A 50,537-nucleotide genomic window follows, 5' to 3' on the forward strand; every position below is an offset into this window, starting at 1 on the left:
GTGTGTGTGTGTGTGTGTCACAGTTGTGTTCACTATGTGTGTGTGGCATGCTTACGTAAGTAATGCGTGTGTGTGTGTGTGTGCGTCACAGGAGGTTGGTGGCACCTTAATTGGGGAGGACGGGCTCGTGGTAATGACTGGAGCGGAATCAGTGGAATGGTATCAACAACATGGTTTCCATGGTTTCCAGGTGTTTGATGCCATTCCATTCGCACCATTCCAGCCATTATTATGAGCAGTCCTCCCCAATTAAGGTGCCACCAACCTCCTGTGACACACACACACACAGTCCTCCCCTCAGCAGCCTCCACTGCTGTACCTCCAGTAGTTTCCTGACGTCGACAGTCCTCACGGATCTGTCGTGTCGTGAGGGCGAGGTACTCCTCTCCTCCACCCCAAACTTCTCTGGTGGTCTGGCCGCACGCGATGGGTTCCTCCTCTCGCCCCCCTCGCACACACCCCGTCTACGAGGGGGCGGCTTCTCACTCACACGCCTCTTCTTCTGGAACACAACAACACCCACAATGCACCAGTCAGGACCACAACACCCAGAAGTCATGAGTCACCTGAGAAAGTCAGCATGTTTGAGGGGATCAGCTTGGGCCAGACGAGGTGCAGCGTCACTAATCTTTGGGATGCAAGGTGATTTAGAGATTCTGCGCAGTCCGATTGCAATCCAGTAGTCATTCTACGAAATGAATGCCTTTTGTGTCCCTTTGATATTTGAAGTAGAAATTGTGCACCAATATTATATTAAATGAAGTGCCCTTTAATATAGACCACCTGGAAAATTCAAACGAATCTTCATCTGAATAAAGACTTGCTAAAGTGCTAAAATTCCACATTTTGAAATGTCCCTCTGTTCATCCTCTGTGACTTCTAGGAAGATTCTAACCCCAACATTTCTCCAAGTTTTCACCATATTGTAAAGCCCTAGTTATATTGTTGCTTATTATTTATTTCATGTGATTATTGATTCATTTTAGGATGAAAAAACCTTGTCCCTCATTTTAAGGTCAACCCTGTTACGGTCAACCATGGTACGGTCAACCCTGTTACGGTCAACCATGTTACGTGAACTGAACTCTTGTTTTAATATGGTGAAACTATTCCTATAGAAATGTTTTAACAATTACATTTTTTTAGTGACGCTTGAATTCAATTATTTTTTATTTCACTTGTATTTATTTTGCCCCTCCCAGCCACACAACAAGCTTCCATTCCCCCTGCCACAAGAGGATTTATGGATGATTTAAGATGAAGTCATCAACCAGATTACGGTCAACCCTGTTACGGTCAACCCTGTTACGGTCAACCCTGTTACTTTATTTGGCACTTAAAGTTTTATATTCTCTCTCGAGGTCTGCACAACGCATCACCGGGGCCAACTACCCGCCCTCCAGGACACCTACAGAACACGATGTCAAAGGAAGGCCAAAAAGAAAATCAAGGACATCTACCACCTCAGCCACTGCCTGTTCACCCCACTATCATCCAGAAGGCGAGGTCAGTACAGGTGCATCAAAGCTGGGACCGAGAGACTGAAAAACAGCTTCTATCTCAAGGCCATCAGACTGTTAAACAGCCATCACTAGCACAGAGAGGCTGCTGCCTACATACAGACTTGAAAATCACTGGCCACTTTAATAAATGGAACACTAGTCACTTTAATAACGCCACTTTAATAATGTTTACATATCTTCCATTACCCATCTCATATGTATATACTGTATTCTATACTATCTATTGCATCTTAGCCTATGCCGCTCTGACAATGACATTGCTCATCCATATATTTATATATTCTTATTCCATTCCTTTACTTAGATTTGTGTGTATTAGGTATTTGTTGTGGAACTGTTAGATATTACTTGCTAGACATTGCTGCACTGTCGGAGCTAGAAGCACAAGCATTTCGCTACACTCGCTATAAACATCTGCTAACCATGTGTATGTGACCAATACATTTGATTTGAGAAGGAAAACATGTTTTATCTATTAAAACGTTTTTTTACAAAGTTACACTACTCAAAAAGGCACCTAATTCGTGGAACAAGCCAGTAAGTTCATCTCAAACATGCACAATATGAACCAATTCTAGTCAAACTGTAGCTCAGTCAAGTGTGCAGTGTACTCACCGTGGGAGAGGAGGTGAGTTCAGCCATGTTGGTCAGGTCAGCAAACAGCTTGGCCAACTAGAGGACAACAGTAACCCAGAGGATGAGAAGACACTTCTAATATACACAATAATAACAAGAGACAGAAATCAGAGGAGGGGGTTGGGTTCAGTAGTATTTCTGCCTAAGGAACACGACCCTGGTCAAAGGTTAGAGGTCATGTACCATGGCTTTGTTCTCCTGGATGTTCTTGGCTCGTTTATTTAGAACTGGAGACTCGACCTCCATCTTCTTCTCTTCTTCTACCTCCTCTTTTTTGGGGGGCGGTTTCTGACCCCATGTCACCCTACCACTGGACTCCTGAGACACAACCCTTTTCAGATGCAGCCTCTCATTGGTTCTCCTCTCCGGAGGGGCGGCGCTAATTGCTTGGGGGTTATTTTGTGCCTCCCCTTTCTGGGCAGAGAGTCTTTTTGTGGGAAACCTGAAGAAGAGGCAGAATTATTAGTATAATTCAAAAACCCAATAGGACTGTGGTCAAAAGCAGTGGATCATATAGTGAATATGGTGCCATTTTTGAGACAGACACACACACACACAGCAGGGTTTCCGAAAATGTGGCACGGGACACTTGACCGGCAGCATTTTAATTTACCGGACATTTGAGAAATGTACCAGATTCATATGCATTGGGTGAGTAACCTGATTAGGGCGTCCACCCACTGTTCTCAGAATGACAGAAATCACTTTTAGATTATGGTCATTCATATTAACTGAACATGCAAGTCGAGGATGCAACGATGTGTGGTCCTCCTTACCGAATTCTGACGCTCACTTTAAAGATGTAATAATAATAATAATAATAATAATATGCCAATTAGCAGATGCTTTTATCCAAAGCAACTTACAGTCATGTGTGCATACATTTTTACGTATGGGTGGTCCCGGGGATCGAACCCACTACCCTGGCGTTACAAGCGCCATGCTCTACCAATTGAGTTACAGAGGACCACGATGTTAGAATAACTGTCCACATTTTACTTTTCCTCAGCCAACAAGACGAGTAACTAACAGCAAAATCACTAGCCTATGTCAATCTACTATCCCCCATAGTAGAAAAGTTTACCTATTCTGTTGGTCAGCTTGTCGTTCTGCGCGACAAAGAAATAGCCTGTTCCAAACAGACTCTGGGACAGTTGTGGGAGGATAGATCCCAAAGTTATCCAACCAGTAAGCCTAGGCTACATAAAACAATAACTTTAAAAAGCCTCATAATATGTAGTAAAACGTTCAGGTTTCAAACATTTAAGTATATGTTTTCAAAATGCACACTGCCTCCAGCTCATTGCAAAGTGCTGTGACTCACTGATTTAGGCCTTCCGTTGACTATGCATTTGCTGTTTGAGATGCTGTAGCAGAAGTTCTCGCGATGTCAGATTTTTCGCTCAAAGGCTCTGTATTTGTATGCTGTACGTGTGATAAATAAGATACATAGGTAGCCTAGTGGTTAAGAGCGTTGGGCCAGTAACCGAAAGGTCGCTGGTTCGAATCCCCAAGCCGACTAGTTGAAAAATCTGTTGATGTGTCCTTGAGCGAGGCACTTAACTCCAATTGCACCTGTAAGTCGCTCTGAATAAGAGCGTCTGCTAAATGACTAAAATGTAAAATATAAAAATATACTGTACATATGCGCTAATTGAATTCCACTAAATTATGCAAATTAACCTATAGACTGATAAGCATGACCGGTCAAATGTATTTCCATCAATGAATCGGCTAAAAAGCAAAAAGCCGGCTAAAGGAAACCCTGACACACAGGTACACACGTACACTCACCTGAAGGCGACACAGAGACTCCTCCTCTTGTGTGTGTCTGGCTCCTCCCCCTCGGAGTAGAACCCTGTGTCCTCATCACTCTCCTCCGCTATGCACTGGAACGAGAGAAAAGATGAGTCATGTTATAACCAAGAATCCTCATACGCACATACCACTGGAGAGAACAGGAGACGAGAGAGAACAGGAGACGAGAGAGAACAGGAGACGACAGAGAGAGAGAACAGGAGACGACAGAGAGAGAGAACAGGAGACAAGAGAACAGGAGACGAGAGAGAGAGAGAACAGGAGACGACAGAGAGAGAGAACAGGAGACGAGAACAGGAGACGAGAGAGAACAGGAGACGAGAGAGAGAGACAACAGGAGACGAGAGAGAGAGAGAGACAACAGGAGACGAGAGAGAGAGACAACAGGTGACGAGAGAGAGAGAGACAACAGGAGACGAGAGAGAGAGAGACCACAGGAGACGAGAGAGAGAGAGACCACAGGAGACGAGAGAGAGAGAGACCACAGGAGACGAGAGAGAGACCACAGGAGACGAGAGAGAGACCACAGGAGACGAGAGAGAGACCACAGGAGACGAGAGAGAGACCACAGGAGACGAGAGAGAGACCACAGGAGACGAGAGAGAGACCACAGGAGACGAGAGAGAGACAACAGGAGACGAGAGAGAGAGAGAGACAACAGGAGACGAGAGAGAGACAACAGGAGACGAGAGAGAGACAACAGGAGACGAGAGAGAGACCACAGGAGACGAGAGAGACAACAGGAGACGAGAGAGACAACAGGAGACGAGAGAGACAACAGGAGACGAGAGAGACAACAGGAGAGGAGAGAGACAACAGGAGAGGAGAGAGAGAACAGGAGACGAGAGAGACAACAGGAGACGAGAGAGACAACAGGAGACGAGAGAGACAACAGGAGACGAGAGAGACAACAGGAGACGAGAGAGACAACAGGAGACGAGAGAGACAACAGGAGAGGAGAGAGAGAACAGGAGACGAGAGAGAGAACAGGAGACGAGAGAGAGAACAGGAGACGAGAGAGAGAGACAACAGGAGAGGAGAGAGAGAACAGGAGACGAGAGAGAGAACAGGAGACGAGAGAGAGAACAGGAGACGAGAGAGAGAGACAACAGGAGACGAGAGAGACAACAGGAGACAACAAGAGACAACAGGAGAGGAGAGAGAGAACAGGAGACGAGAGAGAGAACAGGAGACGAGAGAGAGAACAGGAGACAAGAGAGAGAGAACAGGAGACAAGAGAGAGAGAACAGGAGACAAGAGAGAGAGAACAGGAGACAAGAGAGAGAACAGGAGACAAGAGAGAGAACAGGAGACAAGAGAGAGAACAGGAGACAAGAGAGAGAGAGACAACAGGAGAGGAGAGAGAGAGAGAGACAACAGGAGAGGAGAGAGAGAACAGGAGAACAAGTTAGGTCTCAGCACCATAGCCTTCGTCCTGCTTCTGGACCCCCTCTTCTCTTCCTCACCGAAGCCCTCAAACTCCTCCCCTTCATTGTCTGAATGGCTAAACAGACTAACCAACTCAGAGGTCACAAACTTTGACCTGAAAGACATTGCCTGAAGAGAGAGAGAGATGGATGGATTATTTCAATAGCTAACTGTAACAGAATAAAGAAACAAGGATAGCAGTGTGTGTGTCTGGTAATGGTTGGCAGCTACCTACCGGCTTCCCAGAGTCCTCGGAGGCTAGGCTGTCTGACTCACTGTCACTCAGCACTGGCACGGCGAAACCCAGGAAGTCCTCGTCATCACTGGGACTCTCAAAGATGGCCGCCAGGGCCCTGGGGGTCTGGGGGAGGAGGGGCAACAACAGATTAAAGGGGCAATCTATATTTGATACATCCATTTTTGGAATTGTTTTATTAATGATATGTACCCATTGATTCTTAAAGAATATAACTTATAAATGCTTCATGAGCTTAGTTTAACTGTCCTACCCATTCAGAACCCCAAATATAAGCTTGTTTTACTTCAATGTTTGTAAACAATGTAAATGTAAACAAACACTATACACAGAATGTACAAAACATTAAGAACACCTGCTCTTTCCATGACACAGACGGTGAATCCAGAGAGAAAGCTATGATCCCTTATTGACATCACTTGATAAATCCACTTCAAATCAGTGTAAATGAAGGGGAGGACTTTTTTTTTGCCTTGAGACATGGCTTGTGTATTTGTGCCATTCAGATGGTGACAAAATATTTAAGTGCCTTTGAACGGGATATGGTAGTAGGTGCCAGGCGCACCGGTTTGTGTCAAGAATTGCAACGCTGCCGAGTTTTTCACACGCAACAGTTTTCCGTGTGTATCAAGAATGGTCCACCACCCAAATGATATCCATCCAACTTGACAACTATGGGAAGCATTGGAGTCAACATGGGCCAGCATGCTTTCTACACCATGTAGGGTCCATGCTCTGATGAATTGAGACTGTTCTGAGGGGGGGGGGGGGGTTGTTGGGGGGGGTCCTTACTGTTCTTTACACTCAGTGTATAGCCTCAAAACATGGTTAAAACTATAATTGTGATGGCATGGATCAGTGTTGTAATACTCGAGTCCAGGACTCGGACTTGACTCAAGTGACTCGTGACTCCACTCGGACTATCCTCCCGATTCCAGCTTACCAGCAATAACTCAAACAGGAAGTACCAGTGACGCGCTCAATACGGAAGTGATCCGATGAAGCGGATGCTAAGCTACTGGACTGTTTCTATAGCGCAGACTGGAATATGTTCCGGGATTCATCCAATGGAATTGAGGAGTTTACCACATCAGTCAACGGCTTCATTATTAAGTGCATCGACGACGTCGTCCCCACAGTGACCGTACGTACATATCCCAACCAGAAGCCATGGATTACAGGCAACATCCGCACTGAGCTAAAGGCTAGAGCTGCCACTTTCAAGGAGTGGGACACCAATCTGGATGCTTATAAGAAATCTCGCTACATCCCCCGACGAAACATCAAACAGGCAAAGTGTCAATAAAGGACTAAGATCAAATCCTACTACACTGGCTCTGACGCTCGTCGGATGTGGCAGGACTTTCAAACTATAATGGATTACAAAGGGAAACCCAGCCACGAGCTGCCCTATGACGCGAGCCTACCAGATGAGCTAAATGCCTTCAATGTTCGCGTCGAGGCAAGCAACACTGAATCATGCATGAGAGCACCAGCTGTTCCGGACAACTGTGTGAGCACGCTCTCCATAAACAGGTTAACAATCACAAGGCTGCAGGGCCAGACGGATTACCAGGATGCGTTCTCAGAGCATGCGTTGACAAGTGTCTTCACTGACATTTTCAACCTCTCCCTGACCTAGTATGTAATACCTACATGTTTCAAGCAGACCACCATAGTCCCTATGCCTAAGAACGCCAAGGTAACCTGTCTAAATGACTATCACCCCGTAGCACCCACATCTGTAGCCATGAAATGCTTTGAAAGGCTGGTCATGGCTCATATCAACACCATCATCCCAGACACCCTGGACCCACTCCAATTTGCATACCACCCCAACAGATCCAAAGATGACACAATCTCCATTGCACTCCACACTGCCCTTTCCCACCTGGACAAGAGGATCACCTATGTGAGAATGCTGTTCATTGACTACAGCTCAGTATTCAACATCATAGTGCCCTCCAAGTGCATCACTAAGCTAAGGACCCTCGGACTGAATACCTCCCTCTGCAACTGGATCCTGGACTTCCTGACGGGCCGCCCCCAGGTGGTAAGGGTAGGCAACAACACATCTCCCACGCTCACCCTCAACACGGGGGCCCCTCAGGGGTGAGTGCTTAGTCCCCTCCTGTACACCCTGTTCACACACGACTGCGTGGCCGCGCACTACTCCAACACCATCATTATGTTTGATGATGAAATGGCGGTGGTAGGCCTGATCACAGACGATGATGAGACAGCCTATAGGGAGGTCAGAGACCTGGCAGTGTGGTGCCAGAACAACAACTTCTCCTTCAACGTCAGCAAGACAAAGGAGCCGATCGTGGACTACAAGAAACGGGGGGCAGAGCACTTCCCCATTCACATCGACAGGGCTCTAGTGGAGCGGGTCGAGAGCTTCAACTTCCTCGGTGTCCACATCACTAAGGATCTATCATGGTCCACACACACGAACAGTCATGAAGAGGGCATGACAACGCCTCTTCCCCCTCAGGAGACTGAAAAGATTTGGCATGGGCCCTCAGATCCTCAAAAAGTTATACAGCTGCACCATTGAGAGCATCTTGACTGGTTGCATCCCCGCCTGGTATGGCAACTGCTTGGCATCCGACCGCAAGGCACTACAGAGGGTAGTGCGTACAGCCCAGTATATCACTGGGGCCAAGCTCCCTGCCATCCAGGACCTCTATACCAGGCGGTGTCAGAGGAAGGCCCTAAAAATTGTATAAGACTCCAGCCACCCAAGTCATAGACTGTTCTCTCTGCTCCTGCACGGCAAGCGATACAAATGCACCAAGTCTGGAACCAAAAGGACCCTGAACAGCTTCTACCCCCAAGCCATAAGACTGCTAAATAGTCAGTTAAATACTGTAGGTAACCAAATAGCTACCCGGACTATCTGCACTGACCCTTTTTGCACTAAGTTTTGTCTCATCACATACACTGCTGCTACTGTTTATTATCTGTCACTTTATTCCTAGTTATGTACATATCTACTTTAATTACCTCGTACCCCTGCACATCGACTCGGTGTATATAGCCAAGTTATCGTTACTCATTGTGTATTTATTATTACTTGTTTTACTTTTCTATTATTTCTCTATTTTATTTGTCTCTGCATTGTTGGGAAGGGCCTGTAAGTAAGCATTTCACTGTTAGTCTATTGTTTACGAAGCATGTGACGAATACAATTTCATTTGATATTTGACCAGTGGTGACTTGGACTCTCCTCCAGTTGTGACTGTTGTCAGAAAATCTCTCTTATGCATAGTTCAACATACTAGCTACAACAGCAAAATGTTAGATAGCTGTATTATCTATTTAGCCTTACAAATGTGCAACAGCGTAATGAAATGTAGCTTTAAAAATGGTTGGACCGCATCTTTTAGCACTACCAAGGGACTCGTGACTCGAGTATAAAGGACTCGGACACTGGAACACTAAGGACTTGACTCCATCACTGGCATGGATATTAAGTCCTTGCATCATAGTTCTGTCTATGAATTTGAGAGTGGTTCACTTTCTCCAGCCCCACCCCTCAGCTTTTTACCGAAACACGGGCAGAGAGTAAGCTTTATTGTTTGAACTGCTTATTGACGCTTTAAAGCCAAAGATACTTCAAATTAACTCCCTATAAAATATCCTATAGTTTCCCCTCGGTGATAAAGCGACACTCATATATATATATATATATATATAATACCCTTTTCACACTGGCGTACAGAGCACTGCCATACAGTACTGGTTCTGACTTCCTTTTAACATTGTCCTTTCCAGAAAGTAGCCTGATGATGGACAGGTGACCAGGCCATTACAAAGCAGCTCGGCGTAGTAGTGTGAATAAAACAGTGGCCAACTAACAAAGGGTAAACAATGGACCAAATGTATTCCTATGCCATTTTCACATTCAAATACTGTAGCACTGATATCTAGCTATGATACAGGCTATCATTACTTACTTTTATGAAATTCGCACCTGGACATTTAATGACTTGATTTAGACTATTCCTTCGTTTTTGTCCCAAGTGGAGCAAATGGCCTTCTTCGGACCCTGGACTGGACTATACCACCAAGACATGTGTATAGCTAAACGGGACGATATAAAAGTTGCAACTGTTAAACCTAGCTTACCTTTGTTGATAACGGCATTTTAACTCGTTTGAGAGACGGGTTTTCTTTCTCTCAGAAGTTATGCAGTTCACTCAAAAAAATCAATGAATGAATGAATGGTTTTAAAAAACAACACGAGTTCACGTACTTGTCTCAAAAAGCAGGGGAGTAGTTCAGTTTCGAGTTTAGTTAAAATATGTTTCCAGGCTTGATAACTTCATTTTGTGAGCCGGGAAATACTTGTATTGTATATAGAAGTCGTTAGAAAACGATAGTGAGAGTGAATTGAGTTGTATTATGATTACAAAGAGTTTATGCTCTAAATCTCTTTCTACCTCCCCCGGATACACAATGGAACAGTCCGAGTCCCGCCCTCTTCCCAGTTTCGCGGCAAAAATACCATGTGGGCCTGACAGAACCACACCAAAGATGTTTTTTATAACTAACCCATTGTCATTGCTCATTGTTCCATCTGTGACCACACTGTCCAAGCTTTTTATTTTATTAATTTTTTACGTTCTGTGCTTGTAACGAACAATGTAACTGCTGTACTGCAACAATTAAGTAATATCAAAGACAGTACATGATTGTAGCAAAGTTGTATCCAGAAACATTTGGCGCCTAATTGCTTTTGGATTAGCGTACATTAAGACTACATTGAACAAATCTCTGTCATGCTACAACACATATTTATTATCTCATGATGATGTTTGGTATAATTGCCTTTCAGTTTCTTTTTAAAAGTGAAAGGGAACATAATCTGATTTAGAAAATGTTATTCCATAGTGCAGAAGCTGCACTCTCTCTCCCCTCTTGTCACACTCCCTTTCTCCACGCCCACCACGACCAATTAGCCAGCTGAGCTAAAGACTTGTCGTCCATTGACAGATACATTACAGGGTTTGTAATGCATAAACAGGGAGGCGATGGCGGTAATGTCACCTCTTGCTAAATAAGACCCTGGGACTGAATGTCACCTCCTCATCCACCCACTCCTCCCTCCTTATCCTCTTCCCCCACTCCTCCCTCCCACTATTTTTCTATCCTCTTCCTCTCTCATATATTCACAGAGACAGTGACCAGGGACACAAGGTTTAATATGCCATAAAACCTATAATTTATTCAATCTCCAGTAAAACTTCTATGTAGTAAAATGCTCTTTTGAAAAGAGGTGTGGCTTCAGCAGTTAGGGAGGGGGCATATTGCTCTGTGTTTCTCTTTTCTTTAAAAGTACACTAAGCAATATGACATCACATACAGCGGGAAACAATAACAACAACAAAAACAACAAAATAATTCTAATCTCCTCAAGGGAGGGCACAAGTTGGAGACAATAGTTGCAGAGCCAATCGTGGCAGCGTTGAATTCTATTGATGATGTTGCTATAAGCAGTCGCCCCGCTCTTTATGATGTCATATTGTGGAGTCTACTTTTAAACATAGATAATAACATCTCAAACATCATAATAAAAATAATAATAACATTATAGCAGGGTTTTCCCAACCTTCTCCACGGGCCTCCAACATATGTTTCACATTTTTGTTTTAACCCTAAACTGGCACACCTGATTCAATTAGTTAAAGGCTTGATGATTGGCTGACTAACTGAATCAGGCTGGCAGTTTAGGGTTAAAACAAAAATGTGAAACGTCTGTGTGGCCCGAGGAAACTGTTGGGAAACCCTGCATTATAGTAATAACATTACAAGTCAACAATATTACAGTAGTATAAATCCTTATAGCAAAACTATTCCCTGGCTTATATAGTACACTATTTCTAACCAGGGCCACATGGGTTCTGGTCAAAAGTAATGTATTATATAGAGAATAAGATCTGTCATCTTGCATTGTGATCTGGTGGGGTCGTCACGTCATGCAAACACAAAAACATTCTTTAAAACAGAACTTTACATCGTCATGACAATGGCAAGAAAAACAACAACAAAACTCTCCTTTTCATTGGTATTTTTGACATCACACGGGACAGTAACAATAATTGGACCACCTCCATTCCCTCGTCTCCTGTTTTAAACATTCCAGCATTTCATCTCCAACATCAAACCTTTTTTATACACAGTTCACTATCTTTACACATCTGAGCATTACCCTGTTTATCTTTACGGTTGTATTATTGTCTTTATACAGCTGCCGTCTCATATGGCACACAGGACCGTCACATTCTGTCTCCTTTAGAGAAACATAAATAATCTAAATATTACAATACATAGTCATATAGCAGTGCTGCCCTGCTCCTACACACCTGGACACTGTAGATAGATGTGCATGTACTAGATCAGTCAGTGTAGATAGATGTGCATGTACTAGATCAGTCAGTGTGAATACACCAAGCCTCCACAGTGATGTACTAGATCAGTGTAGAATGCATTGACTGGGTTTGAACCCAGGCCTTGTTGCTTAGTGAAATCTGTGTGTAAAAGGCATTGAAACAACAGAACAATCTCTTCAGTCAGTAAAAGAGTAATAACAATGTAATAACTATCTCTATAATACCATGTTATAACGTCTAATAACAATGTGTAATATTATGACCTTTTGTGGTATGGCAGGACCAGGCTTTGTTGTTACTATGGATACATGTGAAAAGCTGTTTGCGTGTGTTTATATATCTGTATATGGCATCTCTTTCCCATCTGGGCATTTGGCAGAGGCTCACCATGTGGCCTGAACACATACAGTATACATCTACTTTATGTCTATACCGTCTAAATATACTGTACATTTATACCATCCATAACTATCTGCAGTCACATGACTGTTTCTCCTACTGAGGATCATCAATACAGTGAAACTGACTGTTAACTTCAGAGCAGAAACAGAACGGCACGCAGTCTGAGTAGCTGGAGAGTAGCTTAAAAACTGTATCCACGACAGAACAATAACGAATGGGCCGCCTGTCTTCTTCAAAGTCTTTGTCGTCGGTCAAAGTTCGACCCTCGTAGAAAAACTATCTGAATTAGGTTTTGGCAGATATTCATTTTCAGTCTGAACGCCGCCTCAGTGTGCAGCTCTGTGGTTGGCTGGCTGAATCAGTCTTCTGAACTGTGGTTGGCTGGCTGTATCAGGATGCTGAACTGTGATTGGCTGAGAGACAGTGGCTCGCATGGCACCTTCGACACAGGAAGTGTATTTTCTGTGGTTCTGTGGAGGTTAACGGTTCCTCTAGGAGTGTGTGTGTGTGTGTGTGTGTGTTCAGGCGCGTGGCTCCAGTTTGTGTGACAGTTGGAAGAGTGTCTGTTGATTGTCGATGATGTGGAGGTAGTGAACACTCGCCCTGACCTCCGGACTGTCGCTGCCCACCACCTCGTTACCTAGGAGACAGACAGATACACAGATCAAGTATATATTAACACACACACACACACACACACACACACACACTCACACTCACACACACACACACACACAACATACCCAGTTGGTCGCTTTGGCAGTGGCGAATCAGACGCACTATGTCGGCGATCATGTGCTGAGGGGGCGGGGAATACAAGAGTCAGTCACCAGGGTAACAGTTATAACACACAGACAGATAAACGTTCACACACATTACATTTTTACATTTTAATCACTTAGCAGATGCTCTTATCCAGAGCGACTTACAGGAGCAATTAGGGTTAAGTGCCTTGCTCAAGGGCACATCGACAGATTTTTCACAGAGTTGGCTCGGGAATTCAAAGTCTTAACAGTATGATTACAATTAGGCTTTTATTTAACTGGTAGCATTGCCCTCAACCCAATGGTGGAACATAATACAGAGGGAGGGAACTGACAAGGGGAAGTAAACTGCCTCACCAGTTTCTGGAAGTTGACCAGGTTGTCGTGAAAGGTTTTGTTTCCCTCGTGGATAAAGGTGATGTCTTTCAACAGCAGGGGCATGAAGGGGATCTTAGGAGGTTTCATCTTCTTGAAGGCATCTCTGTAGGCCTTATGGTTCAGAGACGGGTCCTGGAGAGAGTGAGGAGAGGTTAGGGTTAGGAGTCAGGGTAAGGTTAGGGGTTTGAGGTCAGAGGTTAGGCTTAGGGTAATGTGGACTTGAACTGAGAGGCTGTTATGCCAACAGCCTTGACATTTGTTAATTAATTTGTTAAGTCTTCTTAAGTATTTTCCACCAGCTTATCAACCAATCATGAAGAATATTACTTTAAACCAATGAGAATGAGTCTTACTGTGATCAACTCCAGTTCAGAGAAGATCTTCTTGAATTTCCCCGGAACTTTCTGAAAGTAAAAGGAGAGAACAGATACACACCGTCAGAACTGTCATAGTACACACGTACACACACACGTACACACACACGTACACACACACGTACACACACACACACACACACACACACACACACACACACACACACACACACACACACACACACACACACACACGTACACACACACACGTACACACGTACACACACACGTACACACACACGTACACACACACACACACACACACACACACACACACACACACACACACACACACACACACGTACACACACACACACACACGTACACACACACACGTACACACACACACGTACACACGTACACACACACGTACACACACACACACACGTACACACACACGTACACACACACACACACACACACACACACACACACACACACACACACACACGTACACACACACACGTACACACGTACACACACACGTACACACACACGTACACACACACACACACACACACACACACACACACACACACACACACACACACACACACACACACACACACACACACACGTACACACACACACACACACGTACACACACACACGTACACACACACACGTACACACGTACACACACACACACACGTACACACACGTACACACACACACACACGTACACACACACACACACACACACACACACACACACGTACACACACACGTACACACACACGTACACACACACACACACACACACGTACACACACACACACGTACACACACGTACACACACACACACACACGTACACACACACACACACACACACACACACGTACACACACACACACACACACACACGTACACACACACACACGTACACACACACACGTACACACACACACACACACACACGTACACACACGTACACACACACACACACACGTACACACGTACACACACACACACACACGCACGCACGCACGCACGCACGCACACACACGTACACACACGTACACACACACACACGTACACACACACACACACACACACACGTACACACACACACACACACACACGTACACACACACACACACACACACACACACACACACACACGTACACACACACACACACACACACACACACGTACACACACACACACACACACACGTACACACACACACACACACACACACACGTACACACACACACACACACACACGTACACACACACACACACACACGTACACACACACACTCTTTCTCTGTCTGTCTCCCTTACCTCCCAGGTTATATTGAGTCTGCTGACAGCTGCAGTGTTGAGTCCCATGATGATGGCAAACGCTGAGTTCAGGTTCCTCTGGGCCTTACAACTGAACAACACAAAACAGGAATTATACAGTGCCTTCACAAAGTATTCATATTTTTCCATATTTTGTTGTTGTTGTTACAGCCTGAATTCTAAATGGATTAAATATGTATTTTTTCACCCATCTACACACAATACCCCATAGACAAAATGAAAACATGTTTTTAGAAATGTTTGCTAATTTAATGAAAATGAAATACAGATATATATCATTTACATAAGTATTCACACCCCTGAATCAATAAGTTAGAATCAACTTTGGATGAGTCTTTCTGGGTAAATCTCTAAGAGCTTTGCACACCTGGATTGTACAATATTTGCACATTATTCGTTTAAAAATTCTTCAAGCTCTGTCAAGTTTGGTGTTGATCATTGCTAGACAGCCATTTTGTATTTGTATTTATTATAGATCCTCATTAGCTGCTGCCAAGGCAGCATCTACTCTTCCTTGGGGTCCAGCAAAAATTAAGGCAGTAACATACATTATAGTACAATTATGACTTATGAACATTAAAATACATTTTACAACAGATTTCACACTACTCTACTACAACACACAATCCAGGTGTATGTGTGTGTGTATAGTGTGTATGTTATGTGTGTTTGTATGTGTGTGTTTGTACCTGTGTGTATGACTCTTCACAGTCCTCACTGTTCCATAAGGTGTATTTTTTATACGCTTTTAAATCTGATTTTACTACTTGCGTGAGTTACTTGATGTGGAGCCATGGCTCTATGTAGTACTGTGAGGCTCCTATAGTCTGTTCTGGACTTGGGGTCTGTGAAGAGACCTCTGGTGGCATGTCTTGTGGGGTATGCATGGGTGTCCGAGCTGTGTGCTAGTAGTTTAAAAACAGACACCTCGGTGCATTCAGCTTGTCAACACTTCTTACAAAAACAAGTAGTGATGAAGTCAATCTCTCTTCTACTTTGAGCCATGAGAGATTGACATATTAATGTTAGCTCTACGTGTACATTTAAGGGCCAGCCGTGCTGCCCTGTTCTGGGCCAGTTGTAATGTCCCTATTTGTGGCACCTGACCACACGACTGGGCAGTAGTCCAGGTGCGACAAAACTAGGGCCTGTAGGACCTGCCTTTTTGATATTGTTGTTAAGAAGGCAGAGCTGCGCTTTATTATGGATAGACCTCTCCCCATCTTAGCTGCTGTTGCATCAATATGTTTTGACCATAACAGTTTACAGTCCAGGTTTACTCCAAGCAGTTTAGTCTCCTCAACTTGCTCAATTTCCACATCATTCATTACAATATTTATTTTAGGTTTAGGGTTTAGTGAATGATTTGTCCCAAATACAATGCTTTTAGTTTTTTTTAAAAATATTTCTTGCCACACATTCTGAAACTGACTGCAGGTCTTTGTTAAGTATTGCAGTGATTTCACTCGCTGTAGTAGCTGACGTGTATAGTGTTGAGTCATCTGCATACTTAGACACACAGGCTTTACTCAGAGCCAGTGGCAGGTCATTAGTAAAGCTGCCCTGGGGAATTCCTGATTCTACCTGGATTATGTTGGAGAGGCTTCCATTAAAGAACACCCTCTGTGTTCTGTTAATAAAAAGGTTGTGGGAGCTGTTTTGCCTATCAATTTCTCTCAGCCAATCATCAGTCTTTTGTGGAAGTGCCGTGCGTGTTGAATGCCCTTCCTATAAGCATGCTGAAAATCTGTTGTTAATTTATTTAATGTAAAATAGCATTGTATCTGGCCAAACACCATTTCCCCCCCCCCTAAGTTTTCAAGTCTTGCCATAGATTTTCAAACCAATTTCAGTCAAAATTGTAAGTAGGCCACTCAAGAACATTCAATGTTGCCTTGGTAAGCAACTCCAGTGTTTATTTGGCCTATGTTTTAGGATATTGTCCTGCTGAAAGGTTAATTTGTCTCCCAGTGTCTGTTGGAAAGCAGACTGAACCAGGTTTTCCTCTAGGATTTTGCCTGTGCTTAGCTCCATTCAGTTTATTTTATTTTTCCTGGAAAACTCCCTAGTCCTTAACGATTACAAGCATACCCATAACATCCTGCAGCCACCACCATGCTTGAAAATATGACGATTGGTACTCAGTGATGTGTTGTGTTGGATTTGCCCCAAACTTAACGCTTTTTATTCAGGACATAAAGTAAATTTCTTTGCCACATTTTATTTTTAGTGCCTTATTGCAAACAGGTGCATGGAATACTTTTATTCTGTACAGGCTTCCTTCTTTTCACTCTGTCATTTAGGTTAGTATGGTGAAAGTAACTGAACTGAATGACTACCGACCCGTAGCACTCACTTCCGTCATCATGAAGCGCTTCGAGAGGCTAGTCAAACACCACATCACCTCCTCCTTCCCCGACACACTCCACCCTCTCCAATTCGCCTACCGCCCTGACAGATCCACGGATGACGCAATCGCCATTGCACTGCACGCTGCCCTCACCCACCTGGACAAAAGGAATGCATATGTGAGGATGCTGTTCATCGACTACAGATTGGCCTTCAATACCATAGTGCCCTCTAAGCTCATCAAAAGGTTGCGACCCTGGGATTGAACTACTCCCTATGCGACTGGGTCCTGGACTTCCTGGCGGCACGCCCCCAGGTGGTGGAGGTAGGCAACATTAACTCCTCCACACTGATACTCAACACGGAGCCCCACAAGGGTGCGTCCTCAGTCCCCCATTGTATACCGACGACTGGGTGGCTTCACACAGTTCCAACTCCATCATCAAGTTCGCTGACGACGCGACAGTAGAAGGCCTGATTACCAACAACGATGAGACGGCCTACAGAGAGGATGTAGGCAGTCTGACGGCATGGTGCCAGGTAAACAACCTCTCCCTCAACGTCAGCAAAACAAAGGAGCTGATTGTGGACTTCAGGAGGAACCAGGCTGGTCACGCCCCCATCATCATCATCAACGGGCCGCCATGGAGACGTTCAAAAACGTCAAGATGCCCCGAGGGCACAGTGTTCTACAGGAGCACCATCGAGAGCATACTGTCGGGGTGCTTCACGGCCTGGTACGGCAACTCCACCGCCGCTGACCGCAAGGCTCTACACAGGGTGGTACGCTCAGCCGAATGCACCATTGGGTGCTCACTGCCTGCCCTCCAGGACACCTACAACACCAGGTGTCGCAGGAAGGCCAAGAAGATCATCAAGGACCTCAGCCACCCGAGCCATGACCTGTTCTCCTCTCTTCCATCACTCAGAAGTATAGGAGTATCATGGCAAAAACTGTCAGACTGGCCAATACCATTTACCCCCAGACCATCAGGCTGCTGAAAAGCCACCAGGCAGCTATTTTTAATTTTAAATTCAGGTTGTAACGCAACAAAATGTGGAAAAAGTCAAGGGGTGTGAAAACTTTCTGAAGGTACTTTAAGTGTTTGTGTGTGTGTCTGTGTGTGTCAGTGTGTGTCTGTGTGCGTGTGTGGATGTGTTTAACTATTCTTGTGGGGACCAGAAGTCCCCACGAGAATAGTAAACAAACAGAAATTTGACCAACTGGGGACATTTTGTTAGTCCCCACAAGGTCAAATGCTATTTCTAGGGGGTTTAGGGTTAAGGTTAGAATTAGTGTTAGGGTTAGAATTACGTTACGGGTTAGGGTTAGGATCTAGGGTTAGTTTTAGGGTTAGGGTTAGGAGCTGGGGTTAGGTTTAGGGTTAGGGTTAAGGTTAGGTTTTTGGGTTAAGGTTAGGGTTAGGGTTAGGGTAAGAGTACGGGTTAGGGGTTAGGTTTAGGGTTAGGGGTTAGGGAAAATAGGATTTTGAATGGGACTGAGTTGTGTGTCCCCACAAGGTCAGCTGTACAAGACTGTGTGTGTCTGTCTGTGTGTGTGTGTGTGTGTGTGTGTGTTAGAGAGTGTATCTAAAGTGTGTGTGTTTGATTCTGTGTGTGAGTGTCTGAAGTGTGTGTGTGTGTTCTCTTACTGCGCTGCGATCTTGATGAACTTCTTGAGCAGCTGGACTCGTTTGTTGAGCGACACACACATCAGGACCTCAGACATGACCCACTGCTGGACCTCGTTACAGCGCTGCAGTAATACAGACAGCCCCTCCCGGTGGCTGTCTCCGGTACTACAGCTCATTGTGGAATACACCAACTCCTGCTGGGGGGGGGGGGGGGGGGGGGGAAATAGAGTATTGTGTGTGTGTGTAGTAAAGTGCCTCCAGTGTGTGTGTGTGTGAGTTTGTGTGTGTTACCTCGTGTATGTAGTTGAAGAGGTTCCAGTCAAGTTGTGTAAGAGCAGCAGCCATATCCCAGGTGTTGATACCCAGCAGCCTCACTGTTCTCCTACTCAGCTCACTGTCTGTTAGAGGGGCCTGCGCGCGCGCACACACACACACACACACACACACACACACACACACACACACACACACACACACACACACACACACATACACATACACATACACATACACACACACACACACACACACATACACACACACACACACACACACACATACACACACACACACGCACACACACACATACACACACAACTGTATGTTAAGAGTAAGTTCATGTTTGTTGTTTTTCTTATACTTCGGTTGCGTTTGATTAAGTAGTCCCAGAAGTGCAACCCCTACCCACACAGCAACCCCCAGGTAAGCTAAATCAAGTGTTTCTTTAGGAAATAAATACTATTTGTCAGTAAATTACCATAAACGTCATAACCGTAATCTGGATGTAAATTACCATAAACGTCATAACCGTAATCTGGATGTAAATTACCATAATATGTGTGAGGTCCCTCTGACAGACCATCAGTTTGCTCTGTGGCGTCAGAGTCTCAGAATACACACACTGACCAGCCTGTAACACCCTCCTCTCTACAGGGGGACAGAGACAGAGTAAGGGGGAGAGAGAGAAAGAGAGTAAGGGGGAGAGAGAGAGAGAGAGAGTAAGGGGGAGAGAGAGAGAGAGAGAGAAAGGGGGAGAGAGAGAGAGAGAGTAAGGGGGAGAGAGAGAGAGAGAGTAAGGGGGACAGACAGAGAGAGTAAGGGGGAGAGAGAGAGAGAGAGTAAGGGGGAGAGAGAGAGAGAGAGAAAGGGGGAGAGAGCGAGAGTAAGGGGGAGAGAGAGTAAGGGGGAGAGAGAGAGAGTAAGGGGGAAAGAGAGTAAGGGAGAGAGAGAGAGAGAGAGAGAAAGGGGGAGAGAGAGAGTAAGGGAGAGAGAGAGAGAGTAAGGGGGAGAGAGAGAGAGTAAGTGGAAGAGAGAGTAAGGGAGAGAGAGAGAGAGAGAGAGAGAGAGAGAGAGAGAGAGAGAGAGAGAGAGAGAGAGAAAGGGGGAGAGCGAGAGAGAAAGGGGGAGAGCGAGAGAGTAAGGGGGAGAGAGAGAGAGAAAGGGGGAGAGAGAGAGAGAAAGGGGGAGAGAGAGTAAGGGGGAGAATGAGTAAGGGGGAGAGAGAGAGAGAGAGAGAAAGGGGAGAGAGAGTGAGAGAAAGGGGGAGAGAGAGCAAGGGGGAGAGAGAGAGAGTAAGTGGGAGAGAGAGAGAGTAAGTGAAGGAGAGAGAGAGAGAGAGAAAGGGGGAGAGAGAGTAATGGGGAGAATGAGTAAGGGGGAGGGAGAGAGAGAGAGAGAGAGAGAGAGAGAGAGAGTGTAAAGGGGAGAGAGAGTGAGAGAAAGGGGGAGAGAGAGTAAGGGGGAGAGAGAGTGAGAGAAAGGGGGAGAGAGAGTGAGAGAAAGGGGGAGAGAGAGAGAGTAAGTAGGAGAGAGAGTAAGTGGGAGAGAGAAAAAACCTGTCAGTAAATGAGTGTATGTGTATCTCCAGTGTGTGTGTGTGTGTGTGTGTGTGTGTGTGTGTGTGTGTGTGTGTGTGTGTGTGTGTGTGTGTGTGTGTGTGTGTGTGTGTATACCTCCAGTGTGTGTGTGTATTTACCTCCAGTGTGTGTGTGTGTCACCAGCACCATGTCCTCCTCTGGTCGGTCCATCTTCTGACCCACAATCCTCAGCAGCTCTGAGACACTCAGCAAAGAGTGTGTGTGAACACACAGGTACGAGTCAGCACTCACATACACACGACACAGCACTGGAACACACAAATCACATCAAATGTAATGTTATTCGTCACATGCTTCGTAAACAACAGGTGTAGACTAACAGTGAAATGCTTCCTTACGAGTCCTTTTCCAACAATGCAGAGTTAAAGATACAATGTAAATAAAAAATAGAAATAGTGACGAGGAATAAATACACAGTGAATGACGAATAACATGGCTATATACAGGGAGTACCAGTGCTGAGCAGTGGTGTAAAGTACTTAAGTAAAAATACTTGAAAGTACTACTTAAGTAGTTTTTTTGGGTATCTGTACTTTACTTTACTATTTATATCTTTGACTACTTTTACTTCACTACATTCCTAAAGAAAATGATGTACTTTTTACTCCATACATTTTCCCTGAAACCCAAAAGTACTCGTTACATTTTGAATGGTTAGCAGGACAGGAAAATTGGCTAATTCACACACTTATCAAGAGAACATCCCTGGTCATCCCTACTGCCTCTGATCTGTTGGACTCACTAAACACAAAGGCTTCGTTTGTAAATGATGTCTGAGTGTTGGAGTGTGCCCCCTGGCTATCCATAAATAAATTAAAAACAAGAAAATTGTGCCATCTGGTTTGCTTTGTATAAGGAATTTGAAAAGATTTATACTTTTACTTTTCATACTTAAGTATATTTCAAACTAAATACTTTTAGACTTTTACTCAAGTAGTATTTTACTGGGTGACTTTCACTTTTCCTTGAGTCATTTTCTATTAAGGTATATTTACTTTTATTCAAGTATGACAATTGGGTACTTTTTCCACCACTGGTGCCGAGTCGATGTGCAGGGGTACGAGGTACACAGTACAGGGGTACGAGGTAATGGAGGCAGATACTGTGTGTACACATACAGTCCCAGTCAAAAGTTTGGACACACCTACTCATTCAAGGGCTTTTCTTAATTTTTTACTATTTTCTACATTGTAGAATAATAGTGTAGACATCAAAACTATGAAATAACACATATGGAATCATGTAGTAACCAAAAAAAGTGTTAAACAAATCAAAATATATTTTATTTTTGAGATTCTTCGAAGTAGCTGCTTTGCACAGTCTTGGCATTCACTCAACCAGCTTCATGAGGTAGTCACCTGGAATGCATTTCAAATCAACAGGTGTGCCTTGTTAAAAGTTAATTTGTGGAATTTCTGTCCTTCTTAATGTACACATCAAAACTATGAAATAACACATATGGAATCATGTTGTAACCAAAAAACTGTTAAACAAATCAAAATATACTTTATTTTTGAGATTCTTCAAATAGCCACCCTTTGCCTTGATGACAGCTTGCACACTCTTTTTTTATTTTTTTTATTTCACCTTTATTTAACCAGGTAAGCCAGTTGAGAACAGGTTCTCATTTACAACTGCGACCTGGCCAAGATAAAGCAAAGTAGTGCAATAAAAACAACACAGAGTTACATATGGGGTAAAAAAAAAAACATAAAGTCAGAAATACAACAGAAAATATATATACAGTGTGTGCAAATGTAGCAAGTTATGGAGGTAAGGCAATAAATAGGCTATAGTGCAGAATAATTACAATAGTATTAACACTGGAATGCTAGATGTGCAAGAGATTATGTGCAAATAGAGATACTGGGGTGCAAAAGAGCAAAATAAATAACAATATAGGGATGAGGTAGTTGGGTGGGCTAATTTCGGATGGGCTGTGTACAGGTGCAGTGATCGGTAAGGTGCTCTGACAACTGATGCTTAAAGTTATTGAGGGAGATAAGAGTCTCCAGCTTCAGAGATTTTTGCAATTCGTTCCAGTCATTGGCAGCAGAGAACTGGAAGGAATGGCGGCCAAAGGAGGTGTTGGCTTTGGGAATGACCAGTGAGATATACCTGCTGGAGCGCAGACTACGGGTGGGTGCTGCTATGGTGACCAATGAGCTAAGATAAGGCGGGGATTTGCCTAGCAGTGATTTATAGATGGCCTGGAGCCAGTGGGTTTGACGACGAACATGTAGTGAGGACCAGCCAACAAGAGCGTACAGGTCACAGTGGTGGGTAGTGTATGGGGCTTTGGAGACAAAACGGATGGCACTGTGATAGACTACATCCAATTTGCTGAGTAGAGTGTTGGAGGCTATTTTGTAAATTACATCGCCGAAGTCAAGGATCGGTAGGATAGTCAGTTTTACGAGGGCATGTTTGGCAGCATGAGTGAAGGAGGCTTTATTGCGAAATAGGAAGCCGATTCTAGATTTAACTTTGGATTGGAGATTCTTTATGTGAGTCTGGAAGTTGAGTTTACAGTCTAACCAGACAACTAGGTATTTGTAGTTGTCCACATACTCTAGGTCAGACCCGTCGAGAGTGGTGATTCTAGTCGGGTGGGCGGGTGCCAGCAGCGTTCGATTGAAAAGCATGCATTTAGTTTTACTAGTGTTTAAGAGCAGTTGGAGGCTACTGAAGGATTGTTGTATGGCATTGAAGCTCGTTTGGAGGTTTGTTAACACAGTGTCCAATGAAGGGCCAGATGTATACAAAATGGTGTCGTCTGCGTAGAGGTGGATCTGAGAGTCACCAGCAGCAAGAGCGACATCATTGATATAGACGGAGAAAAGTGTCGGCCCAAGAATTGAACCCTGTGGCACCCCCATAGAGACTGCCATAGGTCCAGACAACAGGCCCTCCGATTTGACACACTGAACTCTATCTGAGAAGTAGTTGGTGAACCAGGCGAGGCAGTCATTTGAGAAACCAAGGCTATTTAGTCTGCCAATAAGAATGCGGTGGTTGACAGAGTCGAAAGCCTTGGCCAGGTCGATGAAGACGGCTGCACAGTACTGTCTATTATCAATCGCGGTTATAATATCGTTTAGGACCTTGAGCGTGGCTGAGGTGCACCCGTGACCAGCTCGGAAACCGGATTGCATAGCGGAGAAGGTACGGTGGTATTCGAAATGGTCGATGATCTGTTTGTTAACTTGGCTTTCGAATACTTTCGAAAGGCAGGGCAGGATGGATATAGGTCTGTAGCAGTTTGGATCTAGAGTGTCACCCCCTTTGAAGAGGGGGATGACCGCGGCAGCTTTCCAATCTCTGGGGATCTCAGACGTTATGAAAGAGAGGTTGAACAGACTAGTAATAGGGGTAGCGACAATTTCAGCGGCTAGTTTTAGAAAGAAAGGGTCCAGATTGTCTAGCCCAGCTGATTTGTAGGGGTCCAGATTTTGCAGCGCTTTCAAAACATCAGCTGTCTGAATTTGTGTGAAGGAGAAGCGGGGGGGGCATGGGCAAGTTGCAGCAGAGGGTGCAGAGTTGGTGGCCGGGTTAGTGGTAGCCAGATGGAAAGCATGGCCAGCTGTAGCAAAATGCTTGTTGAAATTCTCGATTATTGTAGATTTATCGGTGGTGATAGTGTTTCCTAGCCTCAGTGCAGTGGGCAGCTGGGAGGAAGTGCTCTTATTCTCCATGGACTTTACAGTGTCCCAAAACTTTTTGGAGTTAGTGCTACAGGATGCAAATTTCTGTTTGAAAAAGTTAGCCTTTGCTTTCCTGACTGCTTGTGTATATTGGTTCCTAACTTCCCTGAAAAGTTGCATATCGCGGGGGCTCTCAACCAGCTTCACCTGGAATGCTTTTCCAACAGTCTTGAAGGAGTTCCCACATATGCTGAGCACTTGTTGGCTGCTTTTCCTTCACTCTGCCGACTCATCCCAAACCATCTCAATTGGGTTGAGGTCGGGGGATTGTCGAGGCCAGGTCATTTGATGCAGCACTCCATCACTCTCCTTCTTGGTAAAATAGCCCTTACTCAGCCTGGAGGTGTGTTGGGTCATTGTCCTGTTGAAAAACAAATGATAGTCCCACTAAGCCCAAACTAGATGGGATGGCGTATCGCTGCAGAATTCTGTGGTAGCCATGCAGGTTAAGTCTGCCTTGAATTCTAAATAAATCACAGACAGTGTCACCAGCAAAGCACCCCCACACCATAACACCTCCTCCTCCATGCTTTACGGTGGGAACTACACATGCAGAGATCATCCGTTCACCCACACCGCGTCTCACAAAGACATGGCGGTTGGAACCAAAAATCTCAAATTTGGACTGCAAACCAAAGTACAAATTTCCACCGGTCTAATGTCCATTGCTCGTGTTTCTTGGCCCAAGCTGGTCTCTTCTTCTTATTGGTGTCCTTTAGTAGTGGTTTCTTTACAGCAATTTGACAGTGAAAGCCTGATTCACACAGTCCCCTCTGAACAGTTGATGTTGAGATGTGTCTGTGACTTGAACTCTGTGAAGAATTTATTTGGGCTGCAATTTCTGAGGCTGGTAACTCTAATGAATTTATCCTCTGCAGCAGAGGTAAATCTGGGTCTTCCATTCCTGTGGTGGTCCTCATATGAGCCCATTTCATCATAGCGCTTGATGATTTTTGTGACTGCACTTGAATAAACTTTCAAAGTTCTTGAAATGTTCTGTATTGACTGACCTTCATGTCTAATGATGGACTGTCGTTTCTCTTTGCTTATTTGAGCTGTTCTTGCCATAATATGGAGGTGACTACCTTATGAAGCTGTTTGAGAGAATGCCAAGAGTGTGCCAAGAGTGTGCAAAGCTGTCATCAAGGCAAAGGGTGGTTTTTTGAAGAATCTCAAATATAAAATATAATTTGATTTGTTTAACACTTTTTTGGTTACTACATGATTCCATATGTGTTATTTCATAGTTTTGATGTCTTCACTATTCTTCTACAATGTAAAAAATAGTAAAATAAAGAAAAACCCTTGAATGAGTAGGTATGTCCAAACTTTTGACTGGTACTGTAGGTAGCATCATAGCCGGCGTACTAGGATTCAATCTTAGTCCTGTTTGATGGCTCGTTAAAGGTCGTAGCGGCATTTCTTATAAGCGTCCGGATTAGTGTCCCGCTCCTTCAAAGCGGCAGCTCTAACCTTTAGCTCAGTGCGGATGTTGCCTGTAATCCATGGCTTCTGTTTGGGGTATGTACAGTGGGGGAAAAAAGTATTTAGTCAGCCACCAATTGTGCAAGTTCTCCCACTTAAAAAGATGAGAGAGGCCTGTAATTTTCATCAAAGGTACACGTCAACTATGACAGACAAATTGAGGTAAAGAAATCCAGAAAATCACATTGTAGGATTTTTTATGAATTTATTTGCAAATTATGGTGGAAAATAAGTATTTGGTCACCTACAAACAAGCAAGATTTCTGGCTCTCACAGACCTGTAACTTCTTCTTTAAGAGGCTCCTCTGTCCTCCACTCGTTACCTGTATTAATGGCACCTGTTTGAACTTGTTATCAGTATAAAAGACACCTGTCCACAACCTCAAACAGTCACACTCCAAACTCCACTATGGCCAAGACCAAAGAGCTGTCAAAGGACACCAGAAACAAAATTGTAGACCTGCACCAGGCTGGGAAGACTGAATCTGCAATAGGTAAGCAGCTTGGTTTAAAGAAATCAACTGTGGGAGCAATTATTAGGAAATGGAAGACATACAAGACCACTGATAATCTCCCTCGATCTGGGGCTCCACGCAAGATCTCACCCGTGGGGTCAAAATGATCACAAGAACGGTGAGCAAAAATCCCAGAACCACACGGGGGGACCTAGTGAATGACCTGCAGAGAGCTGGGACCAAAGTAACAAAGCCTACCATCAGTAACACACTACGCCGCCAGGGACTCAAATCCTGCAGTGCCAGACGTGTCCCCCTGCTTAAGCCAGTACATGTCCAGGCCCGTCTGAAGTTTGCTAGAGTGCATTTGGATGATCCAGAAGAGGATTGGGAGAATGTCATATGGTCAGATGAAACTTTTTGGTAAAAACTCAACTCGTCGTATTTGGAGGACAAAGAATGCTGAGTTGAATCCAAAGAACACCATACCTACTGTGAAGCATGGGGGTGGAAACATCATGCTTTAGGGCTGTTTTTCTGCAAAGGGACCAGGACGACTGATCCGTGTAAAGGAAAGAATGAATGGGGCCATGTATCGTGAGATTTGGAGTGAAAACCTCCTTCCATCAGCAAGGGCATTGAAGATGAAACGTGGCTGGGTCTTTCAGCATGACAATGATCCCAAACACACCGCCCGGGCAACGAAGAAGTGGCTTCGTAAGAAGCATTTCAAGGTCCTGGAGTGGCCTAGCCAGTCTCCAGATCTCAACCCCATAGAAAATCTTTGGAGGGAGTTGAAAGTCCGTGTTGCCCAGCGACAGCCCCAAAACATCACTGCTCTAGAGGAGATCTGCATGGAGGAATGGGCCAAAATACCAGTGTGTGAAAACCTTGTGAAGACTTACAGAAAACATTTGACCTGTGTCATTGCCAACAAAGGGTATATAACAAAGTATTGAGAAACATTTGTTATTGACCAAATACTTATTTTCCACCATAATTTGCAAATAAATTCATAAAAAATCCTACAATGTGATTTTCTGGATTTTTCTCTTCTCATTTTGTCTGTCATAGTTGACGTGTACCTATGATGAAAATTACAGGCCTCTCTCATCTTTTTAAGTGGGAGAACTTGCACAATTGGTGGCTGACTAAATACATTTTTTCCCCACTGTACGTACGGTCACTGTGGGGACAACGTTGTCGATGCACTTATTAATGAAGCAGGTGACTGATGTGATAAACTCCTCAAAGAAAATTATGGTTGAGACATTACGTACAAAAAAGGTTAAGATCAGCGCCATCTTTACACACACACACACACACACACACACACACACACACACACACACACACAGCGTTAACACACATCATAAAACATACTCAGATAATCATGGCATCACGTGTCTGTGTGTGTGTTCTCACCCTCCTTGGTGTCAACCTGATGGGGGCGGAGCGGCAGACTGTTCTCTTTTAAACTGCGCTGCTGGAACATAGGTTTACTCTGGAGAGAGATGGAGACAGGGATGAAGGGATGGAGCGAGATGGAGACAGGGATGAAGGGATGGAGCGAGAGGAATGGAGAGAGATGGAGACAGGGATGAAGGGATGGAGCGAGAGGAATGGAGAGAGATGGAGACAGGGATGAAGGGATGGAGCGAGAGGAATGGAGAGAGATGGAGACAGGGATGAAGGGATGGAGCGAGAGGAATGGAGAGAGATGGAGACAGGGATGAAGGGATGGAGCGAGAGGAATGGAGAGAGATGGAGACAGGGATGAAGGGATGGAGCGAGAGGAATGGAGAGAGATGAAGGGATGGAGCGAGAGGAATGGAGAGAGATGGAGACAGGGATGAAGGGATGGAGCGAGAGGAATGGAGAGAGATGGAGACAGGGATGAAGGGATGGAGCGAGAGGAATGGAGAGAGATGGAGACAGGGATGAAGGGATGGAGCGAGAGGAATGGAGAGAGATGGAGACAGGGATGAAGGGATGGAGCGAGAGGAATGGAGAGAGATGGAGACAGGGATGAAGGGATGGAGCGAGAGGAATGGAGAGAGATGAAGGGATGGAGCGAGAGGAATGGAGAGAGATGGAGACAGGGATGAAGGGATGGAGCGAGAGGAATGGAGAGAGATGGAGACAGGGATGAAGGGATGGAGCGAGAGGAATGGAGAGAGATGGAGACAGGGATGAAGGGATGGAGCGAGAGGAATGGAGAGAGATGGAGACAGGGATGAAGGGATGGAGCGAGAGGAATGGAGAGAGATGGAGACAGGGATGAAGGGATGGAGCGAGAGGAATGGAGAGAGATGGAGACAGGGATGAAGGGATGGAGCGAGAGGAATGGAGAGAGATGGAGACAGGGATGAAGGGATGGAGCGAGAGGAATGGAGAGAGATGGAGACAGGGATGAAAGGATGGAGCGAGAGGAATGGAGAGAGATGGAGACAGGGATGAAGGGATGGAGCGAGAGGAATGGAGAGAGATGGAGACAGGGATGAAGGGATGGAGCGAGAGGAATGGAGAGAGATGGAGACAGGGATGAAGGGATGGAGCGAGAGGAATGAGAGAGATGGAGACAGGGATGAAGGGATGGAGCGAGAGGAATGAGAGAGATGGAGACAGGGATGAAGGGATGGAGCGAGAGGAATGGAGAGAGATGGAGACAGGGATGAAGGGATGGAGCGAGAGGAATGGAGAGAGATGGAGACAGGGATGAAGGGATGGAGCGAGAGGAATGGAGAGAGATGGAGACAGGGATGAAGGGATGGAGCGAGAGGAATGGAGCGAGATGGAGAGAATGACAGATGGAGAGAGAGGGGATGGGAGAGGATAGAGAGGGAGAAAGAGAAAGCGGGGGAGAGAGGAGGGGACAGTTGGATATAAACCATTAGATAATTAACTTGGCAGTGACAGATCATTTTTACCCTCACCCCTCTTCCCTCCTCCATCTTCTCTGTCTACCCTTGCCCCTCTTCCCTCCCTCTCTCCCCCATCTTCTCTGTCTACCCTCGCCCCTCTTCCCTCCCTCATCTTCTCTGTCTACCCTCGCCCCTCTTCCCTCCCTCTCTCCTCCATCTTCTCTGTCTACCCTCGCCCCTCTTCCCTCCCTCATCTTCTCTGTCTACCCTCGCCCCTCTTCCCTCCCTCTCTCCTCCATCTTCTGTCTACCCTCGCCCCTCTTCCCTCCCTCTCTACTCCATCTTCTCTGTCTACCCTCGCCCCTCTTCCCTCCCTCTCTCCTCCATCTTCTCTGTCTACCCTTGCCCCTCTTCCCTCCCTCATCTTCTCTGTCTACCCTCGCCCCTCTTCCCTCCCTCTCTCCCCCATCTTCTCTGTCTACCCTCGCCCCTCTTCCCTCCCTCTCTACTCCATCTTCTCTGTCTACCCTCGCCCCTCTTCCCTCCCTCTCTCCTCCATCTTCTCTGTCTACCCTTGCCCCTCTTCCCTCCCTCATCTTCTCTGTCTACCCTCGCCCCTCTTCCCTCCCTCTCTCCTCCATCCTCTCTGTCTACCCTCGCCCCTCTTCCCTCCCTCTCTCCCCCATCTTCTCTGTCTACCCTCGCCCCTCTTCCCTCCCTCTCTCCTCCATCTTCTCTGTCTACCCTCGCCCCTCTTCCCTCCCTCTCTCCTCCATCTTCTCTGTCTACCCTCGCCCCTCTTCCCTCCCTCTCTCCCCCATCTTCTCTTTCTACCCTCACCCCACTTCCCTCCCTCTCTCCCCCATCTTCTCTGTCTACCCTCGCCCCTCTTCCCTCCCTCTCTCCTCCATCTTCTCTTTCTACCCTCACCCCTCCCTCTCTCCCCCATCTTCTCTTTCTACCCTCACCCCACTTCCCTCCCTCTCTCCCCCATCTTCTCTGTCTACCCTCGCCCCTCTTCCCTCCCTCTCTCCCCCATCTTCTCTTTCTACCCTCACCCCACTTCCCTCCCTCTCTCCCCCATCTTCTCTGTCTACCCTCGCCCCTCTTCCCTCCCTCTCTCCCCCATCTTCTCTGTCTACCCTCGCCCCTCTTCCCTCCCTCTCTACTCCATCTTCTCTGTCTACCCTCGCCCCTCTTCCCTCCCTCTCTACTCCATCTTCTCTGTCTACCCTCGGCCCTCTTCCCTCCCTCTCTCCTCCATCTTCTGTCTACCCTCGCCCCTCTTCCCTCCCTCTCTACTCCATCTTCTCTGTCTACCCTCGCCCCTCTTCCCTCCCTCTCTCCTCCATCTTCTCTGTCTACCCTCGCCCCTCTTCCCTCCCTCATCTTCTCTGTCTACCCTCGCCCCTCTTCCCTCCCTCATCTTCTCTGTCTACCCTCGCCCCTCTTCCCTCCCTCTCTCCCCCATCTTCTCTTTCTACCCTCACCCCACTTCCCTCCCTCTCACCTTTTGTTGTGGAGGACATTCATCCACCGTGCTGAAACACAAACAAACAGAGAAACAAATAAACATACAACTCCATATTTGCTTGTTCATAAAGAAAGATTGACTTGACAATTGAAGCTTCCATTTCCTCTATCCCGCCACAGACAGACACACACCCATGCCTAGGCTGTGTTCATGTCTCATATAAACAATGGGGTCCTTGTGCTGTACACAGACAACCAACACACAATGTGCATACACACATACTCACACACATAAACACATACAGTACCAGTCAAAAGTTTGGACATACCTACTCATTCAAGGGTTTTTCTTAATTTTTACTATTTTCTACACTGTAGAATAATAGTAAAGACATCAAAACTATGAAATAACACATATGGAATCATGTAGTAACCAAAAAAGTGTTAAACAAATCAAAATATATTTTATATTTGAGATTCTTCAAATAGCCACCTTTTGCCCTGATGACAGCTTTGCACACTCTTGGCATTCTCTCAACCAGCTTCATGAGGTAGTCACCTTGAATGCATTTCAATTAACAGGTGTGCCTTCTTAAAAGTTAATTTATGGAATTTATTTCCATCTTAATGCGTTTGAGCCAATCAGTTGTGTTGTGACAAGGTGGGGAGGGTATACAGAAGATGGCCCTATTTGGTAAAAGACCGAGTCCATATTATGGCAAGAACAGCTCAAATAAGCAAAGAGAAACGACAGTCCATCATTACTTTAGACATGAAGGTCAGTCAATACGGAAAGTTTCAAGAACTTTGAAAGTTTCTTCAAGTGCAGTCGCAAAAACCATCAAGCGCTATGACGAAACTGGCTCTCATGAGGACCGCCAAAGGAAAGGAAGACCCAGAGCTACCTCTGCTGCAGAGGATAAGTTCATTAGAGTTACCAGCCTCAGAAACTGCAGCCCAAATAAATGCTTCACAGAGTTCAAGTAACAGACACACCTCAACATCAACTGTTCAGAGGAGACTGTGTGAATCAGGCCTTCATGGTCGAATTGCTGCAAAGAAACCACTACTAAAGGACACCAATAAGAAGAAGAGACTTGCTTGGGCCAAGAAACACGAGCAATGGACATTAGACCGGTGGAAATCTGTCCTTTGGTCTGGAGTCCAAATTGGAGATTTTTGGTTCCAACCGCCGTGTCTTTGTGAGACGCGGTGTGGGTGAACGGATGATCTCCGTCTGTGTATTTCCCACCGTAAAGCATGGAGGAGGTGTGGGGGTGCTTTGCTGGTGACACTGTCTATCATTTATTTAGAATTCAAGGCACTCTTAACCAGCATGGCTACCACAACATTCTGCAGCGATATGCCATCCCATCTGGTTTGGGCTTAGTGGGACTATCATTTGTTTTTCAACAGGACAATGACCCAACACACCTCCAGGCCGTGTAAGTGCTATTTTACCAAGAAGGAGAGTGATGGAGTCACTGCATCAGATGACCTGGCCTCCACAATCCCCCGACCTCAACCCAATTGAGATGGTTTGGGATGAGTCAGACGGCAGAGTGAAGGAAAAGCAGCCAACAGGTGCTCAGCATATGTGGGAACTCCTTCAAGACTTTTGGAAAAGCATTCCAGGTGAAGCTGGTTGAGATAATGCCAAGAGTGTGCAAAGCTGTCATTCAGGCAAAGGGTGGCTATTTGAAGAATCTCAAATATAAATATATTTTGATTTGTTTAACACTTTTTTGGTTACTACATGATTCCATATGTGTTATTTCATAGTTTTGATGTCTTCACTATTATTCTACAATGTAGAAAATAGTTAAAATAAAGAAAAACCCTGGAATGAGTAGGTGTGTCCAAACTTTTGACTGGTACTGTACATAAACACATACATAAACACACACACACACACACACACACACACACATATATACACACACTCACTGTCTGCGTCGTAGAAGCTTCTGGAACTCCTTCATGTCTTTCTCCAGAGATGGAAACTCATAAAGATCCTCTAACAAACACCTAGAGAGAGTCTGACACACACACACACACACACACACACACACACACACATTAATATACACCTCTAACAGACAGTTATAGAGATATATTTAGGTTTAAGTACTGTATATTTATGTGCTGACATGTGCTGGGGGAAAACATAGCTACAAATTCACAAGCACACACACACACACACACACTTATCACTGATATGTAGCATACATCCCCTTTCCTGCCTGTTACTAGGCAACTATCACCTGGGTTACACTAAATTATCCCCATGACAACCTTCACACTCTGGTTACCATGGTAACACAGCACGTTACAGCAGGGCAAGTGATCAGTGTGTGTGTATGTATATGCAGTGATGATATTTCCCATGCCAGCACATTCATCAAAACCTAAGTATATGCGTTATCGTACACACATGTATGTAATAACCAGTGTGTGTGTCCTACCTTCATGAATGTCTTGATGTGTTCATCCTCTCGTAGGAAGTCCTTATATAGGTGTGTCCAGTGAGAGACCAGGTGTAAACCTCTTCCTGATCCTGGCCACACACACGCTTACTGTTGTAGGTGGGACACGTTAAGGACAACACACACACTTTGACACACACACAGGCAGACAAACAAACAAACAAAAACGCACACATCAGAGTGTAAAGGATATTGTCCGAGCAGGGCCTGACAGAGGTCGTTGGTCGTCATGAACACCAGGTACGTCAACAGGAAGTCATCCAGCAGCAGCTCTGAAACAGGAAACCCATCACAGGTAACAGACATAACAAACCTCTACACCTTAGACAGTGAGAGAGAGACAGAAAAGTTGGAAGAGGGTTTGTGTCAAAAGGGCATGGGCCAGACTTGAACCCACGGCAACACGGTATATGAGCCCAGGACACCATCTATTTCACTCTGCCTTTCTCCCTGAAGGTTTAAGGAGGAATGGAATGGTGTAAGTAATGGTGGATATTCCCTGTCCAGCCCTGGCAATGCTGTCATGAAGGGGTGAGAACGCCACCCAGTGTTCGAAGGGATCGGCCTGAGCAAGGTGCTGCGCAGAATCACTGATCTACAAATCATCTTACATCCAAATAGTCTCTTATTATGTTATCAAGATTAGTGAATCTGTGCAGGCAGAGCTCAAACAGTACTGGTTCCGCAGGGCAGAGAATGGAGATTAATTATAGAGGAGCAGAAAGGTTCCTATCTGACACTAGGTTCCTATCTGACACTAGGTTCCTATAAATAATGAACTAACCAGCTATCTTTATTTAGATAGGAAAACAAGCTTTTTTTTTATAGAACACCACTTTAAATGACTAGTGTATTTAGCTGGCTTCTTCCTCTGTCCGTCCCTCTCTCCACCCCTCTCTTCCTCTGTCCGTCCCTCTCTCCACCCCTCTCTTCCTCTGTCCGTCCCTCTCTCCATCTTTTCCTCCCTCCTTCCAACACTGTTCTCATTTTCTCCATGTTAACATCTCTCCTCCAAATTCATCTTCAACATATGCCCTCTACACACACGCACGCACACTCATATGCACACAACACACACTCCTGATGAATAACTGAATAAGCTTGGAGGCTTTTATCCGAGAGAGAGAGAGAGAGAGATAGAGAGAGAGAGAGAGAGAGAGAGAGAGAGAGAGAGAGAGAGAGAGAGAGAGAGAGAGAGATAGAGACAGAGGGAGAGAGAGAGAGAGAGAGAGAGAGAGAGAGAGGAGAGAGAGACAGAGAGAGAGAGAGAGAGGAGAGAGAGAGAGAGAGGAGAGAGAGAGAGAGAGAGAGATAGAGAGAGAGAGAGGGACAGAGAGAGAGAGAGAGAGAGAGAGAGAGAGAGAGCACACCATCCCCAGCCTGGTGTTGAAGTGTTGTTGGTTAATCTCTCTTTAGGCTCGTTTCAGTTTATTGCTGTTTAACACACACAAATGTACACACATACACACACACACACACACACACACACACACACACACACGTGTGTACACGCAGGCACGCACCCACTCTCCTCTCTCTCTCCTCTCCTCCCCTCTCTCCTCTCTCTCTGTCTCTCCTCAATTTCCTCCCCTACTCATTCCATCTCCTATCCTCCATCCCTTCATCTCTCTTTTCGACTGGTGACCATCAGGGCCAAAGACTCTTTTACCCAAGATGGTCTTCTGTCAGTATTTCCCATGGGTCACGCTAGTCAGACAACACTGTAACATGTCTGGACCACCACAGGCTGCCAAACCCTTTGGAACCCTTTATACACTCCAACGCACCTCAGTCTACACGCCCAGACATGGCTGGTGTACTTAACAGACACACAGACACACAAACGCACACGCACACACACACGCGCACACACACACACACACACACAAGCAACCACCCACTCCCGCTACACAGATGTCAACATGATCAAGAAGAAAACGAATCACCAGGGATTATAGCAACAATACATTCCTGAGAGAAAGAGAGAGAATGAAAGAGAGAGAATGAAAGGGAGAGAATGAAAGAGAGAGAATGAAAGAGAGAATGGTAGAGAGAGAATGAAAGAGAGAATGGTAGAGAGAGAATGAAAGAGAATGGAAGAGAGAGAATGAAAGAGAATGGAAGAGAGAGAATGAAAGAGAGAATTGAAGAGAGAATGGAAGAGAGAGAATGAAAGAGAGAATGGAAGAGTAAAAGTAGCGGTTGTGTTGCGACATGTTGAGACATTTTGAGAGCAGGGGAGGGAGTGGTGCACGCAAACACACACACACACACACACGCACACACACACTTAGGTGTCCGATCAAAAACGCATCTTTTGACCAGTGGGTCAAGTAATATGTTAATTGTATAGAGAATCCTCTAAAAGTCCAAACCTCAAGTCTCTATCATAATCCGATCAAAAGTTATTGGAGTTTTTACCCTTGTAGGATGGTCAGAATTAGGGTGACTAAATCAGTGGAGGCCAGAGAAAAAAAGTGGTCAAAAAATCAGGAAAATAGTACTGCGTCAGCTAGGCTGGATTCTGTGCTAGAATTAAGGGTACTGGCAACCCGACAGGCTCCCTTTCCTGTGGAACTCATCATTCTTCTCGAATCCGCAGGACATAAAACAATATAGAGGTAAGATGGATATTGATTTTGAGACATAGACATGTAGTATTTTCATATTTTAGTATACGCTTTTCACATTCATTTGAAATTCCTGTTCTTTTTAGAAGATATCTCACAAAACAAGCGTATCTCTGTGAAATGTCAACAGAGCACTGAGACTATAGCAAACTGTTTATTTTCTAAGCCTTTTCCATGTAATTCAGCTCGTGTCACGCTAATTTAGCTTTTTGTGACCTGCAGAAACAACTGAAGGCGACGGACACAAAATGTAAAATCCTCAAAAGTTGTTGTTGTGAGAAACCTGCACCGCCACGTCAACAGAGCTCGGTGCTTATTATCGGATGTACTAGGTTACGAAATCCGACTTTTTGGATATAACGTTAATGATATCCTAGAGAACAACCCCACTGAACGATTCAGAACATGAATAATCATACTTGTCTTGGTAAAATGTATTTTATAACATAAGGAAGTGAAATTTCATCACCGAAGCACGTTTTCACCCACTCTGGGCAGATGGGGTGGACACCCTAGGTCTAGGCCTAGGCCTATAACTACCATATTGCAAAGCCTGTGTTGCCACAAAGCTCATTCTATAAAATAGCCTAAGCTTTAAAAGACTCACTGGAATAAGGGATGGTTGGCATGTATGTGACAGATTTCTTGATCCTTTAAATGGGTGAAACACACAAATGGACCTTGAGGATCCCCCAATCACCAAACTCTCTGCTGTGTGTGTGTATGTGTGTGTATGTGTGTGTATGTGCGTGTGTGTATGTATGTGTGCGTGTGTGTATGTATGTGTGTGTGTGTGCATGAATGTGTGTGTGTGTGTATGTGTGTCTGTGTGTGTGTATGTATGTGTATGTATGTGTGTGTATGTGTATGTCTGTATGTGTGTGTGTGTATTTGTGTGTTTGTGTGTGTGTGTTTGTATATGTGTGTGTGTGTGTGTGTGTGTTTGTGTGTATATGTGTGTGTGTGTGTTTGTATATGTGTGTTTGTGTGTTTGTATATGTGTGTGTGTGTGTGTGTGTGTGTGTGTGTGTGTGTGTGTGTGTGTGTGTGTGTGTGTATGTGTGTGTGTATGTGTGTGTGTATGTGTGTGTGTGTGTGTGTGTGTGTGTGTGTGTGTGTGTGCTAACCAGACTCTTTGCTCTCTGGCGCTCCTCTCTGGTCGTCCAGTCGTAGGTCACTCAGCAGGTGTTCTAGGATCTTCAGGGGTGTTCCAGACACCACCACATACCTACACACAGACACCCACAGAGAAGAGTTACACACACACACAAACATGAACGCACACACACACACACACACACCTGCCAGAAGCACAGGAGGAAGAGCAGGAGAAGTATTCCTCAGAGCTGCTACCTCTCCTCTCGCCTTCTTCCCTCTCTTCCTCCTCATCCTCCCCTTCCTCATCAATGTAAGGTAGACTACTCCAGTCATCTTCATCCTCATCATCAATGTAGCGCAGGTAAGGGACGTTGAAGGTCGGGACAGAACTACTTCTACGGTCATCATCATCATCATCTTCTGCCTCCACTAGTGTGGCAGTTCTCTGATCCATCGCTAATCCTCCAGAGGATCCCCTCTCCCTAGTGCAACATGCCCGGCCAGGGTGCTCTGTCCTGGGCTGAAGAGCCAGTCTGCTCCCCCTGCCTGCCAAAAGGAGATGTACTGAGGCCTCCCCTCTCCCTGCCTAACACCAGAGGCACTCCCACAGCAAACAGTCTTGCTTTCTTTTGCTTTGTTTCTCCCTTCAAGACAAGAAAACCGTTCTCTCTCTCTCTCTCTCTCTCTCTCTCTCTCTCTCTGTGTTTGCCGCTAAAACACACACACATTCTTTGTCTTAACAGATAGCACTCACACACATCCTCTAGAAAGCAAACTCACACACACACACATGAAATCTGTCTTGTCAGGGCAGAAGGTGTCAGGGCAGAAGGTGTCAGGGCAGAAGGTGTCAGGGCAGAAGGTGTCAGGGCAGAAGGTGTCAGGTCAGAAGGTGTCAGGTCAGAAGGTGTCAGGTCAGAAGGTGTCAGGGCAGAAGGTGTCAGGGCAGAAGGTGTCAGGGCAGAAGGTGTCAGGGCAGAAGGTGTCAGGGCAGAAGGTGTCAGGGCAGAAGGTGTCAGGGCAGAAGGTGTCAGGGCAGAAGGTGTCAGGGCAGAAGGTGTCAGGGCAGAAGGTGTCAGGTCAGAAGGTGTCAGGTCAGAAGGTGTCAGGTCAGAAGGTGTCAGGGCAGAAGGTGTCAGGGCAGAAGGTGTCGGGGCAGAAGTGTGGAGGTCAGAATGTGTGGAGGTCAGACGTGTGGAGGTCAGACGTGTGGAGGTCAGAAGTGTGGAGGGTGTGACTGAAGACAGTGGGGAACAAAAGGAAAGAGGGAGGGAGAATGTAGAATGTTTTTCTTGACGTGGCTTTCTAGGAACGGTTATGTTTGGGACACAACATACACTTTGGGTTTTTTATGGGTAATATATAACATTTCTGTGATTCATTTGTATATTCTGGCAACACCTAAAAAGAGAGCGACAGAATCAGGTTGAGAGTGACAGAGAAAGGTTGAGAGTGACAGAGACAGGTTGAGAGTGACAGAGACAGGTTGAGAGTGACAGAGACAGGTTGAGAGTGACAGAGACAGGTTGAGAGTGACAGAGACAGGTTGAGAGTGACAGAGACAGGTTGAGAGTGATAAAGCGAAAGAGAAGTAGGATACTAACCTCTTCTCTCCATCCTCCTCTCTGGCTCCTCCCCCTGATGGCGAGGAGGCGGGGTTAGGTGATGATGTCACTGATGATGGCACTCTCTGTAGCACAAGGACATCCCGCCCCCTTTCCTTAAGGCACACCCTCCCTACCACTTCTCCCTGAGAGAGGGATAGAGAGGAAGAGGTGATAAGAATGGACCATTGGTATTGTATAGACAGAATGGTATATTGGAATTGTATAGACAGAATGGTATAATGGTATTGTAAAGACAGAATGGTCCACTGGTATTGTATAGACAGAATGGTACCCTGGTATTGTAAAGACAGAATGGTACCCTGGTATTGTATAGACAGAATGGTACCCTGGTATTGTAAAGACAGAATGGTCCACTGGTATTGTATAGACAGAATGGTCCACTGGCATTGTATAGAGAGAATGGTACCCTGGTATTGTATAGACAGAATGGTACCCTGGTATTGTATAGACAGAATGGTATATTGGTATTGTATAGACAGAATGGTCCACTGGTATTGTATAGACAGAATGGTATATTGGCATTGTATAGACAGAATGGTACACTGGTATTGTATAGACAGAATGGTATATTGAGATTGTATAGACAGAATGGTATATTGGTATTGTATAAACAGAATGGTCCATTGGTATTGTATAGACAGAATGGTCCACTGGTATTGTATAGACAGAATGGTATATTGGCATTGTATAGACAGAATGGTAACCGGTATTGTATAGACAGAATGGTATATTGGTATTGTATAGACAGAATGGTCCACTGGTATTGTATAGACAGAATGGTATATTGGCATTGTATAGACAGAATGGTACACTGGTATTGTATAGACAGAATGGTATATTGGCATTGTATAGACAGAATGGTACCCTGGTATTGTATAGACAGAATGGTAATTTGGTATTGCATAAACAGAATGGTATATTGGTATTGAATAGACAGAATGGTATATTGATATTGTATAGACAAAATGGTATATTGGTATTGTATAGACAGAATGGTATATTGGTATTGTATAGACAGAATGGTACATTGGTATTGTATAGACAGAATGGTATATTGGTATTGTATATACAGAATGGTCCACTGGCATTGTATATACAGAATGTTTTATTGGTATTGTATAGACAGAATGGTATATTGGTATTGTATAGACAGAATGGTCCACTGGTATTGTATAGACAGAATGGTATATTGGTATTGTATAGACAGAATGGTCCACCGGTATTGTATAGACAGAATGGTATATTGGTATTGTATAAACATAATGGTATATTGGTATTGTATAAACAGAATGGTATATTGGTATTGTATAGACATAATGGTATTTATTTTATTTATTTTTGGTCATTTAGCAGACGCTCTTATCCAGAGCGACTTACAGGAGCAATTAGTATATTGGTATTGTATAGACAGAATGGTCCACTGGTATTGTATAGACAGAATGGTACATTAGTATTGTATAGACAGAATGGTATATTGGTATTGTATAAACAGAATGGTATATTGGTATTGTATAGACAGAATGGTCCACTGGTATTGTATAGACAGAATGGTACATTAGTATTGTATAGACAGAATGGTATATTGGTATTGTATAGACAGAATGGTATATTGGATTGTATAGACATAATGGTCCACTGGTATTGTATAGACAGAATGGTCCATTGGTATTGTATAGACAGAATGGTATATTGGTATTGTATAGACAGAATGGTATATTGGTATTGTATAGACAGAATGGTCCATTGGTATTGTATAGACAGAATGGTCCATTGGTATTGTATAGACAGAATGGTATATTGGTATTGTATAGACAGAATGGTATATTGGTATTGTATAGACAGAATGGTCCATTGGTATTGTATAGACAGAATGGTCCATTGGTATTGTATAGACAGAATGGTATATTGGTATTGTATAGACAGAATGGTATATTGGTATTGTATAGACAGAATAGTTCATTTGGTATTGTATAGACAGAATGGTACATTTTATAGTAGTATAACATAGCAGTATAGTAATATATTAGTATCGTAGTATAGTAGTATATTATAGTAGTATAGTATAGTAATATATTAGTATAGAATAGTAGTATAGAATAGTAGTATGGTAGTATGGTAGTATATTATATTAGTATAGTATAGTAGTATATTAGTATAGTAGTTTAGTAGTATTGTATATTAGTATCGTAGTATAGTAAATTAGTATAGTAGTGTAGTATAGTATAGTAGTATAATTTAGTAGCTTAGTATAGTAGTGTAGTAGTATAGTATAATAGTAAAGTAGTATAGTATAGTAGTATAGCATAGTTTAGTAGTATAGTATAGTAATATAGTAGTATATAGTAGATGCTTTATCAGACAGAGTGGGGAAGATACATCTATTGCTGCTGCAGAGCCTGGGGCAAGGACACACACACACACACACACACACACACACACACACACACACATCAAGTCCATGTGAGCCGCAGATGAAAATAACTGTCTGATATCTGATACAGGGTTACCCCTCCCTACAAACACACCAATCACACACACACACACATCTGTCGCAGCACGACCAAAACTATACAATACACCCAGACTGTGTGTGTGCTTTCTGATGACTCATGTTAATGGCCACCTGACCAGGTGCTCGGCTGATGATGATGTCATCTGATCCTCTCACCAGGTGTTATCCTTCCTGTCCGCCCTCCCGTCCTCTCTCCCCCCAGCCCTCCCCTGTCCTCTCTCCCCCCAGCCCTCCCCTGTCCTCTCTCCCCCCAGCCCTCCCCTGTTCTCTCTCCCCCCAGCCCTCCCCTGTCCTCTCTCCCCCCAGCCCACCCCTGTCCTCTCTCCCCCCAGCCCTCCCCTGTTCTCTCTCCCCCCAGCCCTCCCCCGTCCTCTCTCCCCCCAGCCCTCCCCTGTTCTCTCTCCCCCCAGCCCACCCCTGTCCTCTCTCCCCCCAGCCCACCCCTGTCCTCTCTCCCCCCAGCCCACCCCTGTTCTCTCTCCCCCCAGCCCTCCCCTGTCCTCTCTCCCCCCAGCTCTCCCCTGTCCTCTCTCCCCCCAGCCCTCCCCTGTCCTCTCTCCCCCCAGCCCTCCCCTGTCCTCTCTCCCCCCAGCCCTCCCCTGTCCTCTCTCCCCCCAGCCCACCCGTCCTCTCTCCCCCCAGCCCTCCCCTATGTGTGTGTGTGTGTGTGTGTGTGTGTGTGTGTGTGTGTGTGTGTGTGTGTGTGTGTGTGTATCTGTGTGGTGGTCCAGATCAGATGTGATGTTATGTAACTTTATGAAAACACCTTATTTCACAAACAGTACCCTAGAGGAAGCTGGGAAAAATGTTCCTGATAGCAAACAGTTTATCTAACAGCAACACAAACACATTCTCTCCAAAAACAACACACACTATCCTTTATAGGCACTCCAAAAACAACACACTCACACACACACACACACACACACACACACACACACACACACTCAAACACACACTCACACACACACACTCAAACACACACTCACACACACACACACTCTGGAGAGTCACTGCCCACACAAAACAACATCCATTTAGTATGAGAAAGTATGCTACCGTTGAAAGAGAAAACAGAGTTTAGAAATGTTCTGGACTGAAAGGAAAAGAATGGTCAGAATGTTACATGTTAGAGAGTGGTCTTTCACATTAGTTCCAGCAGAAGACTGTCTGACGTCGTCAGAGGAGAGAAAAGGAAAGGTGAGGACTCACATATATACAGTCCAACCAGCTCTCACAGTCTCACGTCACAATTATACGTTCATCCATGTTTCTCAAACGCAACATTTTGAAGTTGTTGCAAATGTAATATTTCGACATGTTTAAGGTTAAGTTTAGGCGTTAACTCCAGATGGTTAAAGTAAGGGTTAAGGTTTGGGATTGGCTTAAAACAAGAATCTCAAAAACAACTTTTTATCACTGGATTTAAACTTGAACTTGCAACCTTTGGAATCAGAGGCAGATCCTTACACCCATCCACCATCCCCGTCCACAACGCCCTAGCAAAACTGAAACCTACTTGAAGGTAAGAGCGCTCACTGTTGCCCCTAGTTGCCAGTTTCCACGTCATCTCCCGATGTCCTCAGACATGGAATGACGTCGAATACTGACTTGTATCACGGGTGACCTGGCTGATACAGTCACACACAGACACACACACACACACACACACACACAGTGAAACACTGATGTAAAGTCCGACCAGAAAGGAAAGGAGGGCCCCATGGAACGGCGACAGGAAGTTCTCTCTGTTCCCTTCCTGTTCCTATACCGACATCTCTCTGTGTGTGTGTGTGTGTGTGTGTGTGTGGTTTTCACATCCACCTATCACAATACAGATATGAGCAGGGATGTGTAAAAATCGGTATACGCTGCATGATGGTTGAGAGAAACATTAAGCAAATATAACGCCACACACAGACACACACACACACAGATGCAGTGTAGACAGGAAGTAAGTGTGTAACAGTTGAGGAATGTGAAATGAAACACCTAGCCACAGTGAGTGATGTCCTTCAGACACCATCAGTTTCTAATCAAGGCATGTGTGAGTGATGTCATATCAGAAAATTTCAAATCAAATCAAATTTTATTTGTCACATATGCCGAATACAACAGGTGTAGACCTTACCGTGAAATGCTTACTTACAAGCCCTTAACCAACAATGCAGTTTTAAGAAAAATAAGAGTTAAGAAAATATTTACTAAATAGACTAAAAGTAAAAGGAAGTAACACAATAAAATAACAATAGTGAGGCTATATAAAGCGGGTACCGGTACCGAGTCAATGTGGCGGGTACCGGTACCGAGTCAATGTGGCGGGTACCGGTACCGAGTCAATGTGGCAGGTACCGGTACCGAGTCAATGTGCGGGGGTACAGGTTAGTTGAGGTAATTGAGATAATATGTACATGTAGGTAGGGGTAAAGTGACTATGCATAGATAATAAACAGTCTATGAGTAGGGTGGCTGGAGTCTTTGACCATTTTTAGGGTCTTCCTCTGACACTGCCTAGTATAGAGGTCCTGGATGGCAGGAAGCTTGTCCCCAGTGAAGTACTGTCCTCTCTCCCCACAGCGCCTTGCAGTCAGATGCCGAGCAGTTGCCATTCCAGGCGGTGATGCAACCAATCAGGATGCTCTCGATGGTGCAGCTGTAGAACCTTTTGAGGATCTGAGGACCCATGCCAAAATGTTTCAGTCTCCTGAGGGGGAATAGGTGTTGTTGTGCCCTCTTCACGACTGTCTTGGTGTGTTTGGACCATGATAGTTTGTTGGTGATGTGGACACCAAGGAACTTGAAGCTCTCGACCTGCTCCACTACAGCCCCGTCGATGGGAATGGGGGAGTGCTCGGCCCTCCTTTTCCTGTAGTCCACAATAATCTCCTTTGTCTTGAGGGAGAGGTTGTTGTCCTGGCACCACACTGCCAGGTCTCTGACCTCCTCCCTATAGGCTGTCTCATTGTTGTCGGTGATCAGGCGTATCACTGTTGTGTCGCCGGCAAACTTAAATGATGGTGTTGGAGTCGTGCCTGGCCATGCAGTCATGGGTGAACAGGGAGTACAGCAGGGGACTAAGCACACACCCCTGAGGGGCCCCCGTGTTGAGGATCAGTGTGACAGATGTGTTGTTGCCTACCCTCACCACCTGGGGGCGGCCCGTCAGGAAGTCCAGGATCCAGTTGCAGAGGGAGGTGTTTAGTCCCAGTGTCCTTAGCTTAGTGATGAGCTTTGAGGGCACTATGGTGTTGAACGCTGAGCTGTAGTCAATTAACAGCATTCTCAAGTAGGTGTTCCTTTTGTCCAGGTGGGAAAGGGCAGTGTGTAGTGCAATAGAGATTGCATCATCTGTGGATCTGTTGGGGCGGTATGCGAATTGAAGTGGGTCTAGGGTTTCTGGGATGATGGTGTTGATGTGAGCCACGACCAGCCTTTCAAAGCACTTCATGGCTACAGACATGAGTGCTACGGGTCGGTGTCATTTAGGCAGGTTACCTTGGCGTTCTTGGGCACAAGGACTTTGGTGGTCTGCTTGAAACATGTAGGTATTACAGACTCAGACAGGGAGAGGTTGAAAATGTCAGTGAAGACTCTTGCCAGTTGGTCAGCGCATGCTCTGAGTACACGTCCTGGTAATCCGTCTGGCCCTGTGGCCTTGTGAATGTTGACCTGTTTAAAGGACTTAATCTCAGCCTCTAATCAAGGCATGTGTGAGTGATGTCATCGGACAATATCAGACTCTAATCAAGGAATTTGTGTGAGTGATGTCATTGGACAACATCAGCCTCTAATCAAGGCATGTGTGAGTGATGTCATCAGACAATATCAGTCTCTAATCAAGGCATGTGTGAGTGATGCGCCACTGCTTATAACTAACTATAAGTTAACTATCTAAGACAGGTGTGTCAAACTCATCGAACTGGACAGTCAAGAAACTGTATGAATCCATTATAATTTCTACACAGTTTCGATTTGGATTTAGTCATTTGAAAGTATATTAAGTTCGTTCCCCCCCCCCCCCCCCATTTTCTTTCTCCACAAAAAAACGAAATAAACATACTCAAGCCACCCGCGGGCTATATGTTTGAAACTCCTAATCTAGAATGTTCCAAATAAATTATCTCCAGCTAAGGGCTCCAGTTATGCATTTGGTTTCCTAACTTGCTAGCTAAGTGGCTAGAGGTCAAGATCAAGCTTCTTGGTTACAGCAGAGACAATAAATCCACTCCTGGATCAAGATCCCTGCTGCCTAAATTTGTTTTGTGAGTATTTTTAAAATGATATATTTATTTGTATTTTTTATGTTTGGAAAGAAATAGCGCCCCTTGTGTGCACTACCGGTAATACCATATACCCCGGTATGGTACAGGAACGGTATGAAGGTATGAAAATCTGGATACCACCCAACCCTAGTGTGTGTGTGTGTACTCACCGTGGGGTTGCGGTGGTCTGGTACTCTATAGTTCTGGTTCTGTAGCAGTCTGCAGCCGTCCTTAGCCAGTCTCTGGACCAGCTCTAGTCTGGTCAGCTCCTCGCGTCCACACACACCGTCCGGCCGCACACACACACTCCCCACGTTGCCGCGGAGCGAACACACACCCGCCAGCTGCAAGGATGGGGGCTGAGAGAACAGATAGCTTAGTCCACAGCCTAACGACATCATCAGGTCACAGGGATAGAGGTCAGAGGTTAAATATAAAGGGCAGGTAACACCCCTAAATAACTCTCTCTATTGGATCAAATCTACCTACTCTCACTGTCTGTCAGTCAGTCTTTCTGTCTCAGTGTCTCTGCCTGTCTCTCTGTCTGTAAATCACAGAGAAATATGACGAATAATTCCAAATAATCCCCTCTATCTTTCTCTCTATGGCCTCTCTTTGCTGTCCCAAACTATCTGAACTCTCTCTCTCTATGTCTGTTCTTCAGAACAGTAGTGCTGCCTCCTCCCTAGCAGAGGGCTGGCTTTAGAAACACTGTCTGGGGGGGGGGGGGGGGGGTGCGTAGATGGGCGGCTTGTGTGGGCGGGAGAGGGTGTGTGGAGGAGAGAGAGAGAGAGAGAGAGAGATTATTATTTATTTATTTTCCCATTTGTACTTTAACTATTTGCACATTGTTACAACACTGTATATATACATAATATGACATTTGAAATGTCTTTATTCTTTTGGAACTTCTGAGTGTAATGTTTACTGTTAATATTTATTTAGAGAAGAGGAGAGGAGAGGAGAGGAGAGGAGAGGAGAGGAGAGGAGAGGAGAGGAGAGGAGAGGAGAGGAGAGGAGAGGAGAGGAGAGGAGAGGAGAGGAGAGGAGAGGAGAGGAGAGGAGAGGAGAGGAGAGGAGAGGAGAGGAGAGAAAGTGAAGAGGAGAGGAGAGTGAAGAGGAAAGAGCGAGAGTGAAGAGGAGAGAAGAGGAGAGAAAGTGAAGAGAAGAGGTGAGGAGAGGAGAGAAGAGGAGAGAGAGTGAAGAGAATATGATATGAGAGGAGAGGAGAGAAAGTGAAGAGAAGAGGTGAGGAGAGAAGAGAGGAGAGAAGAGGAGAGGAGAGAGAGAGTGAAGAGGAGAGGAGAGAGAGTGAAGAGGAGAGGAGAGGAGAGTGAAGAGGAGAGGAGAGGAGAGTGAAGAGGAGAGAAGGGGAGAGGAGGGGAGAGAGTGAAGATAAGAGGAGAGGACAGAAGAGAAGACGAGGAGAGGATGGGAGAGGAGAGAGAGTAAAGAGAAGAGGGGAGGAGAGGAGAGGAGAGAGAGTGAAGAGAATAGGATATGAGAGGAGAGAAAGTAAAGAGAAGAGGTGAGGAGAGAAGAGGAGAGAGTGAAGAGGAGAGAGTGAAGAGGGGAGGATAGGAGAGGAGAGAGTGAAGAGGAGAGAGAGTGAAGAGGAGAGGAGGGGGGAGAGAATGAAGAGGAGAGGAGAGAGAGTGAAGAGGAGAGGAGAGGAGAGGAGAGGAGAGGAGAGGAGAGGAGAGGAGAGGAGAGGAGAGGAGAGGAGAGGAGAGTGAAGAGGAGAGAATGGGAGAGGAGGGGAGAGAGTGAAGATAAGAGGAGAGGAGAGAAGAGAAGACGAGGAGAGGATGGGAGAGGAGAGAGAGTGAAGAGAAGAGGGGAGGAGAGGAGAGGAGAGAGAGTGAAGAGAATAGGATATGAGAGGAGAGAAAGTGAAGAGAAGAGGTGAGGAGAGAAGAGGAGAGAGTGAAGAAGAGAGGAGAGGAGAGAGAGGGAGAGAGAGAGAGAATAGGAGAGGGGAGAGAGTGAAGAGGAGAGGAGAGAGAGTGAAGAGGAGAGAGAGTGAAGAGGAGAGGAGAGAGAGTGAAGAGAAGAGGAGAGAGTGAAGAGGAGAGGAGAGGGGAGAGAGAAGAGGAGAGGAGAGAGAGTGAAGAGGAGAGGAGAGAGAGTGAAGAGGAGAGGAGAGGAGAGGAGAGTGAAGAGGACAGGAGAGGAGAGGGGAGAGAGAGTGAAGAGGAGAGGAGAGAGAGTGAAGAGGAGGGAAGAGAAGAGAGAGTGAAGAGGAGAGAGAGTGAAGAGGAGAAGAGAGGAGAGGAGAGCGTGTGAAGAGAAGAGGAGAGAAGAGGGGAGAGAGAGTGAAGAGGAGAGAGAGAGGAGAGGAGAGCGAGTGAAGAGAAGAGGATGGGAGAGGGGAGAGAGATTGAAGAGGAGAGGAGAGGAGAGGAGAGAGAGTGAAGAGAAGAGGAGAGTGAAGAGAAGAGGAGAGGAGAGCGAGTGAAGAGAAGTGGAGAGGAGAGGGGAGAGAGTGAAGAGAAGTGGAGAGGAGAGCGTGAAGGGGAGAGTGAAGAGGAGAGGAAGAGGAGAGGAGAGGAGAGGAGAGGAGAGGGAGAGTGAAGAGGAGAGGAGTGGAGAGAGAGTGAAGAGGAGAGGAGAGGAGAGAGTGAAGAGATGAAGAGAGGAGAGAATAGCAGAGCGTGAAGAGGAGAGAAGAGGAGAGGAGAGAAGAGGAGAGGAGAGCGAGTGAAGAGAAGAGGAGAGGAGAGGGGAGAGAGAGTGAAGAGGAGAGGAGAGGGGAGAGAGAGTGAAGAGGAGAGGAGAGGGGAGAGAGTGAAGAGGAGAGGAGAGGAGGCGAGGAGAGGAGGCAAGAGTGGAGAGGAGAGGAGAGGAAGTGAAGAGGAAGTGAAGAGTAGAGGAGAGGAGAGAGTGAATAGAAGAGGAGAGGAGAGAAGAGGAGAGGAGAGTGAAGAGAAGGGGATAGAAGAGAGAGTGAAGAGAAGAGGGGAGAGAGGGTGAAGAAGAGAGGAGAGGAGAGAGAGTGAAGAGGAGAGGAGAGGAGAGGAGAGGAGAGGAGAGGAGAGGAGAGGAGAGGAGAGGAGAGGAGAGGAGAGGAGAGGAGAGGAGAGAAGAGAAAGTGAAGAGAAGAGGTGAGGAGTGGAGAGAAGAGGAGAGGAGAGTGAAGAGAAGAGGAGAGAGAGAGAGTGAAGAGAAGAGGAGATAAGATGAGAGGAGAGGAGAGGAGATAAAGTGAAGAGAAGAGGTGAGGAGAGGAGAGAAAAGGGAGAGAGAGTGAAGAGAATAGGATATGAGAGGAGAGGAGAGAAAGTGAAGAGGAGAGAGTGAAGAGAAGAGAGTGAAGAGGAGAGAGTGAAGAGAGGAGAGGAGAGGAGAGGAGAGTGAAGAGAAGATGAGGAGAGAAAAGGAGAGAGAGTGAAGAGAAGAGAAGAGGAGAGAAGAGGGGAGAGGAGGGGATAGAGAGTGAAGAGAAGAGGGGAGGAGAGGAGAGGAGAGGAGAGAGAGTGAAGAGGAGAGGAGAGCGAGTGAAGAGGAGAGGAGAGGGGAGAGAGAGTGAAGAGGAGAGGAGAGAGAGTGAAGAGGAGAGGAGAGGAGAGAGAGTGAAGAGAAGAGGAGAGGAGAGAGAGTGAAGAGAAGAGGAGAGGAGAGAGAGTGAAGAGGAGAGGAGAGGAGAGGAGAGGAGAGGAGAGGAGAGGAGAGGAGAGGAGAGAGGAGAGGAGAGGAGAGGAGAGAAGGAGAGGAGAGGAGAGTGAGAGAGAGAGGAGAGGAGAGGAGAGGAGAGAGAGAGTGAAGAGGAGAGGAGAGAGAGTGAGAGGAGGAGAGGAGAGAGAGAGGAGAGGAGAGAGAGAGTGAAGAGGAGAGAGAGTGAGAGAGAGGAGAGGAGAGAGAGTGAGAGAGAGGAGAGGAGAGAGAGTGAGAGAGGAGAGGAGAGGAGAGTGAGAGAGGAGAGAGTGAGTGAGTGAGGAGAGGAGAGGAGAGAGAGAGAGTGAAGAGAGAGGAGAGTGAGAGAAGAGGATGGAGAGGGGAGAGAGATTGAAGAGGAGAGGAGAGGAGAGGAGAGGAGAGGAGGGGAGAGGAGAGAGAGTGAGAGGAGGAGAGGAGAGCGAGTGAAGAGAGTGGAGAGGAGAGGGAGAGTAGAGGAGAGGAGAGGAGAGAGTGAAGAGAGAGGAGAGGAGAGAAGTGGGAGAGGTGAAGAGGAGAGAAGAGAGAGGAGAGCGAGTGAAGAGAGAGAGGAGAGGAGAGGAGAGGAGAGGAGAGGAGAGGAGAGGAGAGGAGAGGAGAGGAGAGGAGAGGAGAGGAGAGAGGAGAGGAGAGAGAGAGGAGAGAGAGAGAGTGAGAGAGAGGAGAGGAGAGAAGTGAGAGAAGAGGTGAGAGAGAGAGAGAGAGAGAGAGAGGAGAGAGAGAGTGAAGAGGAGAGAGTGAGAGGAGAGGAGAGGAGTGAAGAGGAGAGGAGAGGAGAGAGAAGAGAGGAGAGGAGAGAGAGTGAAGAGAGAGAGAGAGAGGGAAGGAGAGGGAGAGGAGGAGAGAGGAGAGAGAGTGAAGAGAGAGGAGTGGAGAGAGAGTGAGAGGAGAGGAGAGTGAGAGGAGAGGAGAGAGAGAGAGTGAGAGGAGAGGAGAGAAGTGAAGAGGAGAGAGTGAAGAGGAGAGAGTGAGAGGAGAGAGTGAAGTAGAGAGGAGAGTGAAGTGAGAGAGAGGAGAGGAGAGAGAGAGAGTGAAGAGGAGGGGAGGAGAGGGGAGAGGAGGAGAGAGGAGGGAGAGAGTGAAGAGAGATAGGATATGAGAGGAGAGGAGAGAAAGTGAAGAGAAGAGGTGAGGAGAGG

At 45.7% G+C, this 50,537-nt stretch overlaps 1 protein-coding gene and 1 pseudogene across 2 annotated transcripts; both read right to left on the bottom strand.

Annotated features, from left to right (window-relative positions):
• Positions 1–319: 319 nt before the first annotated feature.
• LOC311126660 (cell division cycle-associated 7-like protein) lies at positions 320–9,813 on the bottom strand (the record flags this gene model as incomplete). Its single annotated transcript, XM_084200652.1, has 7 exons — positions 320–502; positions 2,139–2,195; positions 2,343–2,601; positions 3,954–4,048; positions 5,400–5,534; positions 5,641–5,766; positions 9,796–9,813. Coding segments are annotated over 7 exons (873 nt in total), but the record flags the coding sequence as incomplete, so codon positions are not given.
• Positions 9,814–10,874: 1,061 nt separating this feature from the next.
• Positions 10,875–46,353, bottom strand: LOC311126662 (rap guanine nucleotide exchange factor 5-like; annotated as a pseudogene). The gene is made up of 17 exons (XR_014615180.1): positions 45,915–46,353; positions 38,947–39,092; positions 37,372–37,472; positions 33,808–33,886; positions 33,594–33,713; positions 33,076–33,167; positions 31,166–31,196; positions 28,217–28,295; positions 21,246–21,395; positions 20,100–20,197; positions 19,562–19,681; positions 19,289–19,467; positions 15,267–15,357; positions 13,957–14,007; positions 13,583–13,735; positions 13,205–13,259; positions 10,875–13,101 (listed from the first exon to the last, which is right to left on the bottom strand). The product of XR_014615180.1 is annotated as a rap guanine nucleotide exchange factor 5-like (transcript).
• Positions 46,354–50,537: the final 4,184 nt, after the last annotated feature.

The sequence above is a fragment of the Coregonus lavaretus genome (assembly GCF_964263955.1).
Source record: "Coregonus lavaretus genome assembly, contig: HAP1_SCAFFOLD_4427, whole genome shotgun sequence".
Taxonomy (NCBI): Eukaryota; Metazoa; Chordata; class Actinopteri; order Salmoniformes; family Salmonidae; genus Coregonus; species Coregonus lavaretus.